This window comes from Triturus cristatus, chromosome 11 (assembly GCF_964204655.1).
Source record: "Triturus cristatus chromosome 11, aTriCri1.1, whole genome shotgun sequence".
Taxonomy (NCBI): domain Eukaryota; kingdom Metazoa; phylum Chordata; class Amphibia; order Caudata; family Salamandridae; genus Triturus; species Triturus cristatus.
The window spans coordinates 329,875,406-329,947,494 of NC_140594.1; positions in this window are offsets into that span (position 1 = coordinate 329,875,406).

The window sequence follows — 72,089 nt, forward strand, 5'->3', positions numbered from 1 at the left end:
GAGGAAAGTTATCCATAGAGCAGAAGTTTGGATACATTAATCTACTGGATCTGTAATCCAGAAATCCCCTACAGTGTAGGTGAAATCTCCTATACAATGTACAAAGATCACTACCACAACCTATGAGATTCAGGGGCAGAAAAGGAAGTACTCTATGAATCTAATGCAGTTTAAAGTAACACCCCTTTACTATTCTGGCAACTTGTGAGCTTAGACTAAGGTTCAGATTCCAAATTAAGCCCAGGTGTCACACTTTGGGCCTGATTAATATACTGGTGGAGGGGGTACTCCGTTGCAATGGGAACAGTGATCCATCCCCACCAATATAGTGGTCTGCCCACTGCATTTACATGTGATGCTCTTTAGGATTAATCACAGCGGAGACTACATTGTATCCACCAAGAGTAATCCCATTGACTGCTGTGATGAGTAAGGGCCATCAGAGAAATGGCTACATGTCCGCCCACCCAATTTAGATGAAAAAACATCAATAAATGGACAGAATGCAGAACAATATCATACATTCACCCGAGTACAGAGATCCCGGCCTAAATCCTTCGTTTTTGTGCTCACCATGTCATTCCACTTTGAACCCAGCCCAATTGCAAATCAGTCTTGACACTGAGCCCAATGGGAATAGTCCAGCTCGAACTGCCAGGCCAGGTCCTCCCTGGACTGGAAATAAGCATCCTAGGACCGGTTTCGGGGTTCCACCCCTCTTCAGACAGAATAGCTTGACTCCAGTGGCATGGAAAGCACGGGACCCAGGTCTGGGCATACCCCTCCCACTAGTGGTGACAAATGCAAAAACAACAATTGATGGACAGAATGCAGAACAATGTCAAACATTCACCCAAGTACAGATAACTGGACCTAACTCCACTGTTTTTTTACCCACCATGCCATTCCAGTTTGAACCCAGCTATATGCAAATCAGTCTTGACCCTGTGCCCAATGGGAATAGTCCATCCCGAACTGCCAGGCCAGGTCCTCCCTGGACTGGAAACAAGCATCCTAGAACCGGTTTTGGGGTTTCACCCCTCTTCAGGCAGGATAGCTTGACTCCAGTGGCATGGAGAGCACGGGACCCATGTCTGGGCATACCCGTCCCACTCGGGATGACAAATGCAAAAACAATTGATGGACAGAATGCAGAACAATGCCATACATTCACCCCAGTACAGAGATCGAGGCCTAAATCCATCGTTTTTTTGCTCACCATGCCATTCCAGTTTGAACCCAGCCATATGCAAATCAGTCTTGACCCTGTGCCCAATGGGAACAGTCCAGCCCAAACTGCCGGGCCAGGTACTCCCTAGACTGGAAACAAGCATTCTAGGACCGGTTTCAGGGTTCACCCCTCTTCAGCCAGGATAGCTTGACTCCAATGGCATGGAGAACACGTGCCATTGGATTCAAGCTAGCCTGGCTGATGAAGGGTGACATACCCTGAAACTGGTCCCAGAATGCTTGTTTCTGGTCCAGGGAGGACCTGGCTTGGCAGTTCGGTTTGGACTGTTCCCATGAGGCACAAGGTCAAGACTGATTTGCATATGGATGGGTCCAAACTGGGTTGGCGCAGTGGGCAAAAAAACAATGGATTATACCATATCTCTTGACTGGGAAAGGATGTTTAAATCATTCAGCATTCCATCCATTTTTTGTTGCAGTTACACTTTTCCCCCTTAGTGGGTCCCTTGCTCACTGTGCCACTGGATTCAAGCTAGCCTGGCTGATGAAGGGGGCCATACACCGAAACCGGTCCAGGATGCTTGTTTACGGTCCAGGGAGGACTTGGTTTGGCAGTTCAGACTGGACTGTTCCCATGAATCACAGGGTCAAGACTGATTTGCATATGGCTAGGTCCAAACTGGGGTGGCACGGTGGGCAAAAGAACAATGGATTTAAGCCAGATCTCTTGACTGGGGGTGAATGTTTGAATCATTCAGCATTTCGTCCATCATTTGTTGCAGTTTCACTTTTTGCCCTAAGTGGGATGGGTATGCCCAGACACGGGTCCCTTGCTCACTGTGCCACTGGATTCAAGCTAGCCTGACTGATGAAGGGTGACATACCCCAAAACCGGTCCCAGGATGCTTGTTTCCAGTCCAGGGAGGACCTGGCTTGGCAGTTCAGTCTGGACTGTTCCTATGAGGCACAGGGTCAAGACTGATTTGCAAATTTATGGGTCCAAACTGGGGTGGCGCAGTGGGCAAAAAAACAATGGATTTAACCCAGATCTCTTCTCTGGGGAGAATTTTTGCATCATTTAGCATTCCGTCCATCATTTGTTGCAGTTAAACTTTTCACCCTAACAGTATGGGTATACCGAGATGTGGGTCCCTTGCTCACTTTGCCACTGAATTCAAGCTAGCCTGGCTAATGAAGGGTGACATACCCTGAAACTAGTCCCAGGATGCTTGTTTCCATTCCAGGGAAGACCTGGCTTGGCAGTTTGGTCTGGACTGTTCCCATGAGATACAGGGTCAAGACTGATTTTCATATTGCTGTGTCCAAACTTGGGTGACGCAGTGGGCGAAAGAATGATGGATTTAACACAGATCACTTGACTTGGGGAGAATGTTTGAATCATTCAGCATTCCGCCCATCATTTGTTGCAGTTACACACCCAATTAGATGGGCAGGCATCTAGTGATTTTTTTGACTGTTTCATACTGCCAGGTAAAAACTGGAGCAGTAAGACCATTTTTTTACTCCCCTCACCGTGGGAGAAGCCTCCTGTGGCAAAATGAGCATTACTCTTTTTTTCTTTTAAAAAAGAAAAGCCCATTTTGAGATGTTCTTTTTGAAACACTATTGTTTGTTCAGGGCTACGTCCTTCCGACACAGCCTTGCAGAAAATAGTAAAATTTGATGAATTTCTTTATAAATGACCTCCTGCTTGGTGAACATTTATAAATCTGGCTGGCCAATGGTGAATACTTCATCCGCCAGAATATACATTTGGCCCTTTTTCAGCTCACTTAGGATCCAAATTTGAGTTTGGTAGACAGGACATTCTGACATGACAGCAATGGTGTAGTCTAACTAGCAGCATTATGGTTCTCCCACGCAATTCTAATTCAAATGAACTGCCGGGTTTATACTGACAGAGTAAAAATTACTCTGGCAGGGTAAATCTTCCTCCGATGGCCTGAGGGAGTGTTAGATGTTGGGAGTTAGCCGTCTCACTGTCCACCCTATTTAGAGTGGGCAATGGTATGGCCTTTTTTTTTACTTTCCATCTCCGCCAAGAATATCCTCCACTGAGGAACAGTAGAAATAAAAATATTAACCTCACGCATCCCACTTTGGGAGTTTGCTTTGGGGAAACTAAAGACTTTCAAAAGTTCAATGTAAGCATCCCTCACCAATGACAGATGCACACCAACTTTGTTTGTGGCTTTTTATGAAACACCATGACAGCAGTTCATACAAACCCATAGAGTTTGCCATGGAGGCCGGTGGTGAACTCTAAATTTGGATGGTGGACTAAAGACAGGGCACAAACGTACAGTCCTCTTCCACCCTGACTGCCTTTACTCCATCCACCAAACTTTAAATTGGCTCTTCATCAGAATTCAAATAGACTTTGAAAATCAAATGTCAGGTTCTAGCAGCAAGACCACAGTTCATCTACAATAAAGTTTAGTTCACTATTACAATTCACTCAAATACCCTAGTTACTCTGTGCAGAACCTCATGCATAGCTACATATGGGTCTTTATGCACTTTTACTTGTAAGATCAGTGAAACTGTGAAGCTGTGTCATTACTTTTCTTCCTGCTCCAAGTACTAAATTGCTACACACTAGTGGCCACTCTTTTGAGAATATATCAAACCCCGTTAGACTAATTTTTACTATTTCTTGTGTGTTGCTTCTAATGGCATGCTCCAGTTTCTGGAGCCTCCTGATCACCAGATATTTCAGTGAAGAGTCCACCTTCTGCCTAATTATAGCCTCTGATGCTGCTTCTTTCTCTTCTTTTGTGGCAACTTTGTTATATGAGCCAAAGTCTGACCCCCTGCTCAGTCCTGGTGGTGTCTTTACATAGGGTTACCTTCATTACCCAAATATTTTGCACCGCAGGCCCGTCTCCTTGCTTGAGTTTCTCAAACATTTCGGCCCTCTACTTTTGAACACTGTCAGTGTGTCTGTGTTCTATCAAAAGCCTGCGATGCCCACTCCAGGAAAATCCACAAAAGCACTGGCCCAAGAAAGTCCTTGGGACTCCAACCCATTCAGGGGACAACAGCAAGTGTAATTTCTACTGGTCCAGAGTGATTTTAAGGGAGTTAATACAACTAGCTTTTGAGAGAGGCCACAGAGTTTCAGAGTGCATGCCAGCAGTCGCATATTTGTCAAGTATGTGTAAGTTCTGGCTAATCCTGCCTTTGTCTTCGCAGTCCTCATTTCAGCTGTATGAAGCCATGCAAGGATTTAGAATGGTGAAGTGAACTTCCTTTCAATTGGTGCAAAAAAACACCTAAACAGATGGCACCACATCGTCCTTCCTCCCTTTGTGTCACTCGCTGAACTTTGACTACTTGGTTTACTACTCCTCTGTTGCAGTCTGGGAAGATTCAAGTTTACAGCTCCATCTGAAATGGTAACACATCCCCTCTGAGCAAAACTCTTCAAAACCAGTCAGGGATCCACTAGGAGTTGTTGTAACACATGTTATTTTCTGTAGGATAATTACATGAAACTACAATAAAAAATATGTGTGATTATGCAGAATTATGTGAGGGGTTCATCCCAACATTTGTAGAGCTATTTTCTTACTGCAAAGTGCACCCTTGCATCCAAAATGGACTTGCAGGTGCATTGTGCACTTAGAAAATAGAACTAAATGCAACATCAGTCGCTCACGCTCACTATGTTTATTGTTCCTGTGTACCTACAGTAACATTTTTGTGCAAAATTATGCAAACGAGTCTAACCACATATTTTTTTGTAATTTTGCATCAAAAGATTAACACAAAATTACCAAAATTACTCAGATTACTCCGACATAATTAAAGTTTTGCCCAGGCCTAGTTTCCACAATATCGAACTACAAAGATAACACCTTTGGTGACTGGAACTAGTAGTCTACTTTTCTTTACTGTGCCCAAATTTCCTTTAATCAAATTTGAAGGGTGGTGCTACTAACAGCCTTGGAGATTATACCACTGCCCCGTTCATCTTTCAGGAGATTCCTAAACTCCATAGGATAGTAACATTTTATTCAGGAGGTTTTGATCTGCCTTCTGGGGTAAGAACAATAGATTTTCAAACCAAGACTCTCATTAAGGTCTGCTCAGGAATATATGTCAAATTAATAAATATGAAAGGAACACAGACATGGTTGAATAGACTTCACATTAGGCTTCATTCCCCCTTAATTTAGATTAAAGGAAGTGACATTGACTTCTGTACAGTAAGCCAACCTGGAGATAATAATACAAAATATTTGCACAGTTTTCAAAATCACATTATTTAATTTAGGCACCAACTGGGACACGGGATGGTGCCGGATTTTCGTGAAATAAAACCTGCTCGGATTGAACTCCCTTTCTTATAAAATACTAATCAAGTGATGTGTGAACTAAATGCAAAAGGCTATTAAAGAAAACAAAAACTGCACAAGCGTGTGTTAAAGTGCTGTGGTAGGCCGCAAATGCATGTGAAAATAACAGATTAAAGCTGCTAGTTTTATTTTACACTACACTGAATCAGAAGAATAATCCTTTAAAATGGGCATGGATAAAGCGAGAAAATGTGCATTACATAGGGTTCTATAATAATGTGACTTTATAAAAGATAAATAACACTTGTATTTGTCTTTCCAAGAAGTATGAATTTTCTGTTCTGCATAAAAGGCCAGAGAGTCATTTTAGAAAAATAATTGCATGTTTAATATGTTTAGGAGAAGGAAGTCTGAAACTGCAGTCCTTCATGGGTCCTGTGTGCCTGCTAAAATTTGTGTGGAGGAAACAAAAAAGAATACAAGAGACAGGAACACTTCCTCAGTGAGTGGTGCATTTGAACAATAGAGGCACAAAAGTTGATACATGACCGAGATGGAGGAAGCGTACATGCTGTGGAAGTTTGAAATTGTATTTCCGTGGCTGAAAGTTGATAAAATGAACAAAACAGACAATGGATTATTTAGCAGAGTTGTCACGTCAAGAGTGGTGTGATTAAACACCCCCAGTTATATTAAACCAATAGAATGAATTGAAAATTGCTTGTTATGACACAATGTGGGGCGGACTTTAGAGAATTTAGAGTATAACTTGGGTACCCTGTGGGTGGGGTTTCGTTTGGCATGATTTTCCTACTTTGTGAGAGTAGAGAGCTGTTTGCTGTTTCTCAAACATATGGGCTGGCTGATGTTCTGCTAAAACCTGACTCTTAAACTTTGCTCCTTAACTCTTCCCGAGGAGCCTTGCTTACTTTCATAACCAGAGGGTAGCTTTCCAAATTTCTTGAACTTGAGTTAGTATGAATTTCTAAATTTGCATAACTATTTTGCAAATGACTAATGTATTTACTCTTTTGTCTCTACGCCTTTCCACTCAATCAGAGCGCTGTATTGAGATGTTCTTATGTCACTTTCCATTGATGTTTTCTCTTTTATTGGGATTTATGATTCGAGCAGAGTTGTACTTGATGAGCAATCACAATTTTTATTGTTATTTATTTTTAGTGACTGATTATATGAAAAGTGTAACATGATTTATTTCTAGATCCCAATATTATTTTGCCAAACCCTGATTACATTATAAAGATTACATTTCCACAAAAAGGTTATTTTGAAGATGATATTGTAATGAATAATTGGTAAGTTTGGTTTTCACTCACCCAGCGTGAAAGAACTAGAAGGGTATTGAATTGAGTCCAGATGATGAAAATTATTTAATCCCTGATCACTGGATCGCAATGCTACCTGTGCGTAGATGCCAGGGTGACTCAGGACACAGTCTTCCTTGGCCTGTACCTGTGTACACAAGCTACACAACCTTCTTACCCCAGCTACATAGCAACAAGATCCAGAGCAATTTTTCATTACGCTGGTGTAATCATGCATATTCTCCAGATTTTTCCATCATGAAACTGACGCATAATGCCCAAGTATATCCCATAGCACCACATTACATAAACAAATTAGCCATTCTGGTTCGAATCCTATCATGGGAATGTCAATGATTATTGTTTTTAACGAGGAGCATGGATAAATAAGTAAACATTCTAAGCAGACCATTGAGAAATTGTTTTAGTGTGAAATGTACATTTTTTATTTATTTTTCGTGTTAACACAGGAAGTTACATAGAGTGAGGTTTCACAACTTACAGTATCTAATTTTACATCCTGTCCTGAAGACTTCTTCCACTTATTTGTTCAACCTTTGATCATTTTGGATTTAGATGCTGGAAGGAACGCATCACTAATAATTTTCCTTCACTCTCTGCAGCATCATCCTCACTTGAAATATTTACATTTTAGTGAGAAAATCAAGTAAGTTCAGTACAATGTTTGTTGCATGGGGTGGGAGACAGGCACCACAATTTGTTTGCCTTTTTTATGGGATTTTTTTGCTTTCTGTTTGGATCATTGTTGTTGGATGGCCTTGAGTTATACAGTAAGGAGTTCAGACAAGCTCATGTGGAATTGAAGAAGCATGTCAGGGTAATAGACATTTTGGGATGGCAGAGGCCTGGGTTTCTATATTAGTTCCTACTTTTTATTGTGTTTTTGTGAATTTTGACAATATGTGTTTTTTCACTCTTTGGGTAATAGTCTGCTATAGGTCATTAATGTGTTTTTATGTATTTTTTCACATCTTCACTGCTTCTGTGCTATAGATCTTTGTATTATTTTAGAAGCTGGTAAATGGCCTTTATTTTAGGAAACCAAATCGGATTGTTATTATTTCAGGATAACCTAACGCTCGCTTGTGTGGGGTTGGTTCCAAGGTCCAGGCTGACATAGAAAGATATATTCCTTTATTATCAGCCACCTTCTTCCTTTTGTAGTTGCCCACACTTTATCTGTGAGCTTGTGCATGTGTGATATGGTTGATCAATGGGTTTGTCTGAAACGTTTAATAGTAGCTTGCAGTAGAAATTTTTGCCTATGGCTGTTTGTGTTTGAGGCATTTAAAAAGTTTTTTCTGTGATTTTCTGACAGTTTCTGTGCTTTTATTATATTTTTATTTTGGTTGAATGGTTTTTACATTATTGTTTCTGCTTTATTTGTGTGTGTATAGGCCCACAGATGGGCCCAGGCACATTTTGGGTGTATATTTGAGCAATCCTTTCCCTGCCATGCTGCAAGTTGTTGTTGAATACAGAAGGGGCTCCAGACAGGGTAGGACAGCTTTGTTCTCTTTGTTCTTCATTCCTTCTTCTTTGCCTCCCGCGTAGGTGATCACCACTTTGTGGAGCTAGTGTGTGTGTGTGTGTATGGGTGTGCGCATGTGTGTGTGTGTTTGTGTGTGTGATAGGCAGTCATTTATCCTTTTATATCCATGCCTCCTTCTTTGCTTGCCTTGAGGGTGGATGACTACCATTTTTTGAAGCTAGACTGTGTGTCTGAATATTAACTATTTTATGCCATATTTAAAAGCCTGTTGCTGGGAGGATTGATTTTTATGGTCTTTTCAGTTCCCATGATATTTTCTCCTTATTTTTCTATTTTGTTAATGTTTGCTTCCTGTCATTTTAATTTGTACTTGTGGCTGATTGCAGTAGTATATGGTTTCTGTTTTTAATTTTGTAATCATTTTTGCCTTCCACTAATACCCAGGAATAATTTATTAATTTAGCCGATTTTTGTCGGTTCTCCCCTGGCTTTTATAGGTGTCCATGGACTTAGGAGAGATGCCAGGTATTTATCAAGTACATCAATATTAGTCTGCACCTTCCTGGATCCCATATGAGTATTGGGGGCCCCGGAGGCATACCAGGTATTTATTAATGAATTTACTGATTTTTCCCAAGCTCCTGGCTCCAAATGGGGTTCCATGAGCCCTAAAGGGACACTTTTATTTAGTAATTTAATCCATATTTGACAAGTGTCCTTTGCTTTTCACAGCGATCTCATGGGCCCTGGAGGGAGACCACATATTTCTTTATCTTTTCCTTAATTTAAGAAATGTCCTGTTTAAAAAAAAACACCTGCTTACAAATAGGTATATGTATATTTTTGTGATATTGATGATAATGATGATGATAATGATGAAATGTAGTACATTGACTAGAATAGGAAATGTTCACTTTTGTGCTTCTTCTCTTTCATTGCATGCAGGTACATGAGACATACCAGGTATTTATTAATGAATTTACTGATTTTTCCCAAGCTCCTGGCTCCAAATGGGGTTCCATGAGCCCTAAAGGGACACTTTTATTTAGTAATTTAATCCATATTTGACAAGTGTCCTTTGCTTTTCACAGCAATCTCATGGGCCCTGGAGGGAGACCACATATTTCTTTATCTTTTCCTTAATTTAAGAAATGTCCTGTTTAAAAAAAACACCCGCTTACAAATAGGTATATGTATATTTTTGTGATATTGATGATAATGATGATGATAATGATGAAATGTAGTACATTGACTAGAATAGGAAATGTTCACTTTCGTGCTTCTTCTCTTTCATTGCATGCAGGTACATGAGACAATACTGAAAAGGAGGGAAGTTTGTGAATTAGCTGTTACATCGTCCATAGATATTTCTGCTAAGTGTTACTGCTTATGTTGACCATTAATACAGGTAAGGAACATGGCCACAAAGAAGGGAGCTTCTGCCAAGAAAGTGAACAATGAGGTGAAGACTTTTGTTACCACCATTAGAATCAAACCAGTATTCTTTTTTCAACAAGGTGACCTATGCAGTTCACAAACTGCACCCTCTTCTGGACTTAGAGACCCTAGGAGGAGGATCACCCTGAATCAACAATGGTACAGCTACATCTGAGACCAAAGCGGATATCTCTTCTCACTACAGTGACTGCGATCATGGTAGAGAACAGCAAAGAGTGTTCTTAATCTTCTCCAAGCCCACCTTCAGATGATCGTAACATGGAATAGATACCCGAGTCCCACCGGAGAAGGCAATAGAAAAGGAAGGGTTCAGAAAGCCTTGTTTGAAGTGAAGAAGATGAACAGGTGAGTGTTCATTTTAAGAGTGGCACAGTATAATTACCGATCACATATATACAGCTTGCTCTGGGTCATATAGTATCACCAACACCACCTGATTCCATCTTTCCAAAGACTTGCACCAACCACAATCTCTACCACAGTTACAACCCACCATAGGAAATACCTGGCTCTACCATAAACGTTCTTTTGACTTTGATTTTCTGCACTGAAGCTGCATGAGGACTGAATCACAGATTACACAATTTGCTGTAGACCGGAGCATGGTGGGAAGTCAGGTGTAAATAGTGGTACATTGGGTCAACTGGCCCATCTGAAAACCTATCATGTTATGTTGGGACCTCATTCTGATGTGGATGTCTGGTATTCATTTGGCAACTGATCCTTAAATCTTCATGAAACCATTAATCACTCACATGCCCTTGTAGAATTCTTGGATAGTTAACAAATCACAGTTCAATTAATGTATTTGCACTTTAGTGCCTTTATTTATTTTAATGTATTTTTCAGTAGATATTGTATATTGCTGATATGGTGCCAGACTCTTTAAAATACAGCAACATAGTATTATTTGAGGAATCTCTTACATTGGTTTTAAAGCTTTCACCACCTGTAGGAGCTACCATTCATTTTTTCATCATTTGATGTACTTATTTGGGTTCTGACACTCTTAAAATATTATCCAGCCTAAAACAGTTCTATGTAATTTTCAGGTTGGCCCCTGTTAGAAATGGGCGTCTCTAGTTGGCACAGGTATGCACTTGCAACAAGTAGGGACTCTCAATTCTAAGTCAGGATAAGGGGATCACCCTTTCAAATAACCCCTGCTCACCCTTTAGGTAGTGTGGCGCAAGCAGTCAAGACTATTCTTAGGGCGTCATAGGTTAAGCATTTGTGAACACATACAGTAATACAATGACACACCACAAATGGACACCAGTCAAGGTTGTATCAAAAATAGTTCTCTTTATATAAGGCTTAGCACAAGACCAGAATAAGGAATAAAATGACCACAGTATTATTTTAAAGTTCAATGTTCTTGTAAAAAGGCTTAAAACACAAAAATAGGCTTCTTTTAGTCAATTCTGCTTCTTTTCAGGCTTTGTACGGTTCGTACTTGGATGTGCGACTCGTCCGCATTAAAAAACAAGGAAAGTACGAGTCAAACAATCGGTGCGGACTCCGGGGTCCATAACATGCACGCTGCGGTGCGAACAGAACAAAGTACCTTAAGTTCGTGGGGTCCGCGACGGACAGTGCGGGACAAGTTGATGGGTCCGGGTCGTAGTTCGGCAGCGTATTCGGTCTGGTCCGGTCGCGGCGTCGGGACGCGGCGTTGGTATGGGACCTTCAGGGATACGTGCGGAGGGCCTGGATCAGCTTGCAGAGTCCGTGGCGTCGGCGTTCGAGCCGTACCTTCAGTTCGGATAGGCGGCGACACTTCTCGGCGCCGTACAGCGTACGGGGAGGATCAGCGTACGGGGAGGATCAGCGTACTGCGGCTTCTCGGCTCTGAGTACGGCACGGTGCAGTACGTTAGCAGCGTACGGACCGTACTTGCGGGTCGATGGAGCTTGGGTCCAGCGTACAGGGTTCGGCGGCCAGGGTTGTATGTCTCGAATCGGCGGGGAAGGTTAGGTGCAATGCAGCCGGGAGGGATACGGCGCGTACTAACGCTTTTGGGATCAGCGTAGACGCACGGTGCCGGGCGGCAAAGACACGGCTTTGCGGCGGATGTAGTACGAGGCGTACTGGGGCCAAATCCAGCGGGAAACAAGCACAGATCGTCCAGGCAACTCAATTTTGGAAGGCAGATGAGTCCAATGGTCCTGGGACTCAGTTCAGGGGGCAAACTCTTCTTCCAAGCCCTTGGAGATAGTTGAAAAACAAAGTGCAAAGTCTCTTTCAGTCTTTTCCTCTCCTTTCTCAGCAAGGCACCAACTGCAGGCCAATCCCCCAGGTCAGGGAAAGTTACTCCTCCTTCAGCTTCTTCCAGGTCCTTCTGGTCAGGCAGAGTTCCTTAGTGGTTCAATCAGGATCTGATTTCTTAGGAGCGGGGCTCCTACATTTATACTCAGTTTCTTTTGTCTTTACAGGCCAGGGGGGCCTTTGCATAATCCCAGTCCAGTTCTTTTCAGTGAGGAGCACTTTTTTTTTGAGACTCTGGCTTCTTCTTTCAGCAGGCAGGGCAGAGACATCAGACGCTCCCCAGGGGGTGGAGCCAGCATTGTGGAGGCAGAGCACTGCCCTATTCAGAGTCAAGGTGCACTCCTCCCACCCATCCTGGTGTAATCTTTCTATTCACCACCGGGCAGCCCCAGCCTGTCTCCTGGAACTTCCCAGCCCTGTCACTCAAGCTACACACAAAGAAGATAGCCCTCCCCTCCAGAGGCGGACTGAGATGGTTAGGCACGCAAAGGCTAACTTTCTAAAAGTAGCATTTGCAAACCCAGGATATTAAAATAACCTTTGCTAAAAGATGTATTTTATTATTCTGAGTTCAGGCATACTAAACATGAATTTCTACCATGCTTCCTGAGCCTGCTAGGATTATATAGTGTTATAATCTAGCAGCCCATTCTGGCCTATGGAGAGCAGGTAGCCTTACAATAGTGAAAAACGAAAATGGCTGTAATTCACTATTAGGACATGCCACACACCTCAGGGCATGTCCTACCTTATCCTTACAATGCACCCTGCCCTATGCACCCTGCCCTAGTGCCTACCATAGGGGTGACTAATATGAAGGTAAGGGAAGGTTTAGGGACTGGCAAGTGGGGACACTTGCCCAGTCAGCATGACAGTACCAGACTGCATGCAGGTTCTGCAATGGCAGACCTTAGACACATTTTACCAGGCTGCTTCGGTGGGTGGCACAACCAGTGCTGCAAGCCCACTAGCAGCATTTGGATATACAAGCCCTTGGCACCCCTGGTGCACTCTACTAGGGACTGATAGTAAACCAAATAAGCCAAACATGGAAGTCAATTCACATAATACATTTTACCATAGGGAGAGCATATGCACCTTAGCACTGGTCAGCAGTGGTAAGGTGCCCAGAGTCATAAAACAGCCAACACCAGGTCAGAAAAAATACAGGAGGAAGGCAAAAAGTTTAGGGATGACCCTGCAAAAAGGGCCAAGTCCAACAGCCCGATACATTGAAAACCTAGGAAGCTTACACTTCAAAATGTACCTCTTTGGCAGTTTGAAAAATATAAGAGCTGTGGTATAATTTATTACTTTGTGTTTACTTTTTTGGATAGGTAAATCAATTGATTGTAAATCTATTTAGTGACATTGTCTGCATTTGCAGTCAATAACTGCTGTTGAATATCATTCCCACAATTATTTGCTGTGGCCACAGACTAGCTCCCATAATGAGGGGAGAATAGTTAGCACCTCCTCATAAAATTTAGAATGATGTTGGAGCAGGAGCTATCTCTTCCCATAACACATTCGGAAACATCTCCATTCTCCCTGAGAACTCCCTCAGCTTATCCTAGTCAATAGCCACCAGTTTGTACATTGCTGACTAGGTTCCTCCCTTTGAATTTGCTGGGCAAGAGAAACCCAACCAGTTGAAAATGGAAGAAAACATATATTTGTTTGCTTTTTCCATTTCTTTGGATGATTTGGCTTCTCTCTCAGCACATTGAAAGGGAGCAGCTAGTGAGACAAGTGTATACACAGTGCTACAGAAGAGCTTAAACTGAGAGTTGCTGTGAGAGAATGGAATTGTTTTTACCACTTTCTTTGGGTCGGAGGAAGCTCTGGCTCCTTGAGTACTCCCAGAGTCCACAGCACATTTGAGGGATGTTAGGAGCAGACTTAATGCTCTCTTTGCTGGTCTGCAACAATAGCTCTGGGTCACTAGAATTATGTGATTCTGCGTCCACTGCCTTTTCTGCATAAATATTTATTTCTCACATTTACCACATAATTCATCACCTGTGCATAATATGGAGATTTTCACAAAAAATAGCTTCTAGCTAAAATGGAACAAAAGTTGCTAAAAATACAGTGGTGCATTCTGCTGCTCAGTGGAAGGCCCCTTACAAATAAATACATAAATCTGGTATTTGTAAAACATGAGCTAATGACTCCCAAGGGTCTCAAGGAACTGGAGGCCATTGGTGAAATTAAGTGAGCTATTCCCCAGAGTCACATGGTGCTGAGCTGAGCTGCCATCGGCTTTCTAACCTTAAGCCCCGCACTCTGGAGACCACCGCTTTGGACTTTGCGCCACACCTTCCCCGACTGTGGTCACCTTTCAGTTGCTTATTGGTGTTTTTCGGGTAATAATGAGGCAAAACACTTCCTCAGACAGTGTGCACATGTGTAAAAATTATAAAACAATTAAGTAATACTATCATAAACTGTGCCATATGCTGCATTATTTGACTTTTCTTAGCGTAAAATTGAGTAAACACAGTTGCACAATTTGGTCCTCCCCTGCTGCCTAATTCCAGTGGCCATGTAACTTCTATAGCCCGCAAAGGAAGCTTTCTGTTTGGTTGGCCAGCTCCAGATTTTTTCTGTGATGTTAATGGAATTTACACTTAGCACATGGATGGGTTGAAAAGAATAGGCAAAGCTGCTGACAACTCTTCCAGCACAAATGTACTGAAAGTGACTGACAATTTTATGGTTAATTAGACGGCTCCCAAATGTGTAATCTTGAGAACTTAATTTAATTTAGAAACACTATAAGGCTTGTTAGACCTGGCACCATTGGTGTGGGTCTCCCTTCCATATTTTGCTGTTGCCTTCTGTGTTTTTGCTGTGTGTTGGACTCCGTTTTGCTGGTCTAGATGCTTTGGGCACTTTGACACTGCTGTTCAGTGCCAAAGTGCAAGTGCTCCCTTTGTAAATTGTTGTTATAGATTAGTAGTTCCATGATTGGCATATTTGATTTACTTGTCAGACTCTAGTATAGTGCACTGTGTGCAAATGCTGCTACTGGGCTGCAGCACTGATTGTGCCACCCACAGAAGCAGTCTGTAAAGTGTAACTCTGGCCTGCCACTGCAGAGCCTGTGTGCAGTCTGGGACTGCCATGTCGGCTTGGCAAGAGCACACACTTGCCAGTCCCTAAACCTTCCCTTTTCTACATGTTAGCCACCGTTAACTCGTTATCCGCAGCGGTAATTCCGCCGGGGTGCGGCCGTTTAGCGGAGTGGGCAGGGCAGTGTCGGCCAACGGACGTGCGCAGCACTATGGAGGTAGTGCTAGCAATGGCCGTTGGCTGACGAACGCATGGAAGGGGTTAAGGTAGGCCCAAGGTATCCCTGTGGGCAGGGTGCAATGTATGTAAAAGGTAGGACATGACCTAGTGTGTGTGGCATGTTCTGATAGTGAACTACTGCCAATTTCGTTTTTCACTACTGCAAGGCTACCTGTTCCCATAGGACAGAATAGGGAGTTTGTTTATAACATCTTATAAACATAACTGGCCCAAGGAACAAAGTAGAAAAATAAGGTTTAGTATGCCTGAACTCAGAATGTTAAAGTGCATCTTTTAGTGAGGGAACTTTTTCATTCGGTGTTTGAAAATACCACTTTTAGAAAGTAGGTATTTTCTTGCCTAACCATCCAGTGTGCCTCTGCTAGGTTTGTGTATTGCATGTCTGGATTTTGGATGGCAGGGGCTGGAGAGGGGCTGTGGCTCCAGAAGTCTGATGAGCCAGGGCTGGGCTGAATGGACCTGGGCTGCATTTAGAGTAGGGGGAGATTTCCTTTTCACCTGAACGGGCCTGGTCTGCCTTCAACAATGCTGTCTCCACCTCTTGCCAGGAATCTGCACCAGTGAGGACAGAACTGGTTTTGGCCAGTTACAGACACTCTCTACCTTCAGAAGAACAAAGGATTTGTGTGTATAAAAAGTGGGGCCCAGACCCCAGACTTTTAGATCACTTCTGGGAATCAAGAAAAGCCTTTTACAAGGAGAAGAGCTGGAGAAGCTGTGGAGGAATACTGCCCCTGTGCTGTTTGCTGTCTGGGATTGGCCTGCAGTGGCTGCTTGCTGCCAAGGAAAGGAGAAAAGGACTTTACTGTTTGCTTTGTCACCTTGAGGAAGATCTCCAAGGGCTTGAAACTGAGCTTGCCTCCTGTTCAGAAGCCTCAGGGACACAAAGACTCACCCCTTCTGTCTCTGCAACTGGAACTGCTGTTGCAACTGTCACAGAAGGAACTTGCATCACTGACACAGTCGAGCAACGCCGTAACCTGCACTGAAGCCGTGGGTGCCACTCGTGAAGAGTGCGACGCCTTTCCCCGACTTGCAGCGAATGCCCGATGCCTGCTGACGCCATCCCGCATCAACTCCAAAGCCGACATCGAGGCTGCTGCCTACACCGGAGCCGACAACGCTGTCCATGACATCATGACCCACATCATAGCCCCAACCTCACCGACGCTGGTGCTTCATCAACGCAGAGCCGATCCTCGATGTGGGTGACTTACCGAATCCATCGACGTCACACCGTCGTAAGGAACAGATGCCTTGCCGCCTTCATGAAATAACCTCCCCAACACAGTAAGGAACAGATGCCTCACCTCCCCTGCGCCGCAGTAAGGAACAGAGGCTTCGCCTCCCCAGGGGTCGTAGGAAACCGACACCGCTCGGCGCCAACGAAGCATCACCTCCCCGATGCCGTGCACCGTCTTTACTTTCATCAATTTCAAGTTACTGTTCGTGGGTCTGCTTGACTCCATAACCAATGCCGCACACCTCACGGTCGGCACCATTCTTTGGGGATTTTCATCTGTCACAACGTCATTATAACTCCAGGTGGAGTTATTTGTTGCTACAAGCTTTATTTGAGTGAATAACTTATTTTTAAGGATATCTTGATAAATGTATTTTGGATTTTTGTCATTTGGTCCTATTTTAGTTTAGATAAAAATTATTTATTTTCTCTAAACTGGTGTGGTGTCCATTTGTAGTGTTTTCACTGTATTACTGTATGTGTTCACAAATGCTTTACACACTGCCTCTGAGATAAGCCTACCTGCTCGTGCCAAGCTACCAAGGGGGTGGGCAGGGGTTATTTTAGGAGTGTATACCCCTTACCCTGATTAGAAGCAAGGGTCCCTATTTGGACAAAGGTACCTACCTTTGCCAACTAGAGACCCCTATTTCTAACATTGGTGGTCAGCAGTGAGGTTTTGGACTTGCATTTGTGATTTACATACAGTGATTGGTTTACACTACTAGTGAGTGCAGACTATTACGCGACCACATACAGTTTAGTAGAGTTTTTTTCCTTTTGAGAACTGCCAATTTTCACCATGAGTAAAGCAGCATCCATTGTATCTGTGGATATTGAATTTGAAGAAGAGAGGGTTGATACCTTCACTGTGCCACATCTCAAAGCTGTCTGCAAAAAATGTTAAATCTTTGTGAGAGGCCTCACCAGAAAGGTGGAATATCAAAAGGCGCTGAGGGCCTGGTTGAAATCTAGGAATGCCAGTGAGCATCCAGAAGAGCCTATGGTGGAGGGAGAGAATTGAGATGGGCAGCAGGAAGGGCCATTGGGCCTGACTGGGGAAAACTGCCTTCCAGGGTGGGCAGCAGTGTTTCTTCAAAGGGCCCGTCTCCGGAGGACTTGGAGGACAGGGAAAGAAGCAGGGTGCATGAGATGGAGCTTGCTAAACTCAAACTGGGGAGCCAGGGTGAGTTTGAACAAAATAAATTGTAGTTGTAGTGCAAGAGATTAGCCATGGAAGAGAGAAAGATGCTTTTAGAGCATGATACAGTGTTGAGAGAGTTGGGTCTGAAAGCAAAAGGTTTAGAGATCAATCCCTCTTGTGGCAGCACAACCTTAGTGCCTGGGGAAGGGAAGGTATACATTCCCAAGGATGTTATTAAGGATTTCCTGAAGCATGAGGACATTGGTCAGTGGTTCAAAGCCTATGAAGTAGCGATGAAGTAACACCGGGTCCCTGAGAGAGATTGGGGAGCGGGGTTGTGGGAACGCTTTCTTTGTGAAGAAAGCGAGACATTGCTAACATTGCCCACTAAGGATCAGATGTCCTATGACCCCATGAAAGAAGCCTTAGTAGCCAGGTATGGGTTGACTCCAGAGCTGTACAGACAGAAATTCAGGAACTGTAGGAAGCTGGAGTCCAGTACATGGGTGGAGTATGTGTCTTACGTTTGAGAAGCATTGGCTGGTTGGGTGAAGGGTAGCAAGGTGAATGGTTTGCAGGGGCTCTATGATTTGGTTGCATGGGAGCACTTGTCAGATAATTGTTTCCAAGACCTATGCCAGCACTTGATTGACAGTAAGCTGAATGCCCCCATGAAGCTTGCTGTGGAGGCGGACCACTGGGTCAGTTCCAGGGTCCAAAAGGGTCATGTGGGAGACTCTGCCAAAGGTGGGCAGGGTCCCCAGCAGAAGAGTGGGGGGTACGAGGGTAAACAAAAGGAGTTCCAGAAAGAGCCCCAAAGTAATCCCCAAGGGAAGCAAGGTAAGGGTTCCCAGCCTCTCACTGAGAAGAAACCATGTGTCCCAACATGTAAGCCTGTACATAGGGATTCCAGAACATGTTTTGGTTGTGGTCAGGTGGCCCACTTCCAACGGGATCCTAGGTGTCCGAAGAAGGTTACCACCGCACCCGTTGGTGCACTGCTCCAGCAGGTGGCTAGTGTAGCCTTGGGGGAGGAGTAGGGTGTGCAGGATGGGTGGGGTCCCGCAGAGATGTCCCTGGTCTCTTTAGGAGACAGTGAGATGGTCCCAAGGTGTCAGGATCACTCAGCCCCACCAAAAAGAAAGGGTTTTCTAATTAGCCTCAGGACCACCACAAAGGATAGGAATGGCCACTACAGGCATAAACACTGGGCGAGGAGAAAATCTAAGATGGCCGCCAAGAAACAACCTTTTGAGCAGCATGCTAGTTTTAATTCTATTCAAGGCAGTTTGGAATGTCCATGTGAAGCGCCCGCATTAGCACACACTAAACCTGAAGAATTCGAGTAGAAGGACGTACCTGTTTTCGGAGGCGCAAAGGTTTAGTCAGGGAACTTCTCATTGCGTTGAATTTTGATGTATTTCTTTTCGCATCTTCGTTTTTCAGCCTGAGGGATCAGTGCCATTTTACGGCGCAAGTCAGTAAGCCTTGTTATATATTTTGGGAGTCTTGAGCATGCGTTCTAAGAGGCAGAGTAGACATATCTGTTCCTCAGCTGTGCATGGGCATTAAAGAGACTGAGCATACCAAGCTACTGAGAGGTAGTGTTCAGGAAATAAAGGGAGAGTCAGCACAAGTCGCGCTAGTAAATTATGCACTTGTGAGTGCATCATAGTTTTCTGGTCCTGAGAATTCACGGAGTGTTTTAGTTATAGAACTAGCAGCTTGGCAGACAAAGACCATAACTGTAAATATTTGGAAATTAATTTCAATAGGTGAAGAAGGTTAAAAAAAGTTATGTCTACACGATGAATTCAAGTCAAGAGGAAAATAGGTAAGGACACCTCAATAGGAGAGAGAGTGAAAGGGTAAGCAAAGTGTTAGAGAAAAAAGACTGAGTTGCATAATAGTAACATTTATGAATTGTTATACAGTTACAACAAGCAAGAAAATAACCACCACACAAAGAGAGGCATAGGTCACAAGAAATCTGGGTAGGTTCATTAGAGAAGAATTGTGATAGACTAGAAGAAAATAATTGACAAGACATACAGAACAATTGTAAGTTGCTTAATATCCTTATCTCTTGCAGTTCCGCTTCCAGTAAACCATATCTCGCAAGAAAAGAATACGCGAGAAGAGTGAAATATCAGAAGAAGAACCAGAGAAAACATTAAGTGTGACTGTCTCTTCTCTGTCCCATCCCCTTTCCCCCCACTGGTTTCCATAGTCGTTCATGTGTTACAATTACGCGTTAACTGGGAAAACTGTTGTGGGGCATTGGGAACTGATGTCGTTCTGCTCCTGTGTATATTAGTGGATTGCACCTTGACACAAGGGCTCATCAACCTGATAACACTAAGAAGTACAGGCAGTGGGTGACCATCTATGGTCATAGTGTGGAGGCTCTGAGAGACAATGGAGCCAGTGTGACAGCTGCCAGTTGTCGGCTAGTGTCTGAAGAGCAGGTGGTCCCCAACGCATTCTACCCAGTAGTTGCCGCTGACAATTCACAGTGCCTCTGCAAAGTGGCACAGGCTTCCTTTGAGTGGGGGGTCTCAGGTATCTTGCAAGTAGCTGTGAGGCCAGCCATGCCTGTTAACTGTCTGCTAGGCAATGATTTGGGGAGCTCACCTGGGGCAAAGGTGGAGTGGAGGACTCATTTAGAGATGTTGGGTCTGCCTGAGTGGGCATGTGTGACCACTTGGTCAATGGCAGCCGTTAAGGGCATTCAAGAGGACCTGGAGCCTGAAAGAGTGGCCTAGGTGCCTGCCAGAACAAGAAGAGGCAGGGGGTGCATAAAACCGGCCCGACGTTCCCAATGTCCAGGAGGTGACAAACCTTGAGGGGGATGCCCTGCCGCCTACATGGGAACAAGATGCTAAACTGGGGGACCTGCCTGAGCTGACCATTGGCAACAGGAAGGAGGCCCCTCCAGGGAGGAATTCTGCCAGGAGCAGCAGAAGTGCCCTTCTCTTGTTGGCTTGCGGCAGCAGGCAGCAAACCAGGCAGCAAGTGATCAGTCTGGATCACATTGGATATACTGGGAGAATGGTCTCCTGTGTAGCGAGCCTAAGGTTGCTGAGCCTGGGTCAGCCCGTGTGCTGGTGGTACCCCAGCGCTTCAGAGCCTTCCTACTGGGTATCGCTCATAATGTGCCTTTGGCAGAACATTTGGGGCAAGACAAGACATTTGAAAAGCTTGTCACCCTCTTTTACTGGCCCCAAATGCGTAAGAGTTTTGATACTCACTGTAGGTCTTGCCAGACTTGACAGGCAAGTGGTAAAAGTGGGAGGAAGTGTAAGGCTCCTCTTCAACCTTTCCCTGTGGGCAGTACCCCCTTTAAGAGGGTGGGAATTGCCATTGTGGGACCTCTGGATCCCAGGATAGCCATGGGCAACAAATTCATCCTGGTCTTGGTGGACCATGCCACTCGGTGCCCGGAAGCCATCCCTCTCCGTACTGTGATGGCCCCGTGGTGGGTCGTGCGTTGATGGGGATCTTCTCCCATGTGGTGTTCCTCAGAGGGGTGGTGTCCGACCATAGTACCAACTTCATATTGAAGTATATGAAGTCCCTGTGGCAGGAGTGCGGTGTTACCTATAAGTTCACCACTCCATACCACCCCCAAGGTAATGGGCTTGTTGAGAGGTTCAACCAGACCCTGGAGGGCATGATTATGGGTCTTAGTGAACCCATTAGGCATAAGTGGGATGTCCTCTTACCATTCCTTTTGTTTGCTTACATAGAGGTGCCCCAGAAGTGCTTAGGGTTCAGTCCCTTTGATCTGCTTTACAGCCACCCTGTAAGAGGACCTCCGAGTCTGGTGAAAGAAGGCTGGGAGAAATCTCCCGGTAAACCTCCCCAAGATGTATATAGCTACATCCAGGCCTTCAGAAACCATACTAAGCACTTCAGACAACTCGCTGGCAAATCTGGAAGCCAGCCAGGAAGAGATGAAACATTGGTATGATCAGAATGCCACTCTCATCGAGTTTCAGCCTGGACAGAAAGTGTGGGTATTGGCCCCAGTGGAGCCTTGTGCGCTCCAGGATAAGTGGACCGGCCCCTTTGAGGTGGTGGAGCGTAAGAGCAATTGCCCTACTTGGTGGACTAGCAGTCTCCAAGGAAACCTTTTGCAGGTCCTGCATGTGAACTGCCTGAAGCCCCACTTGGAGAGGTCCGAAGTGGCCATGCTCCTAGCAACAAATGCTGGAATGGAAGAGGAGACTGAGCTTCTTCCTGACCTCCTGTCTGCAAAGGAGCATGATGGGTCAGAGGACGGTGTAACACTCTCCCCCCTGCCCTGACTCCTGCACAGCAGACGGACAGTCGCCAATTGTTGGGACAGTTTGCTGCTCTGTTCTCCCTGACCCCTGGTGTCACTCAGTGGTGTGTCCATGATGTGGACACTGGGAACAGTCCTTCTGTGAAGCACACAATTTACAGAGTGACTGGCAGGGTCAAAGATTGCATCCAGGAGGAAGTCTCCAAGATGTTAGAGCAAGGGGTGATTGAGCCCTCAAACAGCCCTTGGGCCAGCCCAGTGGTGTTGGTCCCAAAGGCTGCCGCACACGGTGCCACTCCCGAAATCCAGTTCTGTGAGGACTACCGAGGGCTCAATTTGGTCGCTAGGACTGACGCACACCCCATATCCAGAGCTGATGAGCTCATTGATCGGCTGGGAGCTGCCCGGTACCTCAGTAAGTTTGATTAAACTTCTGGGTACTGGCAGATTGCCTTAACTGATGGGGCAAAGGTCAGCATTCTCAATGCTAGACAGGCACTACAAATTCCGGGTGATGCCCTTTGGGTTGAAGAATGCTCCTGCCACCTTTCAGAGGTTGGTCAACCAGGTGTTGGCTGGACTGGAGGATTTCAGTTCAGCCTACCTGAATGACAATACAGTGTTCAGTGCCACTTGGGAGGAACATCAGCAGCACCTCTGGGAAGTGTTGAAGGCTCTGCAGAGGACAGACCTCACAATCAAGGCAAGTAAATGTCAGATCGGGCAGGGTTCTGTGGTGTACTTTGGACACCAGGTGGGGAGTGGCCAGGTGGCGCCCCTACAGCCCAAGATTGATACCATTCTAGCTTGGGAACCCCCCAAGACCCAGACAGAGGTGAGAGCCTTTTTAGGACTCACCAGGTATTACAGGAGACTTGTCAAGGAGTATGGCGTCATTGTTGCCCCTTGACAGAGCTGACTTCCAGGAAGCAGCCCAGGAAGGTGAACTGGACTGACGCCTGCCATAAGGCTTTTGATGCCCTGAAGTCTGCCATGTGCTTCAGGTGCCCAATTTCCCAAGGTAATTCATTGTGCAGACAGATGCTTCAGAGCATGGTGTGGGAGCGGTGCTCTCACAGCTGAATGAGGAGTGCCTAGACCAAATTGTAGCCTTCAACAGTAGGAGGTTACTTCCACAGGAACAGAGGTGGAGTTTGATTGAGTGTGAGGCATTTGCTGTGGTCTGGGCACTGAAGAAGCTGAGACCATACTTGTTTAGGACTCACTTCCGGGTTCAGACAGACCACAGGCCCCTCAGATGGTTGATGCAGATGAGGGGTGAGAATCCAAAGCTGTTGAGGTGGTCCATTTCCCTACAGGGGATGGACTTCACGGTGGAAAACCGCCCTGGTACAGAACACGCCAATGCTGATGGTCTGTCCAGATTTTTCCACCTTAGTGAAAAAAACTCCTAAGAGGGTGGGTAGTTCTCCTCACATTTCATCTGGAGGGGGCACGTGTTAGACCTGGCACCACTGGCGTGGGTCTCTCTTCCATTTTTTGCTGTTGCCTCCTGTGTTTTTGCTGTGTGTTGGATGTTTTGCTGGTCTAAATGCTTTGGGCACTTTGCCACTGCTGTTCAGTGCCAAAGTGCAAGTGCTCCCTTTGTAAATTGCTCTTATGGATTAATGGTTCCATGATTGGCATACTTGATTTACTTGTCAGACCCTAGTATAGTGCACTGTGTGTGCCCAGGGCCTGTAAATCAAATGCTGCTAGTGGGCTGCAGCACTGATTGTGCCACCCAGAGAAGCAACCTGTAAAATGTAACTCTGGCCTGCCACTGCAGAGCCCGTGTGCAGTCTGGGACTGCCATGTCAACTTGGTAAGTGCAGACACTTGCCAGTCCCTAATCCTTCCCTTTTCTACATGTTAACCACCGCTAAGGTAGGCCCAAGGTACCCCTGTGGGCAGGGTGCAATGTATGTACAAGATAGAATATGCCCTAGTGTGTGTGGCATGTCCTGATAGTGAACTACTGCCAATTTTGTTTTTCACTATTGCAAGGCTACCTGTTCCCATAGACAAGGTAGAAAAAATAAAGGTTAGTATGCCTGAACTCAAAATGTTAAAGTGCATCTTTTAGTGTGGGTGACTTTTTCATTCTGTGTTTGAAAATACCACTTTTAGAAAGTAGGTATTTTCCTGCCTAACCATCCAGTGTGCCTCTGCTAGGTTAGTGTATTGTATGTCTGGCTTTTGGATGATAGGGACTGGAGAGGGTCTGTGGTGCCAGAAGTTTGATGAGTCAGGGCTGGGCTGAATGGACCTGGGCTGGATTAGATTAGAGTAGGGGGAGGAGATTTCCTTTTCACCTGAAGGGGTCTGGTCTGCCTTCAACAGTGCTGTCTCCACCTCCTGCCATGAAGCTGCACCAGTGAGGACAGAACTGTTTTTGGTCAGTTACAGACACTCTCTGCCTTCAGAGAACAAAGGATTTGTTTGTATAAAAGTGGGGCCCTGACCCCAGACTTTTAGATCACTTCTGGGAATCAAGAGAAGCCTTTGCCAAGGAGAAGAGCCGGAGAAGCTGAAGGGTAATACTGCCCCTGTGCTGTTTTCTTTCTGGGGTTGGCCTGCAGTGGCTGCTCGCTGCCAAGGAAAGGAGAAAAGGACTTTGCTGTTTGCTTTGTCATCTTGAGGATGTTCTCCAAGGGCTAGAAACTGAGCTTGCCTCCTGTTCTGAAGTCTCAGGGACACAAAGACGTCACCCCTTCTGTCTCTCTGCAACTAGAACTGGTGTTTCAGCTGCCACAGAAGGAAATTGCAACACCGACACTGGTGAGCGACGCCGTAACCTGCACTTAAGCCATGGGTGCCACTCATGAAGAGCCCGACGCATCACCCAACTAGCACCATTGGCCCGACGCCTGCTGACGCTGTGCCGCATCGACTCTAAAGCCGACATCGAGGCTGCTGCCTACACCGGTGCTGACGCTGCCGCACGTGATGTCCCGACCCGCACCGTAGCCCCGACGCCAGTGCTTCATCAACGCAGTGTCGATCCTCAATGTGGGTGACTCCTAAATCAATCGACGTCGCACCGTCGTAAGGAACAGACTTCTCGCCGCCTTTGTGATGTCACCTCCCTGACACAGTAAGGAACAGACGCCTCACCTCCCCTGCGCCACAGTAAGGAACAAAGGCTTCACCTCCCCTAGGGTCGTTATGAACGACGCCGCTCTGCTCCAAACAAGCATCACCTCCTCGACGCTGTGCACCATCTTTGCTTTCATCAATTCCAAGGTACTGTCCTTCGTGGGTCTGCTTGACTCCGGGCTCGATGCTGCGCACCACGCTGTCAGCGCAGTTCCTTGGGGATTTTCATCTGCCATGATGATTTTATAACTTCGGGTGGAGTTATTTGTTGCTACAAGCTTTATTTGAGTGAATAACCTATTTTAGGGATATCTTGATAACTCTATTGTGGATTTTTTGACTTTTGGTCTTGTTTTGGTTTAGATAAAGATTATTTATTTTTCTAAACTGGTCTGGTGTCCATTTGTAGTGTTTTCACTGTATTACTGTATTTGTTCACAAATGCTTTACACAATGCCTCTGAGATAAGCCTGTCTGCTCATGCCAAGCTACCAAGGGGTTGAGCAGGGGTTATTTTAGGTGCGTATCCCCTTTACCCTGACTAGAAGCAAGGGTCCCTATTTGGACAAAGGTACCTACCTCTGCCAACTAGAAACTCCAATTTCTAACAGGGTTCATTTAGAGTCCAACACAAAATACACATCATTTCTTACAATCAACATAAATGTCCACAATGCATGTGTTGTCCATATATCAATTCGCATTGTCGTATTTCATTGTATGGAGCCTTCATCAGGACTTGAGTCATGATAAATTGGATGAGCTTTCTTGAGAATATACATGTTAACCAATGAAAGAGAAAGGTAGCTGAAGTTGATTCACTTACATTTTCCTAACAGAGAAGGATCCCAGAAGACATGCATACTATGGGGCAGATTTACAAGCCCCTTGCACCTCTTTTACGCCGCCGTTGACGCAGGGGTGGCGCAAAACCAGTGCCATGCTGCGGGGTATTTACAACGTGACACATCTGGGAGATGCGTCATGTTGTAAAGCCCTGCGCCTGAAGTAGGCGTTCCTGTGCGGGGGGGGCGTTCCGTCGCAGGAACGCCTCCTAAAAGTGCCTGAGTGAAATCTACAAGATTACTTTTGAACCCATGCTGCGTCAAAACCCTGCGCCTGCTTGAAGCAGGCATAAGGATTGACGCAGCATTGTAAAGCTAGGGCACCCCAGAGCCTTGCTGGAGCTGCGTCATGCTTGCGACGCAACTCCAGCAATGCGCTACCTATAAGGCACAGATGTGTCACTCATCTGTCCGTTATTGACCCATGGTGCGCCACATTGTAAATGCGGCGAATCCATGGTGGCGGAGCCGTAGCGCACAATAACTGGCACATCCCTGCTGATATGCAGGGATGTGCCAGTTATTGTAAATCTGCCCCTTTGTCTGTAAAGCTATCAGTTTCCTAAATATTATTCACTTTGGAAGTTATATGCAAATGTTTTGAAACACGCTCCTGTGGTGCCAAGCAACTCAAAGCGTTACATCGGCTTCCTTAACAATAAAAGGCCCACTGACAACACAAAATTGAGCTGCAATATGTGAGCAACCACTCAACCCTTGGTAAATCTAGGCCTTCGTGGTTTTAGTGTGAAATTATTCAGCATGAAATGATTCAGAAAAATCAATGGGTTAAGAGCCCATGTAGTTTGCCAACATTGACGCATGAGTATGTCACAAATTGAAAATGCAAGTTACTGTCTTGTTTAGGTCAATCAGTCCTTGCATACTAATGAGCGTATTACAGAGTCAATCATCTAGCCACATCTTAAGCGGTGTGACCCAGTGCTATTGACTGCAAGGAACTGAAGCACAACGCAGCAAACGTCAAACCAGAGGTTGCAGCATTAAAGACTGTGACATTGTGATGTTTGTCATGCTGTTTAAATGCTATTGTACATACCACTAATCCATCGAATGGAACTACTGCAAACTAGGGGAAGTTGTGTCACCGATTTGTGAATGGCAAATTGATTTTCATTTTCCGCAGAGAATTCTCCTTTCTCACAACATGATTTACGTTTCACTCAAAACAACTAATTTTTTTAATGAATTGATTTGCTTTTTTATAATTTCTAATGCAAAAATATGTAGTGCAAACAGACCTGCTTTGCGATTTGACCAAATATATTTTTTGGGGTAAAAGTCTCCTGCTTCCAGTTTCAGAAAAAAACACGCAGCCCAACTTTGCATCGATCATGGGTTCCGTAAAATATTTATATGTGTATTTTCAATGCAGCCTGTGCAACTTGTGTCAATATCGAATGGAATGATCAATACTGCAGATGCCTCTTGTAATTGTAACTAATTGCCATAAATATACCGGGAAATATATGTGTAGTTGTATTAAATAATCCCTCGCTGACCACTTATTTCCTCTCATGTAATGTTCTCAGTGAAAGTTCAAGCTAATAGGGAACATTGTTTATTCTGCATCCAGATTTTGTCCATGTGGCGGTTTAAACATCAACCGAAACGGCATGGAGAAAATTTGGTCTGTTCCAAATGTATGCTGGAACTGATTGTTTGTGGCGCTGCATAATAGTTCATGCAGTCTTTTATTTTATTGCTATTTGTTGTGCACACAGCCGGTAAACCATCACATGGCAATGAACAGGCGCATCTACCTCTGTGACAGCATATTCATTGTATCTCGAGCTGAGCATGCATGCCCTTAATAACACTAACCTTACTCATAGATGTGGTACAATCTTTACTCGCCAAAACGCATATATTAACATTATTTTGCATATCTGTTCAATTTACAGTATCCCTTGGGGTTTATCAGTTTCCTACCAAGATCTCAATGTCCTTATTTTATATGTCGATTATTGTCAGTTCATAGTTATTCTTAATATAAGCCACCCTTTTTGCATCTGAGGATTATATGTCTTGTGGTCTAGTCACTTCACGTTACAAGAAGGCACCGTTCTCCAAATGTGTGTTACACAAAGCCATGTGCATCAACCATGACATTACTGCGAGGTTGAGCAGCACTATTGTAAGTAGCCCCGCCACACCTGGGGTTGCTCAGACATTGTCCAGCACGGTCAAACAAGATAAAAAAGTTACTGTTGGTTGCTTCTCTATTATCTGAATGTTATGAAAAATCTTGCATTGGCTGCTCGTCTCAGTCCGAAAACCTGTCATTCGTGAACTCGTAATAACTAGGGGTGGGCGGAATTTGCGAAATTAACTTTCGCAAATTATCGCGAAAATGTTTAAAATTATCGCAAACAAGCGGAAATATCGCGAAAATGCGGACTTTTTTTCCCGCATGTTCGCGAGATTTTCTGCATGGTTGCGGGTCGCCAACTTACCCATGTGGTTGCTTGCGGGCGCGGCCATCTTGTTTTGAGTTGTCTCGCGGTGCATGTGGTGCAGATCAGAGCCTCCGAATCCCCTCTACTTCCACGGACGGAATGATTTCACAGTCACACACGCATACACACATCATACGCTGGTGAGGCCCATTACACCAACATTCACCCTAAATCACTCTATCCATGCCCTGTAAAGGAGAAACACCTTCCACATATGCTCTATCTAATCTGCCTGTACTTTGAGGTCAATGCGACCAGCTAGTTGCTGTAGATCTAGTAAAATACATATTTAAAGAATACACAATATATCAATAATCAAGACCAGAAATAATCACCCGAGACAGGAATTCAAACAGATTGTTCATTTATCTAAAATTTCAAGAAAATCCAATTAAATGCAAATTTCATTTCTATCATATTTACCTATTCTGTCTAAGTGTCAGATCCTAAGTCAGAACCGGTCCTCTGTAGAAGCATTAGAGTCTTCTGTCGTCATGTAGAGTCACCGTCCTCTCCGTCAGCATAGGGACCTCGCATCATCAGCTCGGGAAGAAGTGGCGCTAGACCTCTCTAGTCTACTATTATTTATACTGAAATTTACATTCTCTAACGTAACATTTCTTCATTCAGAACGGATGAATGGCGGAAATAATGTCATCTTGGTACTTTTTCGATATTATACGGGAGGTTCTCACACATAGATTGTCCCAAATAATGAATAGCAGAATTGAACATCCATGACTAATTTGCAACATCTACGGATGTCTCTATTAGGTGATTTTGTTTCAAAAATGGGTTCACACTAAGTTCGTATCAACTTTTCCGTCTTTCAGGGGCTTTTGGCTGATGTCCCAGACTTGTCATCATGCTTATGGCTTTTCAGTTAATCGGAGGTGCAAGGTCACAGGCAGAGTGAAGCCTTTCTGTAAATTTCCAGCAACTCCAATGCAGGCTGCGGGTGGTGGCCATTTTGTGGCAGGCCACAATGGACAACTTTAAGCAAAATAGACATAAAACAGAATTACTGCATAGAAATGATTATACAGTGTTATTTCCCTGCTAATACCCTTATGTGTGTGTATTTATCTAGCCATTTGCAACATCAGAAGCCATTAATGCATATTAATTATAAGCGCAAAACACCATAATATCACATAAGCAACATCGTTTTCTGTCAGTTTGCTCACCAACTTAGTTCATTTGTTATTTAGCCATGCAATAGCATTCCCACGTGTAATTCTCTTGTTAATAAGGTTGATTAGTCAACATTCGACAAACTTTTAATCATTAATAATTAATCAGTAGTACTTTTAGTTATAACATGCGAAAATGAAACAGATATTCGGTTTTAGAGTAAAAACCCTGCTCCATCACATGATCGCGAGAAGAAAGACATGATCGCGCGACGCATAACGTCACTGCGGGCGCGAACTGTCGCGAGACAGCGCAAATGGCTAAAAACAATACAACATCTCATGGAGAACGCGACCGGATCAAGAAAACTTGTCGGCGAACGCAGGGATCCAGGTAAGGCGATCGCGCACGCGCGAGAATGTATTATTTTACAGCGCGAGCAAGAAACAAATTATCGCCAAGCTGCGTAAACCGGAAATTTTGACATTTTCGCGCTCTCCGCGGAACGCGAAAATGTCAAATTATCGCAATTTCCGCGAACTGAATGAAATTTTCGCCCAGGCCTAGTAATAACTCATTAGGTTACAGTAATGCTATCAACTGTGATATTCCAGACTATCTTTATAGACTGAAGTTAATTCAAAACTCAGCAGGCAGACCAGCCAAATATTATATTTCTCACCAATTAAAGGACCTTCATAGGCTCTCTTTTATGAGCATATACCCATTCACCTAACTGCTCTCAACAACTCATCACAAGACTTCAAACCTACCAGCACAGCAGCCGTCTCTGCTCTGCCAATAAAATGCTTGCAGCACTGCACACTGGGTGTCTATTCTTTCTCCAGCGTAGCCACTAACATTTTGAGTCTTTTGTCCATGTCAATTCTCTTAGCAGTGACTCATATGCGTTCTCATACTCCTTTCCTGCATGATTATCTAGCACCAGAACACACTTTACTGGAGTAATCATTCATGCAGTACAAATGTTAAAATTAAATAAATAGCTTTGACAGCGATGCAGCCATTGCCAGTGGCAACTAATCCTATCCTGAGACACCTGGGTTGAAGCCTTTCATCGCCTTTGGTACAGAATTCTTCCAGCATGCTGGCAGTTGTGCATGCTTTCTTTTTGGAGGACACTCAAACTGGTGCAAGCTCGTGAATGCCTATAAAAACACCAGTACTGAGGAACCATATGATAGCCTTCCCTTGAGCATAGTAATTGTGCAGTGATACACATGTAGTCTGCAGGAAGGCAACTGGTCAACATGTCTGTAGTAATATGGATGTAATGCACAGCTTTTGCATTCACTTGCTAGCAGCCGATCACAGCACATCCTTGTGCAGCTTAGACACCAATATTAGTTTAAAAAATAGGTCTTGGTTGAAACCTTACATTTTGGACTTAGGGCCACCACACTTCTGGAACCCCCTTTCCTTCCACCATAGAAAAGGGGAGGATATCAGTTGCTCCAACACTTTGGTTAGTTTCCCAATGTATACATTCACCTAAGGTTGAACGATGGTGTATGATGACTCAACATAAATGTGATTGTACTTTCTTTTAACCTTTTTTATACTTCAATGAATAAAACTAAGTAGATTGAAACCAGTACTAGCCTGACACTTCTTTCAGGACTGGTCAATTTGGAGCAGAGGCTGCTGTGCATGTGACAGGTCTATGTCTAAGTGTGGTGGATATGTCCATGCTCACTGTGGCACTAGTGAGATCAAAGTAGATCAAAATCTGTCTGGGGTTGCTTGTGTTCAAGTCTGGACGGGATCTGGCCAGGCACTTCAGGCTGGACTATTCCTATCAGAGCAGACACTGCTTTGCATATGACAGGTCTGTGTCTAGTTTAGTTTAGTGACTAACATTGGGATAGACATCATAATCGCAGTGGGTATGCAAAGATGGGGGTCCAATGCTCACAGTGTCACAGGACAAAAGTGATTCATCACTACCAAGACCTAACTAGGTTAAAATATGTCTGAACTGCTTCTGTTCCTGTTTGAAGTGGACATGACATAACAGTTCAAGCTAGAATGTTCCTGTTGAAGAAGGACAAAGACTGATATGAATATGGCGGATCTCTGTCTAGAGTGGCACAGTAGGCAAAAAACAATGGTTTGTAATGCAGCCCCATGTAATCACCAATGGCATAATTTAATTCAAGGAATACTTCCATCACCATGTTTGTTGCTTTTTTGCGAGCGGAGCCAATGATGACTTCACCTCAAGTGACTTGTGTGGGGGAGTGTGATTGGATGATTTGGGGTGACTATGATATCACCCACTTCCTTATACAAGGAAAGATTACTGCTGGTGCTGAATGCAGTTTCCTTTTTCCTTATATTCTTCAGCTTGTTCTCTCAATGCAGGTTATTTTTTCATCTAAGTAGCCATCTTTTTTAGATACTGTTTCGCTTGGATTGGAAGTTATATTTTTTGTAGTGACCAACTGCTCCTGCTTTGAAACTTATTGCACAGTTCTCAAATGTAGTCTTTGGTTGGCCTAAGTGTAAAAAAGTCCTTTGCTTATAGGGTCAAAGCCACAAAAACCTACTGAGGAAACCGGTATGGTTTGCTTTTTCTTGAGCCTGGGAGGCACTAGGGTAGATTTTGTTGGGTCTATTTTTTGGGATTGTGTGAAAATGGAAGCAATTGATGGTGTTAATAAAGGCAAGCTGAATAGAAGTGATTAGCACTTTCTCTCTGCCACTCTTGCAATGGGTAATCACTGGTTCATCTTCCTCACTGCCAACCTTCCTTTTGCCTTTCCTGGAGGTTCACTCCATTTCACCATCAGCAGAGAAGATGGTGAAGATAATGGGTCTATATAGCGCCGTCACAGCATCCTGCTTTGCACTAAGGTCAACTTCCTGATCTGCCCCTGTCTCAGAAAGATCAGTTGTTACAGACTTGTGTTCCTGCTGAGTTTCCTGTGAGGATTTGGTTTGGGGGACAATTCTATTTTGAACTCACTGGTCTCTGAAATGACTGCAGGTACTGTAGCACTGAGAGACATCTGCTTCAGTTCTGGTGGTCCTTCTATCACGGGATGCAGCTGTTACACTACGTTGCACACCTTGACTGAAAATGGAAGACAGTTTCCAATGAATTCCATACAAGACTTCAGAACATTGAACAATTATATAAATATGTGTAAACTAATTGTTTTATTATGTGGCACACTTCTTAGACTAAATATTAAAAAATATGTAGCATTCCTCCAGGGTTCTTGGGGTCCCCATGGGAGTGATTTGAAGGCTGTGAAAAATCGATCACATTTATTATAAATTATGACCATGCCCAAAGGGCCCAATACATGTGGCACAAAATGTGGGGAACAATCTAAACAATGTAAAATAATAACTGGTGTCCCGCCAAAGCCTATAGGGCCCCTATGGGAACCAAGGAAGGCTGGAATACCGGATTAGGTTAAATAAAAATAATAGTAAATGCCCAGAGGGTCACAACCATAAAATGTGGAAGAAAAACTAAAAAAAGATCTGTTGTTTGTTTATAGCGAGTGGGACTCCTATTGGAGTCAGAGGGATTTTGGCAAACATCTGTTAAACCAATTAATAATAATAACAATGGACTACTGAATACTACAACCAACTAAAGAACCCATTGTAATAACAGGAAATATATATATAACATTAAAAGTGAGTACAATATCTGTGATCTCTTAAAGTGTTAAAACATACACTGCTCCTAAGCAGATGTTTTTAATAGTGGCATAAAGTGGCTGATAATCAATGATTAGACATACACACTGCTTCACAAAATAGCCAATCTTAATTTTGCTCGGCAAGGCAAAAAGGCACAAAGACAAGATGGCCACCGATGCACAAAATCGTGGATGAGTACAAAGCTTGACAAGACTGAAGACCAGGGGGACAAAGACAAAAATGGCTGCCCATGTGGCACACACCAGTTTCACAGAATTGTGGATGAGCAGATGTCTAGAAAGGATAATTCAAGGAACATAAAGAGAAACTGGATGGAGTCTTTTCATCCCAATCAAATTGGCTGCACCACGCCCATGGTGTACATGTCCCAAAAAGCGCTCTAATGAAGTGGCCTTCTTCTTCCTACATGACCTCTTAGATCCTCTCCTGCCAACTAGTTGAGGAGCCCTCGGTTCAAGTGACGGAAAGCAGGGTGCAGGAGCTTCTCTGTCCTGGCCCCCATCTTATGGAACTGTCTGCCCTCCTAATTCAGCCTGGAACCTAACTTCCTGAGGATCAGGAAGCTTTTGAAGGCCTGGCTGTTTAAGTAAGCTTTTGATTAGCCTTAACTCTCTCCTCTCCTTTCTGGTTTTCACAGCGCCAAGAAACCCTTGGGTGTATGCGCACACTATAAGTTTTCCTTACAAAAAAATAACGCAATCTGTAAAGTTGGAAAGAAAATAATTCCCCAATATATATTAAAAATATGTCAGAACCCAACCTCAGACCAACACACTACAAGTATAGAAGCATAAAAATGACTAACAAAAAAAATGAATGTGTGTCCTCATGTAACGTAACTGGTGCTATGTAAAGCGCTCTCATACCTGATTGGATTCGGGTCAAGTTCGCGCTATATAAAACTCTGCAAAAAAAAAATTGATGTAAAAACTCAATCAAGATAAAAAATAATAACAGCACAGCAGAAGGGAAACTGACAGTAGTTTAACAGAAACTTTTAAATTCCCCCAATTGCAAACAGCCATAATCCTCAATTACCTCACCCAAAGTCTTTTAAAGTTGCATGAAATGCATATTAATTAACCATCTCACAAATGCACAGAATGTGATGGGCAAATACATTGGGAAAAATGTGTTATAACAAAGAAAATTGTCTGACTATATGAGCCTGGACTCTCGGCCCCCAATTCCCCAAGAGGAATATTCAGACAAAACAACAACTAAATCTAACATGAAGCTAATGCCATCCAATGGTCCTTAATATATCTCTAACACAGCAGAAGTAAGAATGTGAAACAAATCTATTAAAGTAGCTGAGAAGGAGCAGTGCTCTATGATATATTATTCCCCAAACATTTCAACACCACAGTATATCAAAAATACAAGACTGATTTGCACATGGCTGGGTCCAAACTGCGGTGGCGTAATCTGTAAAAGAATGATGGATTGGGATGCAGCCTCGAGTAATCATCATTAGCTGAGATTTATTCAAGAATTTTGTCTATCACTTTTTTGTAAATACAAATCTGGGCAGAAAACAAGGAGAAAGAGGAAATATTGTCCTAGACCTCCATCCCCTAAAATGCTCATTAAACATACAGTTCTATTCCTTAATCTCCACTTGGGTCTGCCCTTCAAACTCTAGTCCAAACTCCAGGCCACACAGCAACAAACAAAAAAATATAACAATCCCAAATAGTGATGACAATGAAAAGGCGAAGCTTTCCTTCCGTAATCCAAATCCAAAACGACTAAGGGCTGGAGAAAGAACAGTGAGGATTCTTCAGGACAGGAATGAGAAGCTGACACCATACATAGAGTACCCTCGCTATCTATGCCACGTTCACTGTAAAGGAAAGTAAAATCTAAAAAAAGAGATATGCCTCCCACAAGTTTTTTTATCCGAGTTGGTTATTGAATCACCCAAGGTCTTAAAATGAATTGCACGTTGATCATTGTTGCCTGGCTTTAAAACAATATAATCTTAGATCATTGTTCCCTTGTTCCTTTGACAAAATATTGTTGCCTGGCTTTTAAATAATCAGAAGCTCCTGTTCGGTAAGTCTTCTATCATTGATCCCATGTTTCTGTGACAGATGTTTTGCCTGAACAAAAACTCATTTAACATTAAATAACATAACATAACTGTTGGACTTGGCCCTTTTGGCAGGTTCATCCCTAAACTTTTTGCAATTATCCTAACCTTTTTGCCTGTGTAGTGTTGGTGGTTTTTGGCCTCTGCGTACTTTAGCACTGTGACCCAGTGTGGTGAGATTGGCCTGCCCTCCCATAGGAATGCATGGGTGATGTGTGTGTCCATAGTAATTCCTGGTGTGAGAGGAGTGCAGGGTCGAGTATAGTATGTGCGAACTCGTGAGAATAAATGCTGCGCAATGGTGTGTGCCGATTTATTGTGACTGGTGGAGAAGTGCCATTTTTAGAAGTTGGCATTTCTGTGTGCTGTGTGTCTGCCTGCCTGATGTGGATTGCATGTCTGGCTTGTGATTGACAGGCGCTGGATGGTGTGGTGAATTCCAGGAGCCAGGATGGGTCTGCCTGGTGGTGAATGGAGAGATCTGCATGTAGATGGGAGGGAGGAGTTGCACCTGGGACCTGAATAGGGCTGTGCCTTCCCTACACAATGCTGGCTCCACCTCCTGTGGTGCGTCTGATGTCCCTAGCCTGTCCTGTGAATAGGGAGAGGGGCTGAGCAAAACAAAGTTCTCCAGAACCAGTTGTAACTGGTTCTCCCCTTGCCCTACAGTTTGTGACAAAGGAAATGTGTGTATAAGAAGGGGCTGTGACCCCATGTAGGGTGTTCTCTGCTGTGCTTGTCCTGACGCTGGGGGCTGCTGCTGCTGGGCTCTAGTAGGAACTGCCACAAGGGACTGCCTCCCTGCTGGAGGGCCCTGTGTGCTGGCCTGCCTGAGCCCAGCCTTGTGCCCCCTAAACTTTGTCTTTATCTGGAAGAAGCGCTGTGCTCTTTATTACTGGGGAGAGAGCTTTACTTTTATTGTGGAGAGTGCTTTGCTCTGGGCAGCAGGGAAGGAGCTGGCGGTGTGCAGCGCTGAATTACGATCATTTTCAAGGGAATCCCGACGTAGGGATTCCCCCGCTTTTTGCTGCTTTTACGGTGGGTGCCCACTCCACATTTTTCCACTACGAGCGGGTGTCCAGCCCGCTTTATATGGTGATTTCCAGAGGGAGCCCACCCCTCATTGCCTGCTTTGCCGTGTTTCTAGACTGCGGGTGCCCACCCTGCTTATTTGCCTGCTTTGCCTGATTTTCTAGACTGTGGGTGCCCAACCCGTGTATTTGACTGCTTTGAACCGAAGCGGGGGCCCACCCTGACGGTTCTGGACCCACGGGAGGCCGCTGCCACAAGAAACCCGGAGGAACGCCGCTCTGCTCGCGGCGACCCGGAAGCTGTCCTCTGCAGCCTTGGTTGCGGGCGGGGCTTGGGAGAAGCCCGGAAGAGGAGCGCCGGTCGGAACACCAACGGAGCCGTGCCGGTGTTCCAGGAGGCCAAGAAGTCAGGCAGGAGCCTACCCCGCTCTGACAGCTACTCAGACGCCGCGCAGCCCAAGAGGAAACTGCTGGCTCAGGTGGACCGGCAAGGAAAGGAGCGGAGTCCCCAGAGAGCAGCCCGGTGAGTTGGCAAGGGCTGGGGGGCTCCGTGTGTGCGTTGTTGGTGTCGGTCTAAGCCCAGCCTACTTCCTGAGCAGACCCCGCCTGATAGGGGGGTCGTCCCAACAAGCGGGGCACGTTGTTTAGAGGGCCAGAGGGGCCCAGGAGCATTTTCAGTGCCCCTAGTGTGGGGCTGGTTTTCACAGCGGCACCGCAGTTGCGGGCCGCTGCAATGTCTGGGGGGTCAAATAGATTTCAAGATCCAGCATGCTCCAACACTCGAGGGCCCAATAGTTTAGGGGCCCCTGAGGGCCACAGTGCTTGTGGCCATAGTTTATTTACAGAGCCCGTGTGGCTCCCCTGTTTGGCACACTGAGTGATTCACAGAGCCTAGGTGGCTCCAACGCTTCGCATTATTTGTCACAGAGCCTTGTGGCTCCAAAGTTGGGCATATTTAATTAAAGGGCCATTGAGAGCCCATGCCTCCTTTTTGACATTCCTGCCTGCACAGCTGCCCAGCAAGTAGTGGGCAGCTGCTACATTTAGGCCTGATCCTTTGCGCTCCTTTGGGGAGATTGTTGCATTGGCAGCACAACACCCTGACTCTGCGGGACCTAGGGCATTTGAGCCCCTGTGAAAGGCCAGTCGGCCTGGGGTCAGTTTAAGGTGGTAGGGCGCAAGGCCCTAATGTGATGCCCAATGTTTTTATGTGGTGGCGCTCATTCTTACAGTTATTGCATAATGTATTTATGCTTGTAATGCCTACTGTGATGCCCAAGGTTTTTATGTGGTGGTGCTCATGCTTACAGTTATTGCATAAAGTATTTATGCTTGTAATGCCTACTGTGATGCCTATTGCGTAATGTGTAATGCTATTGAGGTTTGGGCCTAATGTAGTTTTATGCCTAAGGTGATTCATGCGCAAGGTGATTTATGCATCCTCTGTTTTACTTTGCAGGATCTCATACTAAGTTCCTAACTTTAGCAGTAGTTAGTGGTTGTGTGCTACATTTACTATTTGTTCTACATTTACAATTGGTGATTTGTGATGGTTGTGACAGAGGCCCCATTGGCCCTGTCGTGTGTAAATAGTCCCCTGTAGATACTGCCCAGTGCCAGTTGGCACAGTGTATAATATGTGATTATGATCTAATGTGTTTATTATAATACAAAGGCTATTTTTATATATAACCTTGTGTGGAGTTCCTTTTGTGGTGTGCCTGGGGTGTTGTTGCTGTGTGCGTGCGCAAACGCTTTACACATTGCCTCCGGGATAAGCCTGACTGCTCGTGCCAAGCTACCGAGGGAGTGAGCAGGGGTTATCTTTGGCGTGTAAATTGCTTTCCCTGACTAGAGTGGTGGTCTCTGCCTGACTTTGGCGCAAGCCTCAGCCAACCAGACATCCCATTTCTAACAATAACATAACAATGTTTTCACTTGTCCTCCCAAAGGGTGAAAGGGAGGAATTCAGGACTGTGACGAGGAAGAGTATGAGTAATGAAGATTACCAGTAAGTAAACAGGTGATCAACGAACTTTGGGCAACACTTCCATGACAGGGAATACCAGAACTTACGCAAGGTTACGCTGGCCTAAGGTAAATTTAACCCATGCTTAGGGGCAGATTTACAAGCCCCTTGCGCCACTTTTGCGTCACTTGTAACATGGGAAACGTGACGCAAAACTGCCGCAAGGGGTTTGTAAATCTGCCCCTTAGCTTTCAGTTTCGTGGTATAACCCTGGAATCTTGACAATACACGAGCAAAAGGATTACGGTGCTCAGCATGAATATTAGATCCCCATTTTCGTAATTTAGAACTTTTCAGTGCACTCAGTTTATTTTTTACCTTGGATGGTGCTTATTTAGTTAGCCACTGTTAACTACTGATGGGAAAGGAAAGGAGCGGATTAAGAAGAGTCGACAGAGATGTCCACTGAATATAACAAGGTAAGTCATTTTAATTGACCATTTAGGAAGTGTTTTTCAGGTTTCTCTTACTTAGGTATGTTGTCTATACCTTCAAGCGTGTAGCAAGTCTTCAGTGTTGAAAAACGCCTTCAGCTAGTGCTATCTGTGCACGGCGGGGACTTTATTGAAATGATATTAAGCTGCAGGAACATTACATTATATCGATTGCAACGTAATGCATACTCCGCTCATGACTACCAGGAGAAGCAGTGACTAAGAGCAACTCAGTGAACACACCCACAGAAAATGCTCAATGAATGCACCAAAAGGAAATGCTAATGTTATGCACTGCAGATGATTAAAAGCACGAGAAAGTAAACAACATCACATTTTTAGAAGGTAGGAAGGTAATTGCTTTTCATGAATTTGTTGTGCTAAGAATGTTGGAGTGGAAGACAATAAATTATTATGAAAGTTCTTATAGATGTCAAGTATTCTGGTAATTAGGATTTGAATAATTAGTACATCCCTTTATGGGGCATTTGTGTATTCCTTTAATGCTGCTTAGTAAAAAGATTAAAGGCTGTCTTCCGCGCTATTTGCATATTGTGCATTATATTTAGTTAAAGATGTGAAATGAGTTCTACGGTATGAACAAAATTATTAATCCTATCACTTTCATTTGCATTTCTCTTACAGATACAATGGTGATGGCACAATATTGTCTTTAAACAAAATTAGAATGAAATGTAGAGAATCCCATTCATAATTATTAAACTCTTTTATCGTGGCATTCCGATTGTTTGGGTGTAATTCTATCAGCTGGTATGAATTCAACCGCAAATTCAGCCTTTGGCTGCAGTAACTGAAAAAAACAAATCAGAGCGCTAACATATATTGGATGAGGTTCCAGACTGATGACCAACTCGCATTTCACAAGCATGCGGGAGACTGTCGAGTCCACCAGCCTATTCGCCTGGTCTTTTGTCAGAGAACTACTACCAACGGCAGTCTTTTTCAAGAGCAGGGCTAGTGAAAAAGATGTACTTAGCTCGTTGACAACCCAAGTCCCCTCCCTGCACAGTCTCGAAGGGCACACACAGCTGGTGGCCCTGGAGACAAGAGGCCAGCTGTACTAAGGCATTTTGCGATAATAAAGTTTTGATTCGCAAAATCGAACCCTTTGCAATCGCAAAATAGCCTTTTGGAATGTAACCAATTCCAAATTGTGATTCAGTAATACATTACTTAATCGCAACTTTCTTTTGCAACTTCCTACTAAATCGCTATTTGGGAAGGGCGTGTTTACTGCAACCCACCCAAATAGCGGCTCGCAATGAGATGCATTAATGTTTTGTGACCAAAATCTGATTAAAAACATTGATATTTTATAGATTACTGAAAGGTAGGGACCCTTTCCCCTTTGTGAATGTTGATAACATATTTTTTAAGAGTAAACAGGTGCTGGAAGTAGTTAGGCAGGAGGTGCTGCAGCACCTCCAAAATAACCTTGCTGGAGTTCAGAAGGTAAATGCCTTTCAATTTTGTCTGTATTTTGTCACATTTGCTGTGCGTTAAAGACAGGTCAAATGCCAGGCAGTGTCTTCTGACAACCTGCTGCTTATTCTTTCAACAAGGAGATTGGTGTTTACTTTTATTTCTCTGACTACAAAGATAGAGGCCTCAGTAAAGTCAATGTGTGACAATCTTGCTGGGCTACAGAGAGCATGAAAGGAAAGGTTGCATGATGTCATTCTTTTCTAACAAACAGCGCAATTAACACAATTGTAAATTAACTGTACAAATATTTCATATTTCAATAAACATATTAGCAGGTAAGAAAAGCACAGAGTTGTTGCACATTTAGTAATTCTGAAGTGTGATGGAATCAAACATTTTAAGAAGATCAAAACAAATTAATACACTTGGTGATGCGCAAAATAAATATTCGTGGCAACTTCATTTCCACATATTATCGTTTGTTTACAGCTTTAACAGTCAAACTGTATCAACCAATCAAACAACATTTGTAGAGCGCACTACATACCCGTGAGGGTCTCAAGGCGCAGGGGGGGCGCTACTGGTGCTGGTGTTGGTGTGGTGTTGCACCTGGGGTTGGAGAGCTCCTTCACGATGTTGAAGAGCTCCTTGCTACTGTATGCGTTGTTGTCGAGGCGGTTTTTGAAGGAGGTCCTCTTGGCAGTCCTGATGAGGTGATGGTGGTTGCGGGTGGTGTCCTTGTGTGCTGCGTGGCTGTCCGGAGTCTGTTCGCTGTGCCATTTCTTCTCTAGCTTCCGTCGGGCTCGCCTGGAGGCTAGGAGTTCTGGGGTGAGCCAGCTGGCCCTCTTGCTGGTGTCTCTGTGGGGGGGTTTCTTCAGCGGGGCGAGGGTGTTGGCACAGTCATCGATCCAGCGTCTGAGGTTGCGGGCAGCGTCGTCGGTGTTGGAGGGTTTAGTGGGTGGGCTGAGAGTGAGGTTTGCGTGTAGCTGGTCTTCGGCGATTTTTCTCCAGCAGTGGTGAGGGATCTGTTGGGTGTGGTGGTGTATGGTTGGTTTTTGGAAGGAGAAGTGGATGCAGTGGTGGTCGGTCCAGAGGAGTTCGGTGGTGTGGCTGAACGCGACCTGGGGGCTTGCGGTAAACATGGGGTCAAGGGTGTGGCCTGCGGAGTGAGTGGGCGTTGTGACGAGTTGCCTTAGTCTGAGGTTGGCAAGGTTATCGATCAGGGTTGTCAAGTTGCTGTTGTTGTTGTTCTCCAAGTGAAAGTTCAGGTCATAAGACATAAGGCAAGATACGGACACAAGTGAAGGGCAGCGCGGGGGAGACAGAAGGCAAAAAGGCAACAATCAGGTCAGCGAGGGGGAGACAGAAGGCAAAATACGGGCACAAGTGAAGGGCAGCACGGGGGAGACAGAAGGCAAAAAGGCAACAATCAGGGCAGCGAGGGGGAGACAGAAGGCAAAAAGGCAACAATCAGGGCAGCAAGGGGGAGACAGAAGAGAAAATACGGGCACAAAGATACAAACCTTGGGCCTACCACTGGCCACCAGGGAAGAGGCGCAGGTGGTAGCCTGCGGGAGGAGGAGGGCCTCGACTTCACAGCAGCGTCAGGGCACACAGGCGGAGCTGTGTGGTGGGAGAGCGACCTACCAACAAGGTCAAAGGTCGTGTATATTTATACACATTTAGTGGTTTTTTTCAATGTAAAATGTGCTGTCAGTTAATGACATTGCACTTCAATACCATGCTCTAGTAATATATTTATGACAGTGTGCGCCTGAATTCACCACCAGCTACATATTACCCCCTTACCACTCTCCTGCTGAATGCATCTTCTACACTTGTTCTTTGTGTGACACATGGATTCTTTGTAATCCCTATGACTTCAGTGAAGTAACACTGATGTCAGCACTCCACTTTGAAAACACTTTGAAATTATGTTCAGCACCACAGAATAGAGAGTGGTCCCTGATAACTTTTTTAAATATTTTTTTTAACGTATCACTTTTTCGTGATTGGTTTATTTAAAAGCAAACATAAACATTGTGATCTGCTGTTACCAGCAGGCCACCATCTCCGTGAAGGCATAGAATCATACTGGGTTTCAATTTGCAACTTACCCCATTAATTTTCATGAGGTAGGCCCGATAGCGACCAATTACGATTCTGTATTTTGGGAACTGACCTATCAGAACAAAGATTGGTTCATAAAATACCACATTGATTGCAAATTGCAACCAGTATTTTTTGTAAATGGCACATCTACCCCAACATCTCGTTCCTGCATTTCCTTCTCTTTCATCATAAGATAAACAGTTACTGCTTTTATTTTCATTCGCCAATCTACTGCAGGTGCCATTCTGGAACCAGGCGCGTTTCTAAAGAGGGACTCCATACAAACATTATTGCCCAAAAGATCTAGATGAGGGCATGGACAGGAGCCCCCAGCCTCCCGGGGTCACCCTTGTGACTCCCGTTGCACCCGTTGATGGGATGAACCAGGCACTACCTTCTGGCAGAATCAATCGATCTCCCTCAGTGATCTCAGTCAATCGACTAGATCATGCTCGGTGGGCTCACGTGGGCCCTATCCATGCGTTGCCGTGCACAGCGAGGTGGCGCGCACGTTGTCTGCAGGCTAACGATCAAACGGATCTCCGCATCGCCCGCCTGAGATCAGCGTAGGATGAGGGGGGGGGCAGAGGGCACCACCACGCGCCCGGCACACTCACCGCCCTGCGGCTCCTCCGGCAAGTCGTGTCCAGTCCTCTGGGCCCGTTCTCCGCTACCGGCTGCCGGCCGTATCAGGTCTGCGCCGCCGCCATTTTCAGTAATCTTCCCTGCAGCAGTCGGGGTCAGGAATCGCGGTTTCCCGTGCTGCGATCAGCAGTCTGGAGCCAGCAGTCTGGAGCCAGCGTCAGGGTCAGGCGTCGTTCATGCTTCTAGCGGTTCCATTTTCGCTATGGTGTGTTCATGTTTAACGGGGGATAGTTGCAGATGTGCGGGTGTAGCCGGTGGAGCTTCAATACCGTGCGGCCATTTTGGTACGCAGAGCTTTGGGTTTTTAAAATCCAAAATGGCTAGACAGGCATTGCAGGTCCTTTATGATGATCTTAAGAGAGCCAAGGAGGAATTAGTCACTGCTTTAGCTGCTGGAGATAATACCACTCTACCTAATAACTTAGCGAGATGTAAGGCCAAAATTAACCTTGAGTGGAGTAAGAAGACCGCCATAAAATATCAAACATATAGAAAGGAATGTCATGAGTATGGCGAATCCACGGGGCGGTGTCTAGCTCAGAAATTGCGAATCAAAGAGTCGGAACAAAGAATCAAGGGGATTCAAAATAACGCGAGTGTAGTTGTATCTAATCCCCATGAAATTTTTAAAGTATTTCATGAGTTTTATACCAAATTATATACTGAGACTCAGGTTGGGGATCCGTCTTTAACTGATATGGGACTATCAGCCGCGTTATGGGGCCAGCTAGACCAAGCGGATGTTAAAAGACTTGAGGAGCCAATTTCAATGTGGAAATTAGAGCAGGCCATTGGTTCACTGGCCGTAGGGAAAGCTGCAGGACCTGACAAGCTCCCTTTGGAAGTATTTAAAACTTTCTTTCATGAAATTAAAAATGATATGCTGATAGAGTACCAAATGGCGCAAAAAGGAAGGATTCCACAAACCTGGTCTGAGGCAAATATCTGTGTGTTTAATAAAAAGGGGAAACCATCGGAGTTACCTGGATCATACCGCCCAATTTCTCTCCTTAATGCCGATGGTAAAATCTAGGCGAAAATATTGGCTACGCGTCTGGCAAAAATGATACCATCTATAGTCTCGCTTAAACAGCATGGTTTTATACCTGGGAGAGGGATGGTTGATCATGTACACAGGGTAATAACCCTTTTTGACATCACACAGTTTGAGGCCCGTGAATTAGGTCTGAACGAAAAGGTGTTTGACCGGGTTTCGTGGAATTTCCTCCGGCAGGGATTGCAACAAATGGGTTTTGGACAAAGCTATATAAGGGCCCTAAAGGCCCTCTACTATCGCCCGTCAGCTAAAATCTGCTCAATGGGACATTATTCTCAGGTTATTGCGATCTCTAGAGGCACACGGCAGGGATGTCCCTGTTCGCCACTTTTATTTGCGTTATATATCAATCCTTTTATTCTTATGTTAGAACAAAGTAGAAAAATGTTACCTTTTGTAGTACAACAAGAATGTTATTCCGTATTGGCCTATGCTGATGATATTGCCATTGTCACCTCTAACCCTAGGCTTGCAATATCTGAAATAGAATCTTTAGCGCAGATGTTCGGGGTAGCCTCGGGGTACAAACTTAATTCTGCAAAATCCCAAGAACTATGTACAAGTCAGGTAATGGAAGTGGATGCTAGGTGTGTTAAGGAAGCCAGATACCTGGGTATTAAGATCCGTACTTCTGTTCAAGAGATTAGCGAGGTTAACTGGGGGGATATTATTTATGGAGTGAAAAGATCATTTGAAAGGTGGCAGAATCTCCATCTGTCATTAGTAGGTAGAGCGAATGTGCTGAAAATAAATGTCTTACCCCGTGTACTGTATCTTTTTAGGGCTGTCCCACTGGAGGTGCCCCAGAAACAAATCTAATATTTACAATCGCTCTGTTCTAGATATATGTTGGCCCCGGGGCGACCTCGCAGAGCAGACAGATATATGACTCTCTCTCGAGAAAAGGGAGGATGGTCTATACCGGATTTTGCTTTGTACTATTACTCATGTATTCTGGTCAACGTTCATTTACTACTCACTGGTGAAGATGTCAGTAATCCGGCCGAAGCTCCATCTATATATCAGATGATTCTAGGGCCAGAGGTAAAGCATTATCTTTTTAATCGGGTGGATGGTAGTTATTTTAAAAGAATACGATTTAAGGTACTGAATGCCTTGTTTAAAGTGTGGAATACGGTACGAAAGAGTGCTGAGGTTTCAGCACTTTCCATCTATACCCCTATTAACTCTGTTGGAGCACTCCCCTCGATTTTTTTTAAATCAGGTTGCAATTGGCTGGAGAAGGAGGGGGATCACCCGACTTGGGGATCTTTACCAAGATGATGGGCGAGTTTACTAATTTGCTGAGCTGATGGATAAATTTCATCTACCCTCTTCGCAATTTTTTAAGTATTTGCAAATTAGGGATTTTTTGGCAAAACATTTAATTTGTATTAAGAAGGTTAAAATTGTCGAATCTATTAGACGACATGCTAAGATTGGGGTTATTTATAAAGTATTGCTAGAGGGGAGAGCAAACGACTTAGAAAAGTATAGCTTGAAATGGAGTACCTGGTTGGGGAACCCCGGAATCTCATTGGAAAAATCTATTGATCTGGCTGGAAGGATTCTGTGTGCAGCCAATCTTCGCAGCCAACATTATAAAATTATATTTAATCTATATCATACTCCGTTAAAAATGATGAAGTGGGGAGGGCAGTATGATGGGAGGTGTTTTCGTTGTGGTAAAGATAGTGCTGATATTGTCCATATTCTTTTTGCATGTGAGGTTCTGGACCCTCTGCTGGATTTTATTGAGAAGTTCCTGACAGAAATAACTGGAGATGGGGTTAAAATCTCTCAATCTATGATGTTGCTTGGTATAGGGGAGGAGGTTTGGGAGCGGCAGCCACTATATCGGCACCAGTATTTAATGTTTATGGCCATGGCCGTTGCATGGTTGACAATTGTATCTTTGTGGCTACAGCAAGAGGCCCCATCTTTTGAGCTTTGGCGGGCTAAGTTTTTGAATGTCTATAATTTGGAATATAGCTTATATGCTTTGAAAGGATTCAGGAAGAGGCAGCTCGGATTATCGATATGGGGACGGTCAGGGAGTATATGGCTGGGTAATTTATTTATTTTTGTCATGTATAATATTGGGGTGATTATGTTCATGTTTATGTTTATGTTTAATTGCAAATCAAGGCCATATGTCTGTACTTGGGCTGAAAATTTCTCTTTTATTGGGTGTTTTATGTGTTTGTCTATTTGTGCTGCTTTGGAACTTCAATAAAAAAAAAAAGAACCATGTGCCATAAATGTACTGTTGATCTTAGTTTTTTAACTGTTGTTTTTTAGCAGTTTTCATGGGCAGAGGATTGCACTGAAGATCTTGGAGAGCTGAATTAATCCAAGAGTACCTCGTCTAACTTCCTATAAAAATCTATAGCTTCTATTCACTTTCAGTTGAATGTGTTGCTGAAAAATGCACTCTTTGGCTTCATTTGCTTTCTTAATTCTCCTAACAGGAGAATCCTTTGCTAGGTTGAGGGCTTGTTTGCTGTCTCGATAACCATTTAAAAGATCATCACCTGACGCTTGGTCAAGTTGAGCAATTTATGTCATGCTTGTTATCAGAGTGACAGGTACCTTTTTGCAGCAGAGGAGGTAACCAGGCAAATCTTATAACACCTTTTGCTGGTTGGGCTGGCTTGGTGAAGGTGGGAGACAAATGAAAGGTGTAGGTGACTTAATGACTGTAATGCATATTTGAAAGGTGGTGTTAAATATGCAATGTGTACTATTGCTAAATTGAAGCCAGAACTAGGGTGCAACAATGAATAAAGATCTAGGCCAAATAGCCAATTTAATGCACTAGGGGTATAGTGACCTCTGATATCTTAGATAATGACTTGGCTTTCAAGAAGATTGTAAAATATTCTGGGCTCAATTCGCAAATATTTTACTGTGTCTTATTCTTGTAGTTCTCCTAGCTTATTCTAGAATTACTGCTGGGATAAGCCAGCTGTAAGTTAGGAGCGGTAGTGGCTTACTCCTGGAATTCAGAAGTAACCAAGAGTTCAACCAGGGTAAGTCAAACCTACCCATAGCAAAATCTTTCTGAGTCAAGCAGAAGAAGGCAATGGAAGATGACAATCAACTTTTCGATCTGGAGTATAGTTATATGTCATCATGCCTGATTGAAGGCCATATTTCTCATTTTAAAGGTACAATATCAACTAAGCAGCTTTAGGCATAATTTTGCTGCCTGAGCAGTGTTAGTAATTCCCGCTTTGAGAACTGTCGTAACAAACCCACCCCCTGGTTATTAAACTTCTATGAAAGTGGTAAGTTTTTAGAAAATGCTAACTCCTGGGTTTGAGGTCTAAATCTTATTATACTGAGGTTGCTGTTACCATATTTCACCTGAGTGATTTTTGGCACTGCACCGCCATTTTTTACTGTTGAAGCTAAACAGCCTGTAGAGTGTTTTGATGCATGGTGTTGATTTAGAAGTTAGATCTGCACTGTTGATTGTGAATTCCTTTCTTTTGATGTGAGGGCTGATGAACTGTGCATCTCAAGATGCAATCATAAACTTTGCTTTCCAAAGGGTTGCAGATAATTCTCTTGCTGAAGAAGTGGTGGAAATGGCTTCTTTTTGTGAGTTAAGAACTACGCAGTTCATCCTGCAAGGACTTTACTACCTACTCCAACACATTTCTTACTGGCAAGACCACATCTGCAGCTACCTGCTTACAAGAAGGCACCAATCTTGCAGCAATTGTGAAAGGGGGAAATCTTATTTGAATCACACCCTGTGAAGAAGATAAGTACCTCCTTTTTACCCTTATTGTGTATTGACTTTTTCAGAATTTTGAGAATTCCAACGGTTGTACAACTCCTCAATGTCTCTCATAAGGATACCACATAACCCACATTCTTACTGAAACACATTCCCAAACATTGCTCAATGACATATTTCTCTGATAAAGCCATTGTATGCAATTACTGATCCCCAAGCAGGTGCAATGCATAATTCTAAAAATCCCAGCAGAATTGTGGTGATATTTTGCCAATCTAAGGCTCTAGCCACAGTAGTGATCAGAACCATCTGCAGAAATTCTGTAAGTAAAGGGGGAGATACAATCATACTGTGGAACATCAGGGCAGGGATTACATTTAACCACAGAGCACAGCCAGGCAAAATTGCAAAAGGTTGCACCCTGGACTTTTACTTTGGTCAGGCTTCCAAGATGTGACTGAAAAAGATAAAGTACTTGTGATGTTTCAAATGAGTCATGGGCACTCAGTACAATCTAGGGGCTGTAGTTCAAAGATATGTTGATAAACATAAGAAGGAAGGTAGGAAACATCCCATCATATTCACAAAATTGCCACATTAACAAGAAGGCTGACAATTAAATTTCCACACCGCTAATAAAACTGGAATACTTTCTCGTCTCATGTAATTAGTGCTATAGGAGCATTAAAAGCAGATACACTATATGGCCAAATTTAGAGTCTGGCTTTCCGAGGAACAACAGGGTGCTGCCATCCAGCCATCCCATTATGTATTAGGAGGTTAGACCACCCTGGGACCGCTGTTCCCTGGTGGTGGAATCGTAGTCAGAGGCCGCAATGTGCTTGGTGGGATGGCTGCGGTCCTGCCAAGCATATTATTAGCTTGCTCACTACCGGGGGTGTCATGGAGGTTCCTTCTCCATTTAGACCATAGCATAGAGGAAACTAAGGGGGCCCTATAGTTTTCTAGGTCATATGTCTGTGAATATCTCTGCTGTTGGGGTTTGTGTATTGCCTCTAGACAGTGAGGCAAAAGGGGCTTTGCTTTGGACTGGATGGGTCATCCTTGCAGGATGACTGGGAAGGAGATGTACCCAGCCTCATTTACACTTCAAAGGACTTTCCCTACAGCACACACAAAGGAACCTACCACTATGCCTGTCATGCCTTTTGTCACCCTAGACAGTTTAGAAACTTGAGAGGGGATGGGAAGAACTTTCGAGAACCAGATGTGCGGGTAGGATAGGGAGTCCCCCTACACAAAGGCTGGCACCGAGTATAAATATTGGACCTCCGGAGTCACTCTTTAGAACACTCCTAGGCCCATGGAAGATTCAGACAAAGGATTGCCCAGCTGACAGAAGGAAGATTGGACCGGCTTGCCTGCATCCCAGGCTACCCAGGGTGACATCGAATGGTCACTTGGCTGTCAGACACAATAAGCTTCAGAGGCCTCCATGCAACTGCCCAGCTGACCCACTGCAACTGGACTTGCCTTGACCTGCAACTGGACCTGCCTGACCCCTGTTGCTGTACTCTTCTGAATGGAGTCCTGATCCCCAATAGGTGCCCCCCAGGTCCTGGACCCTTGTCAGGCATTAGAGAGCAATCCTTCTTGCCTAACTGAAAGGACTATCATATCCAGAGTGAAGTGGCACAAAGCTCTGAAAAGCCTCCCCTCACCACTGACAAATTCATCGGGTCCAGTGTCCAGTGACGCAAAGCTCTGCTGCACAACAGACATGTTCATCTGACCTGGTGCTGAATGACGCAAATCCCCACAAAGCCTAGCCACCCAGACAAAAGCTTTTTTGGAAGGGAAGCCGAGCGACATAAAGGTCTGCAAAGCAAAGCCACACAGGCCTTGTATGAAAGACATAAAGTAGAATGCCCAGTAGGCCAAACTTGGTCCTGTGCCCAGTCTGATCTACATTGCTGATGGTGTGAACTTGTGACTTTGTCTAAGTCCAGCGCTGCCAGATACCCACAGTTCACACTTTCTGCTTCTTGGCACTATTTTTCTTAAAAACTTTAAAATATCTCTGGTTCTACTGATTGGATTATTGTTAGTGCTGGTATAATTTTATTTATTAACATTTACTCTATTTTAATCAAATTTCTTACAGGACTTCATTGCACAAGTCGATCCAACAGTAGCAAAGAGAACCCACAGTCAATGGACACCTTTTGATCTGATCCGTGCCTTGCAGATCAAGGATCAGATTGGAGTTCCTGTGGAGGGGTTAGTCGCAGTTCGGTCTGAATATGGTCATGTCGGATAGGAGGCATGCCTCAGCCCAAGTAAGAATCCCACTCCTTGTACTACATGCTACAGAACGCACCTTACCTGCACCCTAGCAATTTAAAAACATTCATACTTAATTCCAAGAAAACTTTGCCTTCCATAATGAATTTTGATGGAAAGATATGATAGCAATTTGAGTGCATGGTAAATGCGAAATACGTGCGAGATTGGAAGTATGCCTTTTGAAAGATTGGTGCACTTATTGAATTAAAGCAATATGATAAAAACAGATTTCAACAGGCAATTTCATATGTTGCAAAGGAAAAAAAAATGCACAATGCCTTCTGGAGTGGGTGGGTCGCCACTTCTCTAGGAGATCCTACCTAGAGCTGATGGATAACAAGTGGCTTTTCTGTACGATTGGTTTCCATGCACTTTGCCCTCTCTTGGAAAATTATTTTCTCTATTTTATACCAGTGGTTTTAATTCTGACGCTGTGTTCAGAAGATGCCCTAATCATAACAATAACAGGTTGGTTTAAAAAACACAGAGGAGTGCTGAGATTTGAAAATGAACACTGTGCAGAAACGTTATGCTTTTTATCTTAAGGAGAAATGTGAGTATCTGTTTCTTTTTTTTTATGTCGAGTGATTACTTTCAGGCAGACAAGCTTTCCCGGAAAAAAAAGCCTTGTGCTGGTTGGTATGTGAGCGGCATCCTAGATTTTGAATTCTCATTCAAGGCGTTCACTTCAAAACAAAAGCGTATGACAAAATGAGCAGCATGGGAAACACTACACACGCAATGACTTCACTCATGAAAGGTTTGATAAAGTAACAAGCAAGGCTTGGTAAACAATTCTGAAAATAGGACACTTTTAAAAAAATTCAAAGTACATCGCACCCAGTCTTAACCCTCCACTTCCCCCCTTTGCATTGAAATCTTCTGTGTGTTGCACCCCCTGGGAAGGCAACACGCTGAAAGAGACAGACAAAAATAGTGCATGTGGATGTGTGCTGTTCATACATTAAATTAATCTTCTAGTGTTTTGGAGGCATAAGTTAGCAGTCATAAGTGAATTAGCAGATAAAGACAGAGTTTGCACCATGCAAAGCTTGTGCAAATCTAAATTCTCGACGGTACACAAGTGGATGGATCTTGGACTCGAATTGAGGCTTAACATCAACAGTTCGGCATGTATACTCATGGTATAACTTTATTGCATGATTTAAAAAACCTTTGCAAGTACTAAAGATTAAATGTAACACTTGTTGAGTTTTATAAAATTGAACCTCCATTCCTGTTATAAAAAGCGCCTGGCCCCCCACATGTCCGAGCTCTCTTGTAGGTACACTGCCCACAAATGCCTGTGATGATGAACCCTTGGGGGCATTTTGTGGTCGTGAGATTATATATCAAGTCCCAGAATTAGCCAGTCTATACGCCAATCCCTTTTTTGGTAGCAGTTTTGTTTTGATGTTTCCAACAGATTTACATGCGTCTAAATGCTCGCAAGGAGGCTTGTCCAGCTATTTTAGAGATCCTGAAGTCTGTGTCGCTGCCTGAGGTGGCGGTCGACTTATCCCCTCCCCCAATTTTTTTGCTGCATGGTCCATAAACCTTACCAATGCACAGTTTAAATTTGTGTTCCGTGGATCAAAACATGCCAATACTGCAGCTCCACACAATCTGACCTCCTTATTGTTCCAGCCCCACCGTAGACGGGACCTTCTTTCCTTCAAGAGGCTTGGACACAGGCATAAAACATGAATTATGTCTTTCCTATGATGGCCGCAAAACCAACATGGTTCCTGGGCATGATCTCTTTTCCATTTGGGAAGGTGGCAGGACAAGGGAATCACTCCTAATCTTAGTTTTAAGAAGCAGAGTTTAGTGCGTGCACTGAATGGTGAAGTTAAATAGCTCTGAGGTGACAACTGATCATATGATATAAGGGTCATCCAGCCGTGGCTTCTTCTTGCAAGACTTGCCTTGTCTTCCATAGAGGAGAGCTTTTTTGCGCTTATTTTGGCTAACCTTTTGAACTCATTTTGACTGACGTGTAGGTTAACATCAACAGTTCAGAAACATCTCACTAACAGTGAAGCGCACATGTTGCTCCACCAGAATGGCAGAGTAATAGATTTGCAAACTATGAAGGTTTTATTGACAGATTAGTAAAGTTACAACTCCAATCAATCATGCTTAATCATAAATCAATAATCATCTGGCTACCACATAAGTCAGTATAGTCCAACAGGTCAAACATCAAGTGCGACAAGTTATTTAAACATCTAAGGGCATGTCTACTAACATTTTACCGAGCGCAGGACAGTAAACAAAGTTACTGCGCTGTGTTCCGTGAAAAGAAGACAGCATAAATGTGTCAATTCCGCTAAGATATGGCGCAGTTCTACTGTCTGTGGTATAGGCAGGACACCTTCCTGTACAAAAACAATCCTTAGAAGCAACTTTCTCTTTCTATTGGAGCTTCCAAAACAGAACATATTGAAAGAGGAAGTAACTAGGTGAAATAAAAATATTTATTCTCAGTACGACTGCTTCAAATAGGTGTAAGTTTATGGTACATTCCCAGGTTTATTCACCTTAGTCAATCTGGGACTGCATGAAAATCCATGGGTGGATGTTTGTGAAGGCCCATGCTCCACCCATAGAATGCCTCCCTAATGCAAATTAATGCAAAGCAGCGCATGAACCACACAAAGCTACGCAAAGGGAGTTTGCTAAGGTTAGTAAATGCCAGAAAGGATTTTGTGCCGGGACTGTGCCATAAAAGTGATTTGACCCTGATGCAAAACCTTAGTAAATCTGGGCCACGGTACGCGAATCGTGTGGATTCAATTTACCTGAAGGGAAACGCACCTGATAAACTACAGTTTCTGGTAAAGCCGGGGAAGACTTTAAGCAGCAGTTATCACAAAATAGAGCCTACAAGGCATTACCAAATGAAGGTTCTGATCTAGAAAAGAAGAAATTAGCTTAATTGAGAGAATGAATCTATGAGAAAAAATAGAAAAAAGCACTGGGTATCAGGAGCGAGAGATGGATGTTGCTTCCAATGGTGGGCAGGAGGTAGACCAACTATCTAAGTCAGAGAGAACACGATTAAAACATGAAATTCAGCAGAATCACCACTCCAATTGTTCCTATAGAGAAGAAATCACCCAAAACTAACTAAACATTTATGAAACTTTCAGTATCGGTCCTCTGCTCATGGCTCATAGACTGCAAGATTTTCCAGAGACAAGGCTCTCATAGATATCGCACAAGGGAGGATTCTTCTCCACCGACTTCTTTCTCGCGCAGGTGTTAAGATTTATTTTCTCACTTCTTAAAAAGATTCTCTCAGTGGCCTTCACACACAGTCTATCAGTATCAATACAGTTTAATAAGAAACACAGTTTAATAAGAACATTGCTGGACTTGGCTGTCTGAAACGAGACAAGCATTTATGGACAGCAAGAAGAAACACAACATTTCATTTAACATAGGGCCTTCCACACTGAGGACTACAGCGGCTTGCGCTAGCTTAATGTGAACATGCTCTATGGGAAACTGTTCATGTAAAGATCACTCATTGTGGTCGACCTAAATATAAACTATGTGTGCAAATAACTAAGCACTGATTATATATAAAGTGCAAGACTGTGTAATCATATGAAAAATAGTGACAACGTGTCACCATCAGCAAGTAACAGAACAAAGATACCTTGTGGTAGTAGTATTACATTTATTGTATTATTAATTATAACCATGGCAATTTAAAACCCTGAAGAAGCATTAAAGGCTAATTATTTAGTTCTGATGCCATATAGCATACAGAGGGAAAAAATAGGACAAGGGATGTAAAATCAGTTATAGTTATCTTGATGTCAGTGTGGTTATTTAAAATCAATTGCAATTAGGTCAAAGTTTAAGCTGTCTTGTCATGTAAACAAAAGAATCTGATACCTGCAGCTCAGTAAGAGGATAATGTGTTATTGAGTGGTAATGACAAATCCTCAAATTTGAGGATTCCTGCTGTATGCACGTTGGAGGCTGGCTGTCTGGCAGGAGTGGCTGTGGATGCACACTCATTTGCACATAAGTGCATGCAGGAGGGCAGTGCAGTTTGCCAGAAATGCTTTGGCCGTATGCAGAAACTCAGCGAGCTAAAGCTTTTCTCCAAGTCATCGCTTGGTATCTCATTTTTCTGATTCAATTGTTGTTTGCTTTGTGTGCTCTGTGAGTGTTGCCACTTGTCCTGCTGCACGCCAACTGACAGGATGGAGTGTTAGGCTGGCAGGAAACTGAAAGGTAAATAGGCTGTGTGTCACTGGTGAGAATAGTTGGGCATTGGAGGACAAACGCTGCAGTTTATTTAAATACTAAACCCCTCCCCAGCTTCCTCTAATGTTTTAGCCTGTGAGTGTGGTAAGCTAAAGAGATCTTTAATCTTGTTACTTTCCTTGTGCCTGGCGATATTCTATTGTTTATCATTAATTTATTTTATCCCATCACTGCAGGACAGCAGCAGTAGTTTACTAATAAAAACTCATTTTCAGGTGCATTCAAGCCTCAACCTCCATGTTGCAAACATTTTGCCTTAGAAAGTAAATAGGCATCAGATACCTGCTTGAAATTCCTTGTCTGGAGGAAATGAAACTTTGAAATGCCAGCCAATGGGGAAATTCCATTTTTATAAAATGTGCATCAGAAAGAGAATTGCTGGCTGAAAGTGCCAAAGCCATAATGAGATTACAGATTGTGAAACAAGGGTCCTGATTTAGAGTTTGTTGGATGAGCTACTCCATCACAAATGTGATGGATATACTGTCCACCCTATTGCGAGGGCATTATATCATATGGCAATTGTAATAAGGTGGACTTGATATCCAACACATTGTGACAGAGTGACATTGTGACAGAGTCACCAACAGGGGTAATGAAAGGTAGTGAAGAAGGTAGCAAAGACAGGTCTGACATTGATATGGATACCAAAATGAGAATCGGCAAGGATGCAAAGGTTGGCGTGTCTCCTGCTACTGGCCACAGTAAAGCCCTGAAAAGTGCTAAGGCATTGAAGTTATGAGGGGAAGTTGCGGCCCGAGGACTCGGAGTCGACTGGAGGGTGAACAGTGTTGCAACTGATGACGCCATTGGTGAGCGTTGTTTGCGAGGATCGAATGCCGCTTGGCATCAAGGCCAGTGAAGTTACTGATCAGGCGATGCCTGGCATTGAGTCCAATGAGGCCGTCAATCAGGAGCTGTTTGGCATTGAGTTCCAGTTAAGCCATTGATGAAGGGTGTTGGCATCGATGCTCAGTGTTGAACTAGTGAAACTTTCAGTTAGGCAGGGAGGAGGACACTATGACCAGAGCCAAGGGTCATGGACCTTGAAAACAGTACTTAGTGGTCAGGACTCACTCCCACAGAGACCAGAAGAGGGGGGCAGGCCAGGTCCAGTTCTGACTGGTCAGTTTGAAAGCAGGAAAATAACTCTGAAAGCTTGTTGTGGCCCTGTAGCTGAAACAGCCAACTACTCATTGGAGTCAATTCTCAGTTACTAGAGTTAAGGGAAGCAGGACCAAACTTCCTTCAGGTTCTTCATAAAGCAAGGCTTTCCTTTTTTAGATTCTTCTCAGGTCCAGAAGTACTCTGAGGAGAGTTCTGGGCATGGCACGCTGAAGCCCAGCGCCAGTATGTGGGAGGAGGAAAGTCCTATGTCCACCCTCTAAATAAGTTCTGGGCAGTTCCCCCTCTTCCAATGGGTTTGGAGTCAGCCTAGCTAGAAAGACAAAAGCAAAAGTGAGGCTGACCTGGGTGTAAGCTTCATCTGCCAGTGAATCATCTGCCAATGAAGGATAGGCATCCTTTGAATCTAAGGAAGGGGCTGCATACAGTTCCCCAGCCATCTTGTCAACGAGGAAATCTCCCTCCCCATACCTAGGTCCCTTTGTCCACTTTCTCACCAAAGCGAACCATCAGTAGTCAATTGGATTCTGGCAGAAGGGCCTTTTGGTTTTAGGCAGGAACAAGACCGCTTTCCAAAAGTTTATTTTCCAAAATAGTAATGTAAAATCTTATCCTACCCTTAAATTGGATTCAAAATTGCTAATAAAATGTGTCTGTGAATTATTTTTCTAGTTGATCCACAACTGATCCAAAACTGAATTTAAAACTTATTTAGATTTATAAGTGGAAACCAGCGTTAGCCTATCGATAAGCCAACTTTGCAACTGTGAAAAATGACTTTGAAGGTTTTCCACTGTCAGGACATGTAAAACATTAAATAGACATGATCTACATTTAAACACCGAATTTGAGGTTTAAGGCCTACCTTAGGGGTTACATATACGAATCAAAAAGTAAGGTTTAGATCTGTCAAAATGGTTTTTATGACAAGTCGAAATGGCAGTTTTAAAACTGCACACCCAGACAGCAGTGGCAGGCCTGGAGACAGTGTTGCACAGTACTAATTTAGTGGGTGGCACAATGAGTGGTGCAGCACACTGTCAGTATCTAATTTACAGGCACTGGGTACATGCATAATAGAGACTTACAAGTAAATTAAATGTGCAATCAAGTGTATACTATTTTTTACATGTTTAAAATGGAATGGACATGCACTTTGGCACTGGTTCTATGGCCAACAAAATGGGGTCAGCAAAAAAGGCAACATTTGGGGAGAATATCACACAAAAGATGGTCATTTCCAACAGTGGTAATGTTGAATGTAAAAGGTTCTCACTGTCTTCTAACCACAAAAGCCTTGGTATGTGTCCTGCTAGAAAGATATATGTTCTAATTGTTTAAAGTTGGGACAGCTTCTAGCAGAATTTGGACAGAAGTTATGAGAACTTAAAGTTGAGTACACCATGGTAGCAAGTGAAGTGAACTTTGGCAGAGTACTGCCTATAAGGCAGTTAAGTCAAAAGAGAAAGCAAATAGAAAAGGCTGCCAATAAGCTGGACATCGGTCAACAAAGATGACAAAGAAGCAAGATTCAAAACACTTCAAGGGGGAAAGTCATTATGAGCTCCATACCTCATCAAGATGATGATGATAATGCTCATGATAATGCATTAACAATAGGCAACTCAAAGAAAGAAAAGAACAACAGATTACACCACTGCAGCCAACAATGTTCGGATATGAGTAGAATGGCGGCTTGCATTCATTAAGGAATCAAAATAGTGAATCAGACTGGCCTACGATGAGAGCAGCATTCCGCCATCAAAAAAAATATATCACCCCAAGGATGGATTTCATATATTGTACAGATTGGGCTCCTTCTTAGAAACACTGTGCATTGGGTCAAAGACTGATGTGAGTGGCTATGGGAACAATGTCAGCTTTCAAAGAAAGGTTTTTATAGTTAAGGCTGCATGAATAGTGTTCAGTCAACATCTACCACTTGCCAAGATGTAGTTCATTTGAAAGCAAGGACTTGTCCATTGACAAACTTTGCACATGAGTTACTGATAATGCAGGGAAATGTTTGATTAAAAGAAGGAATTTAAAAACTACATGAACAATTCAATTAGCTGAATGATTTAAGAGGGAAGAGGCAACGCTGGTGGGTACTACATCAGAGGACAACAAATCCCTTTACATGTCTGCTCTTATGAATGAGGCTTGTATGACACTGGCATATCCCACATACTTTGCTGCAGTGTAATCATGCAAACTACAACCAAATTATGCAAGATTAAGTGGAAATATTCCTCTTAGAAAAACATCCACAGTAGAGAGCTTAGGTGTGCCTGGATGGGCAATCACTGGCAGAATGGGAGGGCTGAGCTGGGCCCAGCCCTACTAAAACTTGAAGAGGCTGCATTCTGGACTCCACACAAAGGTCTGCATACCCCCTGCCGTTAAACTTTAGCCCTGGCAGGGAAGGCAGGAAGCCTGTGGACTTCAAAGGGAAACTTCTAGTAGCGTTTCTCCCTTCAAAAGAAGAACCAGACATAAATATTAAAGCTCAGTCACCAATTCTTAAGAACACTTGTGAACCTGTGGACTCTCTGCCAGGAAAAAGGACTGCTGTGCTGCTGAAAGGACTGCCACACTGCTGGACTGCTGGCCTGCTGGACTACTGCCTTGCTGGACTGCTGCTTTTCTGTATTGTTGCCATGCTGCCCCTCTGCCCAGCCTGAGTAAGAGGGATTTGGACCTGTACCTGAACCCAGGACTTCCAGAGTGACTCCCAGGGCTAGTCAGATGGCCTCCTGTTCAGAGCTACAGGGACATAACAGCCTCCCAACAACCAGACCCAGCAACCAGATCCAGTTGAAGCAAGCACCTAAGCCTCAAGTGGTGCCCCTATGGACCTTGGCCCTTGGTGTATCCTCAGAGAAGCTGCATTGAAGCTTTTGGTCTATTTAAAAATGGGCCTGTTGGTACAGAAACCTTGGCACTCACACAACCTGCCATCGTGAAGTTCTGTCAGTCTTACCCTTTGTGCTACAGCATTGACTGCTCACACAGAGCACCATCGTGAAGCACCTGCCCGACACTTTGCCCCAACAACAGGATCTTTGCACTTCATCGACACCCCTCTGTGATGCCAGTCCTACTCTTCATGTTACATAAACGACCATCTGAAATGCTTCCGTGCTCCTCATGGCTCACCTCAACTGTGAACAGATCTCTTTGCGCTGAACTGAGTAGGTGCCTTTTCAGCAGGACTAACCTGGCTCCTGTATCTGACCTGCACTCCTATATAGTTGCCCTGAACTTGTGACTTTCTCCCGGTCTCGCACAACCAGGAAACCATGAGTGGCACTTGCAAACTGCATATCTCTGTTTCTACTGATTGGATTTTTGTTTTTTTGTTCTTGTTTTATTATTAAAATATGCTCTAATTTTCTGAATTGGTGTGGGATTTTTCCAGTGCTGTATTTTCACTTTATCAGAGTTGGAAGAGCTGCATAAATACTTCATACATTGCCTCTAAGTTAAGCCTGATTGTTGTGTACAAAGCTGCCAGAGGGTTATGCACAGGTTAATTTAGGGTTGTCTTGTGATTTCTCACTGACAAGGATTATGGTTGCTTTTTGAGTAGAGTTTCACACCCCTCAACCTCTCACCCAATTTCTTACAATGCGGTAGAGATCATGGCACTACAAAAAAGATCTGTAGTCAGTATATCTCAGGTTGATAAACAAGTGACCAGAGAAGTGTTGTTTTCCCAGAAGCCACATGTAGTGAGGCTATATCAGATTTAGCCCAAGGGAATTCCTGATCTTAATATAATGCCATAGGTATTCATGTATAGTGGTCTCATTTACATTTCATTTTCTTTGTGGAAATGTGGATTTTCCTGATCAGTTATGTCCCCTATCTTGGACCCCAACGGTTCTATATGCATGTTACAAGTACATGTATGTTCCCTCCAGTTCCAGTTTCTAAGACGCAAACATATGTGTGTCTACCGTCAACATGTTCTCTGTCAGATCCGCCATCTATGGGCTGGATATTCGATTCCTAAGTATAAAAGGCCACCGACTTTATATGGCCAAGTTACTCCATTTTTACAGTTCAGGCGAATAGGCCCGATTCTGTCCTCAAAGCCTTTCCCTGCTCTCTGCCTCTGACAGCTTCAGCTTGAGCTCGCATCTGTGACCATGAACTCTGTCTCATTCTCTGCGCGGCCCACGAAGCCTGACATCAGCCTATTCTCTGCCAAGAGCTGTATTTCACCTTCGAATTATCTATTTTGCTCTTCAGCCGATGCATTCTTGCCTAGTAGTTTAAGTAAACATTCCTCCAGTTACCAAGCAAAAGGCCAGGCTTCTCTGTCTTCATGCAAGTGATTCATAGCCCTGTTGCTATGGAAAGTTTTCTGCCCCTCGCATCTCATATAGACACTTAGACGCTTGTACACGCACACAGTTAGTATAGAATAGATTCTGTCCGAGAGTCTCTTCCTTGTGGATAACATAGTTCTTTAAACATAGGATGTTAGATATGATTTGGGATTAGGATGACTTGACCCCAGACTTCTCGTCTCCACATGTAGAGCTAAATGTCAAGTCCCCTTCACCCCCTAGTTACACGTCAATCACACGTCATGCTGCCGCGCGCGCATCTATGCCAAGTATTATCTTATAGATCCACCTATGTCTGATAATGCAAGCCAATCATGTTTCTTTTATTCCTTATTACGCCTAGTTTCGATTATGTCACTGTTACGTCATCTTTCTTATCAAATGTTACGCCTTCTACATTCGTTTCATTGTAATGTACTTATTATAAAAATACATGTTTGTTAATAAATTATTGTACTTCACTTCCTGAACCTTCGTGGTGACGGAACCTGAAGGCCGCCACTCGAGTCGGCCATTTTGAATGGAATAAAGCCCATTAGAGAACCTCTTATACCACGGATTCTGCCTCTTGTTATTTTGAGCTATTTTACTTTAGTTTAAGACTCCGTACGAAATTCAGTCAGGTAATATTTATTTTATTTACCACATAATGGCGCCCGAATAGGGACACTTTCTCATCTCACGCGCCGGCGGTGCGTTGCAGGCCCGGTCTCCTGCCACAGCTGGACGGACCATAAACGCGTACCAGCAGGATTTCCTGTAAGCTCCCTCCGGTCAAGCGGGGGCGACTGAGGCTGCGATCAACCCAGACGAGGCGGTGAGAAGTGCGAAGTATCCCGACCAGAGCCTAGCTGAGAGAGCAAGATCCGAGGTATACAGAGGCCCACCAGGTTTTCCGAAAGTCCGATGTCCAGAGGGTCCGATGTCCGCAGTTATCGAGTCCTGTCCATTCTCTGAGGCCTTCCGTTTCAAGGAGCTACTCGGTGAGTACCATCGCCGGGGAGGCGTGTTGACGTGCACATAGGTTGTGCCGGTCAAGACGGATTTGGGTACACAAATCCGGTCTGCACTGTTTAGCAGTGTATATGTACTGTTTAGCAGTATATCAAGTATTCCGAAGTATTCAGTTATTGTCAAGAATTCAGCGTGGTGATTAGTTAAGCAGACTGTCATCATTGTCGATCATTGTTATAATGTTTAATGTTTAATGTTTAAAGTATTCAGAAAATGTCTTGCATATTGTGGTATGAATGACTGTTCATTGTTCACTGTTCATTATTGTGTTTCTCGTATTAAGTAAGTTCAAGAGTAAGTATCAGATCAGTTGTTAATATGCCGCTCTTCTCGAAGTTAAGACAGATTACTACCAGAAAAGGGGTGCTTGAAGAAGCAGTTCCTATTCCTCCTAGAGACACTCCAGGACATTTCATGTACCATAAACATGGCTTAGATGCCATATTGTTTCTTGATCTATGGGTAGATTATACCAAAGGATTACCAGAAAGTCAAAGGTGGCCCGCAACGGGAACCTGGGATGCAGAGTGCATCATGAAAGTGGAGGAAGAGTTATGGAAAAGAAAGGTCAGACAGTCACAGAAAGACGCTGTTGAGTTATGGCGTAAAGAATCTCATAGACGAACAGAAAAAGCACGTAGACAAGAAGAGAGGAGTAAAGAAAGTTCAAATAAAGTTCAAGAAAATCTATTAATTGAGGAAGGGATCCGAGTGAAATCAGAACAAGTAAATAGACAAAGTAATGCTCTTATGAATGGTATGTATCCCCTTCTAGCCGAAGGATTACCTAAGGCTGCTCCAGAGATACCAAAAGACTTGCCACCCCCATTATTTCCAATTAAGGTACATCCAAAAGGGCATCCCAGAACCGCAGAAGACGTTTTTCTTTCCTCATATCTAGATGATGCAGCCCCCGAGTATGCTAACGCCACACCACATAGACCGTCTGGCGGAGGGGTTCAACGTCAGGATCAGGTATCTGTCCCCGTGCAACAGCAAGTCCCGACGTAAGCTTTGGCAAGCACATCTGTTTCCGCATCTGTCTCCGCAGTCGACTCTATAGGGGTAACAACACCCATAGTTGCTGTGTCACGTTCGACGAACCCATTCACACCCGACGCCCCAGATGGGGCCACGGGAGGTGCTAGCAGTACTTTTACGCCACCTAGAATAAATAAACTTGTCTTTCAAGAGTCAGCACATTCACGTACACCTAAGTTCGTAAGTGAACGTGCGCTTAAGGAACTCCTTGTAAATTGTAGATATGACCCAGTGGTTGGTAAAGAGGACGAAATGGTTCTGGCATCATTACGAATTAGGCGAGCCGCAGAGTATTTAGCAAGGTTACCAGGAATGACTACGCATCTGGATAACATATATCATTTTGTTCAAACAGGACGAGATCCAGGATGTATTAACAGAGCTATGGAATTCCAGAAAGTAGAAATACAGGGGGAACTGTTACGTTTCCTCATAAACTGTGTGATCAGAAATCAAGATCGTCCGGGGGTAGACATGAACGTAATGCTTACTCTTACAAGATGGAGTCAGAATATATCAGAAGGGAGACACGATAAGCAAAATTGTATAATAGCCATGTGCCGGAAAATACGTAAAGAAATAGAGCGTATTCATGAAGAGAGATTGGGAACAGACGAGTTTGAGCAAGATGAAGTGTCCGAATCAGAGAATTCCGCAAGACAGTCAGAAACCATAGCCTATGTAGGCAGAGGAAGATCCTGTGAAAATACTAGATGTTTTTCTGATCCCATACATTCTGTATGTCCAAATAATAGCAGAACGTATCCAACGCCTGTAATAAATCTGAAGTCTCCTGAACATTCGTTTCAAGCCGCAGATAAAATACTACGAGAACGAAGGGGTTACCACCTCCTCGATTCCATGGATGAGCAAGAATTAGCCAGATCAGCCGTTCACTGGATCGTTAGTCCTGAAAAATATGGTGATGAGACCGTAGCACACACGTTTCTCAATCTCAGTACAGATGAACAACGTTTAGCTGGAATCTATATGATTCAGCAACTCCTCATATTATATAAGAGCCAACATGCTGATCCTGGTCCTTTACCTGATATATTAACGGAACTAATCACGTACAGATGGAGAGGTTCTAGTAACAAGTTAATTAAAGAGATATTAGTGTCACGTAAACAGTATGTCCTTTTTGTAAGTCCGGATTCTCTCTCGCTGCCCCATAGAGAAAGAACGCCGTACTATATGGATAGACAAAATCCTTTACGAGAAGTGCACCCAATAAAAGGCGAAGACAATGAGTTTCACCGTGTATTTGTTTACACACCTATATCAAAAATGGAATTATTAGAAATGAAGAAAGTAGTACCTAGTCATGACAAAGACCCAGCGGGTTTCCACCGAGAAATTAAAGACATGTTACTGATGGGAGAATACACCTTTCCTGATATTATGACGATTTTAAAAGTGCTTTTGCCTGCTGGCATTTATGAAAAACTGAAAGAAAAAGAGTGGGAAGTGGGAGACCAAAAGATAGACTGGACAGCATTAGCAGAGGAAGAAAGGGGCCGAACTGCAGGTTCAGGGCTCGGGGATAAAGTTAAATTGTTACCAGGTTTACTAGTACAGGTACTGCCACGTTTATTAACTACAAAAAAGGAAGATTGGGGTGCAATCACAGCCTGCAAACAAAAGCAAGATGAAGACACAAGCGATTATTATGCTCGATTTGAAAAATGTTTTGGTATAAATAGTGGTATAAAAGCAAGTAGTGACTCATATCCACATTTATTTGTGACAAAATTAGTGGAAAATGCATTACCTCCAGTAAAGAATAGAATATTGAAATTCGAGAGTACCTGGCAAAGTAACACTCCGTCGCAAATGCTACAAATGTTACAGTATCATCACAATAGAATTAGGGATGAACAAGAACACGAGCATAGACGCATGAAGGATACAAAAATGAAAATGCTAGTTTCTCAGACAGTACCAGCAGATGGTCACAAAAAGGGTGTGACACATTCTGGTGATTCTGCAGTTCCTGTAAAAGGAACCTGCAATTACTGTAAACAACTGGGCCATCATGTACACGATTGTCCAGTCCTGAAACGTAATATAGCTACAGGCATTACAAAGGAGAGACCACGATTAGTTAGACAAGATCAGAATGAACAAGGAGCTATGCAGCATGGACAGTCCATGCCAGCCTCACAGCAACCCATACAGTTTGTGCCAGCTGCACCACCGTTGCCTGCTACTGCCACACAAACCGCAACACGACAACTGTATCAGACTGCACAGTATGAATACCCTGAATACCAGCGTTACGCATGAACCAGCCTAGAGAGGGAAGTTGACTTACCGCTTATCGAGATTCCTGTAGATCAAGAAGGACCTTATGTACATAGTGAATTATTAGGTCAAGATAGAAAATTCTTACTCGATACAGGGGCAAGTCGAACAACTATAAAACGTAGTGAAGTTCCAGGGGCACCCCTCTCAGGCTCTCAAAATGTTTCCCTTGGTTTTTCAGGAAAACCTATTGTTAATGAAGTATCAAAGCCTCTACCACTTACGATAGGACCTTTGACACGAACTACAGATTTATTGCTTACTAAATCATGCCCAGAAAATTTGTTAGGAATTAAAACTCTGAAAGCACTAGGAGCCATAATATGTTGTTCTCCGGAAGGAGTAAGGTTGTTTTTACGTGATTTTAAAGGTCACTATGTGTCTAGAGACATGGATCCCCGACTACAGACTTTACCAGTACATCTATGGGCACAAGGCCCTACGGATGTTGGCTGCATGAACATTACACCCTATCGAGTCACACTGAAAGCAGGAGTGGTACTACCACGAATGCGACAATACAAGTTACCGCATGATGCTGTAGTGGCTTTGCTGAAAATCATTGATGAGCTAATTGCCCAGGGAGTAGTTGTAGAAACAGACTCCAATGTATGTAATTCACCGATAATTCCGATTCTTAAACGAACTGATCCTACTGCTCCACCAGTGTACCGATTGGTTATTGATTTGCGTGAACTAAACAAGTGTATTGTACCACAATTCCCTGTGGTCCCTGATATATCATCATTGTTGACAGCAATTGATTCCGAAGCAACATTCTTTACTGTAATTGATCTCAAGAATGCCTTTTTCAGCGTCCCAATAGATCCGGAAAGCCAATACTTGTTCGGATTCAGTTTAAATGGGCGCAGCTTTAAATTCTCACGCGCTCCCCAAGGATTCACAGAAAGCCCCAGCATCTACAGCCAAGCACTGAAACGAGAACTTGACAGTATCCACATGCCAGTCAATACTGCACTGCTTCAATATGTCGATGATCTGCTGATCACCGCGAGAAGCGAGCCAGAATGTGAAAAAGCTTCTCTGACAGTTTTACATTTCCTAGCCGACAAGGGGCACAAGGTGTCCCCTTCTAAGCTGCAATTCTGTGTTCAGCGAGTTATTTATCTTGGTCACTCGCTGTCCAAGGAGGGAAGGCAGCTTACACCAGATCGCATCCAGTTAATTGCTAACATGTCAATACCCCAGACACAAAAGGAGGTGCGGGCTTTTATAGGCCTCACTTCATATTGTAGGCAGTGGATCCCTCAGTACGCATTTCTAGCAAAACCACTCATTCAGTTAACCACACAGGAGGCAGCCACATCGACTGTTCTCCCTTGGACTCAGGAACATACACAAGCTTTTGAAAGCCTAAAGGAAGCTTTATGTCAAGCACCTGTTTTAGCAACACCATGTTATAGCAAACATTTTACACTCTTTGTTACAGAACGCGAAGGTACTGCCTTATCAGTACTCACTCAGGATCAAGCAGGATCACGCAAGCCATGTGCTTATTTTTCCAGTACATTAGATCCCGTAGCTCAGGCTTTGCCTGCATGCCTGAAATCAGTGGCAGCGACAGCTTTAGCAATCAGACAAAGCGATGCCATAGTTTTAGGACACCCATTGACAGTACAAGTACCACATGCAGTAGAGGTTCTTGTGAACCGAACACAAACACAACACTTGACCATAGCAAGACTTACTGGTTATGAACTGACATTGTTTCAACCACACATAGAGATCCGACGGTGTAATACATTGAATCCTGCTACACTATTACCTGTAATTGGAACAGACCCACTAGCTCATGATTGTGTTGAAATCATTGAAATAAAGACGAAACCTAGACAAGACTTGACAGACGTTCCATTGTTAGATCCAGACCTGACATTGTATGTAGACGGATCGTGCATGAGAACAAGTACAGGAGATTTAGTGGCCGCGTATGCAGTCACAACAGACACTGAAGTTATTGAGACAAATTGTATAGATACTTTGTCAGCCCAAGCAGCAGAACTTATTGCTCTAACACAAGCCTGTATTCAAGCCACAAATAAGAAAGTTAATGTATACACTGATTCACGTTATGCATTCGGAGTTGTACACGACTTCGGCGTGCTGTGGCGAGAGAGAGGTTATTTAACTTCCCATGGTGCCCACATTCAGCACGGACCCCTCATTCATGCCTTGTTAGACGCAATACATCTACCCACTGCTATATCAATTATGAAATGTAAAGCACACACGAAGGTTACTGATACCATTTCTCAAGGCAATGACTTAGCTGACAGAACAGCTAAACAGACTGCTCAGAATCGCACATTAGACATGACAAAGCCAATAGTTCAGACACCAACACAGTGTATGACAATTAAGGATCCCGCACTTGACGTAATTGACATACAGACACATGCCACAGCAGAAGAAATAAAGAAGTGGACTGAACTAGGAGGGATCCAGACAGATCAAGGATGGATGACGAAGGAGAAATCTGTATGGTTTCTCCCTGATTCCATGGTTCAAGCCATTATAGCTACAGTTCACAGTCCAGCACATTTAGGAGAGAAGGCTATGCTAGACAGCATTCAGCACATTTGGTTCAACAAACATTTACGAGCAGCAGCTAAACAAAAAGTTCGTACCTGTATGATATGTTGTCAGTTTAATCCAGGAAAGAGTGTTCCCGTAGAGCAGGGTGGATTTCAGCCTCCTGACCATCCTTTTGAAGTCCTCCAGATGGATTATATTCAGATGGAACGTTGTCGAGGATTCAAATATGTCCTCGTAGTTGTCTGCGCTCTCTCCCGTTGGACAGAGGCGTATCCCGTATCAGATTACACTGCCCCGACTACTGCCAAGCAGCTAGTTCGAGAATTCTTCCCACGGTACGGTTTACCACGTGTTGTATATTCAGATAACGGTCAGCCTTTCTCATCCGAATTAATGAAACATGTCTCACTTTTGTTGGGATATCAGTGGAAATTCCACTGTGTCCGACACCCCGAGGCAGCAGGTCTCGTGGAACGACATAATCAACTTTTAAAAATCAGATTGTCTAAAATATGTCAGGAAAAAGGTGTGGACTGGATAGTAGCATTACCAGTTGCACTCTTTTACATGAGAATGGTAGCACACTCTCGAACAGGGCTATCCCCGTATGAGGTGATCTTTGGTAGACCACCGAATATGTGGGGGACGCCTATACCCCGTAAAATAACTGATGTTGACTGTAATATGCTGACAGATTACCTGGCTTCCTTGATGTCTGCACTACAATCTTCTCGTTCACAGGTGGTTGCAGCTTTTCCTGACAACACTGAGGTGAAACCCCATGACGTGGTCCCCGGGGACTTTGTCCTGGTTCGGAATTTTGATAGGAAAAGCCAATTGGATCCTAGGTGGAAGTTGCCTAAGCAGGTCCTGCTGACGACCAGAACAGCTGTGAAGATCGAAGGACGGAAAGGATGGGTGCATTCCACCCATATAAAAAAATTTCATGGACTACCTTCAGATATAGACACTGTGCCCTGCACTCCCTCACAGACTGATTCAAAACTTCCTTTTGTTGAACTGAATGACTCTCAGTGCTATAAACAGAAACTCAGGTCCAGATCTAAACTGTCGGACGATTTGATTGTTTAAGTCCTCTCCAAGGTGAAGCGGTTGAATCTGTCCCGACATGTACCCCTTAGGTCTGAATGATGTAGAGTACAGAATCATAATGAAACGACATGCTTATTGTAAATTACTGCGTAACCACTGTATTGTGACTTTATTAATTTTGTTTTCCTTGAGTTTTTTAATAGTTATTGCAAGTATATTGTTGCATATGTATTATCCTGTTTCTAAACGTGTTCTCAATATAACTGATGAACATTCTTTTAGTGACCTACCGCCACATGAGTTGTCCTATAGACTTGCGCTGCGCAATAACACATTCATTAGTATGTTACATCATTCCCATCAGACTAGTAATGCCACCAATTGTTGGGTGTGTGGCAGACTTCCTCCCTATCAGAATAACAAAGGAGTTCTGCCATTCTTTCCACATCCGTTCACACACAATGGCTCCTGTGGAGCATGGTTTAGTTTATTAAATTCCATAGACCCAGACACAGCAGTTTATCAACAACATTGGATATGGGGAAATCTAAATCTAGTTTTATTCAAAGTCTGTCACCCTAATAAGGAGGGTTACCCCAGTAGAACAGGAACTGATTTAGAAAATGAAGTGTATAAATTAGGTAATTTTACGCCTAATCTTATGATTTTGAATGTCAAATCCGAAGTTGAACTAATTCTGCCCACTATGTCAGTATTTCCAGTTAAGGGTGAATTATGTGTGAGAAAAGTTGGTTCCATACACATGGGCCATAGCCAATGCGTTACTACAGTAGAATATAGTGATCAAGGCAAATCTTCATTTAGAGCTTCTCGCCATTCTTACTTTATATGTGGTCAGACGGCATATATGCGTCTGCCTCTAGATTGGGATGGTACCTGTTACATAGCATTTCTTCTGCCACCTGTTTTCCTAGCTCCCCCTGATTATTATCGAAATGTTCATTTAGTACACAATAGAGAGCGAAGAGATCTCCCAGTTGTCGATTATACTGAGACGGCATGGGACAAGTATGTAGATTTCAATAAAGGTATCTTTCCCTATATAGGTACAATATCAAATAGTAAGCTGATACGCAGACTCACCAAGACTCTTGAAGCTGTAGTAAACGAGACTATAGCCGCCCTAGGCAATCTGACAGAGGAACAATCAGTGATGAGAATTGTTGTTCTCCAGAATCGTCTTGTCCTTGACGTCATCCTGGCCGATAGGGGCGGAGCTTGCAGGGTCATCGGATCCAGCTGCTGCATTTTCATACCAGAAAATTCGCCATCTGTATATAAAGCTATAACACGCCTTCATAAGATTGTAAGCCAGATACACGAGAATCCAGGCACTTGGACGTGGTCCGGGTGGTTTTGGAGTGTGATATCAGCCTGGGGATGGAGAGTTCTATCCTTCCTAGGTATTGGCCTTCTTATGCTCTTCAGTTGTTGTCTATGCCTGCAATGTGGACCAGCGATTTGTGGTCTGTGTGTCACATCGTGTATTCCACATCAAGATTTTGGCTCAAGATCCCGGAAGAAGAAAGAAGAAGAAATGATGCTCCATGAGCAAATCGATGGAATGATGAAGATTGATATCTCTTGAAGGGCAAGAAGGGGACAAGGAGGGAATGTGGAAATGTGGATTTTCCTGATCAGTTATGTCCCCTATCTTGGACCCCAACGGTTCTATATGCATGTTACAAGTACATGTATGTTCCCTCCAGTTCCAGTTTCTAAGACGCAAACATATGTGTGTCTACCGTCAACATGTTCTCTGTCAGATCCGCCATCTATGGGCTGGATATTCGATTCCTAAGTATAAAAGGCCACCGACTTTATATGGCCAAGTTACTCCATTTTTACAGTTCAGGCGAATAGGCCCGATTCTGTCCTCAAAGCCTTTCCCTGCTCTCTGCCTCTGACAGCTTCAGCTTGAGCTCGCATCTGTGACCATGAACTCTGTCTCATTCTCTGCGCGGCCCACGAAGCCTGACATCAGCCTATTCTCTGCCAAGAGCTGTATTTCACCTTCGAATTATCTATTTTGCTCTTCAGCCGATGCATTCTTGCCTAGTAGTTTAAGTAAACATTCCTCCAGTTACCAAGCAAAAGGCCAGGCTTCTCTGTCTTCATGCAAGTGATTCATAGCCCTGTTGCTATGGAAAGTTTTCTGCCCCTCGCATCTCATATAGACACTTAGACGCTTGTACACGCACACAGTTAGTATAGAATAGATTCTGTCCGAGAGTCTCTTCCTTGTGGATAACATAGTTCTTTAAACATAGGATGTTAGATATGATTTGGGATTAGGATGACTTGACCCCAGACTTCTCGTCTCCACATGTAGAGCTAAATGTCAAGTCCCCTTCACCCCCTAGTTACACGTCAATCACACGTCATGCTGCCGCGCGCGCATCTATGCCAAGTATTATCTTATAGATCCACCTATGTCTGATAATGCAAGCCAATCATGTTTCTTTTATTCCTTATTACGCCTAGTTTCGATTATGTCACTGTTACGTCATCTTTCTTATCAAATGTTACGCCTTCTACATTCGTTTCATTGTAATGTACTTATTATAAAAATACATGTTTGTTAATAAATTATTGTACTTCACTTCCTGAACCTTCGTGGTGACGGAACCTGAAGGCCGCCACTCGAGTCGGCCATTTTGAATGGAATAAAGCCCATTAGAGAACCTCTTATACCACGGATTCTGCCTCTTGTTATTTTGAGCTATTTTACTTTAGTTTAAGACTCCGTACGAAATTCAGTCAGGTAATATTTATTTTATTTACCACAGTAGCAATATCAGCAAGCAGACCTACCCATCTTCTTTGATAAGTAGTACAGGAAAGGATCCAGAAATGTTTTGACATATTATAGCCCAATCAGTCTAATTGATAGTAATTGCACAATATACTGTAAAATGATCATAAGAACAGTTAAAGACTGTGTCATTATTGTTATTCAGTAGGGTTCTGACCATGATGTTCAACTAGTGATCAAGTATTTGTCTTTAGTCACCTCATGCACCAATATAGCACATTTAAGCCATTTTCCTTGTAAGTAGTTTTCCTAGATGCTTTTGTCCTGTTTCAACCTAGCCCCAAGAAGCAGGTGATAGAACAAGCTGATAAATCTATGAATGGATCAATATTATTTGGCATACATAATATAGAAGCTAGACACCTGTCAAGGCAGCTAGAGCTAGAATGGGAAATGGGATCGTCCTTCTGAGTTCACCTGCATCACTTACTGTGTTGTTCATATTGATAACTCTAAACGATTTATTCAGCAAACCTTTCCCAGAGGCGTAGCCCGGGAGATGCTGGACGAAGTTGTGGGGAAGATTTCTGGGTTCTGACTTAATCACTTTTTGGGAAGTCAAAAATCTCCATTCGTAAAAAGCTGCAGGCTGTAGCTGACAGGGCTCCACAAGGCTGATACCCCTCTGAAGAGGAGCCACTGAACAGAATTTGCTACCATGGAAAGAATGTAGCGGGAGCTACTGCATAGTGAGGCTGAGCAGCGATGCACCTTGGGCGGATCAGCATGCAAGTAAGTCCTAGTCTCCTGTCAGTGCAACACCACTTTCAAGGGTCCAGGACTGGGTCGGCACCACTTAAAGTTTATGACTCAATTTAGGCAGGGGCCAGGTGCAGGGTTCCAGTTGTTGGAGCTTTTTGTGTCCCTGTAGCTCAGAACTGGAGGCCAGCCAACTGACCCTTGGAGGAAATCCCTTCTTTCCCTGCCCAGGCTACATGGTCTATGGTGACAAAGGACTGGTGTCAAGTTCCTTCTGAGTGTGCTGAGGTAGCCCCTTTGAACTATAAGTGGGGGCCTCCGATCCTGGAGCATGAGCCATCTACAGGGACTCAGTTAGGCCTACTGAATTGTTTTAATGCCATGTTATAGGGTACTTATAGAGCGCACAGCTACTCAGAAGAGTGTCCCGGTGCTAAAAGAAACCCCAAGGCTTGTCTATTGCTGTCACCCAAATAAGGAGAGACTAAAATTGTTGCTGAAACAGCCAGGTTTTCAGTTGCCTCCTGAAAGTCAGTAAATCAGGCACCTGTCGGAGAGACACTGGCAGAAGGTTCCAAA